The sequence below is a fragment of the Symphalangus syndactylus genome, chromosome 10 (assembly GCF_028878055.3).
Source record: "Symphalangus syndactylus isolate Jambi chromosome 10, NHGRI_mSymSyn1-v2.1_pri, whole genome shotgun sequence".
Classification (NCBI taxonomy): Eukaryota; Metazoa; Chordata; class Mammalia; order Primates; family Hylobatidae; genus Symphalangus; species Symphalangus syndactylus.
The window spans coordinates 50529230-50597440 of record NC_072432.2 but is presented as its reverse complement, the minus strand read 5'-3'; the positions used below and the strand labels follow the sequence as shown (position 1 = coordinate 50597440).

The 68211-nt window shown below is 39.4% G+C and overlaps 1 protein-coding gene and 1 long non-coding RNA gene across 2 annotated transcripts; one reads left to right on the top strand and one right to left on the bottom strand.

Moving 5' to 3' along the window:
* Nucleotides 1-9883: 9883 nt before the first annotated feature.
* SPARCL1 (SPARC like 1) lies at nt 9884-67053 on the bottom strand. Its single transcript, XM_055297044.2, has 11 exons — nt 66657-67053; nt 36350-36414; nt 31780-31926; nt 30385-31398; nt 28411-28483; nt 27549-27667; nt 27063-27183; nt 19222-19358; nt 16861-17009; nt 15916-16064; nt 9884-10345 (listed from the first exon to the last, which is right to left on the bottom strand). The coding sequence occupies exons 2-11, from the start codon at nt 36401-36403 to the stop codon at nt 10317-10319; spliced, it is 1992 nt and encodes a 663-aa protein (XP_055153019.1). The 5' UTR covers nt 36404-36414; nt 66657-67053; the 3' UTR covers nt 9884-10316.
* LOC129492147 (uncharacterized) lies at nt 13926-63409 on the top strand. Its single transcript, XR_008660749.2, has 5 exons — nt 13926-14292; nt 15359-15423; nt 45912-46119; nt 47024-47081; nt 62989-63409. It is a non-coding gene; the product is annotated as an uncharacterized lncRNA (long non-coding RNA).
* Nucleotides 67054-68211: the final 1158 nt, after the last annotated feature.

Below are 68211 nucleotides of genomic sequence, written 5' to 3'. Positions count from 1 at the left end.
ATCAGTGCTGTCAATAGGTTTATTTTTAAACCTACATTTAACTTATTACATATGCAAGTTAGTATACTTTGTATACAAAAATCTATTTTATTGAAAAATTCCATTTTATTGCTTAGTATATTATTTATATGATACAAGATTTTAAAATGACACAATATCTAGATTTAAATACCTTTAATTCACAGAAATATTTTCTTTCTACAGCTTTGTAATGACATTTACCATATTTGAAAGTTAGAAAACTGATTTGAATGGTTAAGAAACCCTCTGTGTACACTTCCATACAAATCCCATCTTTCATAAATGATTCAGATTCCCTGTGTGAATGATACTTGAACTAAAATTTTAGGACAACTATGAATACTTTGTTTTCAGAACTTGCTTATACAAGCAGTTTTACTGGAAAATTGCTTTGTAGCATCCACATGGTCCTGTTTTAAGATTCTGGCAGCTTGCTCAAGAAATTGACCAACTCCTTCTAAAAGGTGAATCTCTTTACTTGTTGAGCTGTCTGTCACAGAGTGTATGCAGTAATATTTAAGCTAAACACTGTCCCAACTGTGACAGATCTTAGGCACGAACAATGCCCTCAGGTAGCGTTTGTTCTGTTAGGGTGCCTTTCCCTGCTCCCTACCTTAATTAAGACCATTGAGAGGTGTTGAATGTAGTATTTATATGGACTTTATAGAATAACAGGGCAGAATATATTTACCGCGATAAGATCATTAGGTGTGAGGACCTAGAATAAAGGAAACAGTCAAAATAAGGCGTTGTAATTCAGCATTTCATCTACTTTTGTATCTTATATATTTTATATTAGCTTGGTAAATGAGAGCATGCTTTTTAGAATTCTCATCATTTCTAAAGTTCAATTATTAAGATTAAAATTCACTAGTATTTTAAGTACCCCCCGCCAAACCTGTCTCTGGAAACATATAGTCTGTATTTTCTGTTGTGGGCTGCAGACATAGCAGGGACTTCTTGGAAAGATTATTAAACCTATGCTTATTGGGTTTGAAAAAGACTGTATTTTGGAATCACCTCTTTCTGAAAGAAAACTTTAATAATGTTACTTCCTATAATCGTAATAAGAGTGCTGGGCATGGTGGCTCATGCCTGTAATACAGCACTTTCAGAGGCCAAGGCAGGAGGATCACTTGAGTCCAGGAGTTCGAGACCAGCCTGGGCAACATGGTGAAACCTCATCTCTACAGAAAATACAAAAATTAGCCCAGCGTGGTAGTGCGTCCCTGTAGTCCCAGCTACTCAGGAGGCTGAGGCTGGAGAATCACTTGTACCTGGGAGGTGGAGGTTGCAATGAGCTGCGATTGCACCACTGCACTCCAGCTTGGGGGACAGAGCGAGACTCAGTCTCAAAAAACAACAGCAGAAAATCATAATAGGAGTATTATTACTTGGAGTTAATATGATGAAATATACATAACTTTTTTGTATGTTACTGAATCTGCCTCATCTTATGTATTTATCACTAATTCAGTAAAATCTTTTCAAAAGTAAAATTTAAGCAATTCCTTTATACCATGACTGTAACCTTAAATCTATTTCAAATGCTTCTAGGATAGATTACATTTCAATAAGATTGCATTTTACCCCCACCAATGACAAATGTAAGCATAAACTTTTAGAGGTGAAATGGACTTTTTAAATCATCTGTTGTCACTGTTTTATATTCTAGAAGAGGATAAGGGTCACAGGAGTTAAAGATAATTCCAAAGTATTAAAGGGCAGACATGGAGCTTACATCTCCAGATCATTTAACTTCAAATTAAATGCTTTTTCTACTGGTTGGTCCCTGGGTTTATTCCACACAAAGAAGGAAAGTTTCAGGTCTTAGGTAGTTCAGTTTTCAATGATATGTGAAATTTGTACATTAAATTACTCAAATCAAACAAAATATCAATAACTAATGGTCCCCCAAAGAGAATGTTAGCCAGTAATTATTGGTATCAAATTCTCCCCAATTAAATCTAAAGAATTTTCAAGTTTTTGTTCTGTATTAGTTTAAGTATTTCCTAAGGAAGCTTTAAGTATAACTACCTGATTTGGATTGTAAGGAAAAGGAAAAGGAATAGAAATCTACAAAAAAAAAAAAAAAAAAAAAAAAAAAAAGTAAATTGTGAACGAAACCGTGAACACTTTCTCTTGCTTTTTCTCATTTATTCATACATTCACTCATCCTTCTGTCCATCTATCCATCCATCCCTACAATATTTACTGAGCAATTATTCTATATCTAGGGTTTAGGGATAGCAGTAAATGACACTTAGAAAGCTCACCTTCTATTTGGTGGAGATTAGAATCTAGTGGGTTCAATATAATATTTTCTTTCAAGAGGTATGGTTGTTTTTCTTAATTTTTCTAACTTAAAGCCCAGGAATCTGTCTTAATGTGTTGATAGTTTTTACAAATCTACCACTTTCCCTACAGTAAGGGTTACTTTCTTTGCTTGCTTTTAAGATACTAGTCTGCCATCTGGTGGTAGGAAGAGTTTCCATTTCACAGAAGAGTGACTCTTTAAATTGTCACATAGATTTAAATGAATTTAAATTTAAATTTAAATGTTAACAGCGATTCCTAAGTTCTAACTATAAACCAAGACTCCAAGATTTTGCGTCAGTTTAAAATAAATCTTGCCAGGGCGTGGTCGCTCATGCCTGTAATCCTAGCACTTTGGGAGGCTGAGGCAGGCAGATCACTTTAGGTCAGGAGTGAGTTCGCCCAGCCCAACTAACATGGTGAAACCCATCGCTACTGAAAACACAAAAATTAGCCAGGCATGGTGGCTACACGGGAGGCTGAGGCAGGAGAATTGCTTGAACCTGGGAGGCGGAGGTTGCAGTGAGCTGAGATTGCACCACTGTACTCCAGCCTGGGCGACAGATGGAGACTGTCTCAAGAAACAAAAACAAAAACAAAAAAAACAAATTCTAGCAAACAATAGGGAAACAATGCACCTAGCCCTGACTAGAACCAAAATAATGAGCAATTAATTATAAGTGCAAGTATAATATTTAGAATTTAACAACTGGGATTCAATCAGAACAAGTAAAAACATTAAAGGAGAAGAAATGTTCTATTGAGGGCTAAGTTTAGTGACAAATTTCTAAAAGTTGAGAGAAACACAGTTTGAAATTAAATGCAAGCAAAGGGAAGGTGTTTATTACATTTAGATATAAAAACAGTTACGCAAAATCTTGTTTGTATATTTAAAAATATTTAGGGGATCAGACAATATTAAGCAAAATGCAGTTTTAAAATGTTTGTGAGCTGGGCATGGTGGTGTGCACCTGTAATCCCAGCTACTGGGGAGCCTGTGGGAGGTGGGAGGATCACTTGAGCCCAGGAGTTTGAGACTAGCCTGGGTAACATAGTGAGGCCCTTGTCTGTAAATAAGGGGTATGTGAAGTTTTAAAATGTATGTGATTTTTAAAGAAAAAAATCATTGCTTAAATACTTATCCAAATTTAACAAGACCCCAATCTGTGTTGCAGCATCATTATTTTAGACTAAAATAATTTTCTACCCCCAAATTGCCTTGTGCTTTTCAAGTCTGCACCCATGCACTTGCTGTTCCTCTGCCTGAAATGTTTCATCCATTTGTCTTCCCTCAAGACCTGGTTCAGATACTGTCTTCTCTGAAGTCTTTGATCCATAGCTTTGTATTTGTGTCTTGAAATACTTATCAAATTACATTGTAGTTTCCCTTTATGAGTCTCTCTTCCTCATCAGATCTGAACTTATACTGTTTGTACCTCAAGCACTCACCGTTGACTCTATAATGTAGTTGACTTACAGAAGTGTTATATATAGAATAAAGGCAACTCTATTGTGTATTTAGCATTGTTCCAAACTTTATTGAAAAAATGTTTTAAGAATTCAGATATTAGGAGAGACTGGAGAGAGTCCAAACAGAAAAGCAAAATAACTATTTTGCTTGAACTTGGGAAAAAGTTATAGAAAGCTGGGGAAAAATCTTTTTAGAGAAAGAAAGCAACAAGGTGAATTAGAAAAAGCAAAAGAATGGGTATTATAGTAAGAAGTATTCTCTTCATAAAGAATAAGCTCATAACAGTCAAAGTAATTCAGCACAAACAAATAGTAAGTGCAGAGAAACACTGGGAGAGGGCACTGAAGATTTGGCCGGAAATTTGCTAGCCCCTTGTCACATTCCACTATAAGCTATATGGGAGAGAAGTTTGAATAGCTGATTCTGGGGACTGCCTAAAGCCTCATATTTCAATATCAAAATTTGGAAAGTTTCATAACCACCATCCAACTAATAAATCCTTTTAGCTATTTCAGATTCCCCAAACCCATGCTTACCAGGGGTGGTTGTGGAGGTAGGGGAAACGGGACCTGAGGGAAAAATGGTGGTACTTGTGGTGGGTAAAAGATAAATCTCTGTAAAAAGAAACATGATGTCAGTCATTTCAGACAACGGCAAACTTTTAAAATGATGAATGCATTATTTAAACATACAATTAGAAGTTTACCTGTTCACTGGAACTTTCAGCATATTGTTCAAGCTTGCAAAACAATAATAGCAACAAGGTAAAGCAGCATATGGAAATACATTATCCACTAAAGAGGGGTTTTGTTCTAAAGGAGAATAGGTAATAAACCACTATGGAGCATTATAGCCATCAGTAATGTAACTTCACTTCTGAAATAAAAAGCAGCTGGATATCTAATAGGGAAAAGTTTAATTTTGTGCAATGATTTGGAAGACCAAGTGCTTTTTGCTTTTAAATTTATATCCAAAGAATGCTTTTATTTACATTTCTTAAGATTAATTCCATATTACATGAATATCTCCTTTTGCAAATCTTTGAATGAATAGTGTTCTTGATTTAGTTCTCAGTAGTTATAGACTAAAAGTGAAGGGAGCGTGGAAATGTACATTTAAGTTCTGCACCCCAAACACAAATTTTGAAAGCTCCCTCACTTCTTCAAAAGCTCCTTTGTTACAAAGAGTGCAGGGGAGAGTTTCTTGCCTACTTGGTGCCCTCATATTCAGACTAGTAAACCCAGATTAGCTCAGTGGATCTCATTTGTATATAGTCAGTTGATGACAAAATGTCTGTATACGTGAAGTTAATGATGTTCTGGGATTACAGTATTTCATATATTCTTAGATGCTATCATTGTCAAAAGCACCATTATTTCATAAATTACCAAAAAAGAAAAGCACTGCTGTTAAGCTGCTGTGACACTTTATCAAACTGCGTTTGTAAGTCACAGCTCAATTTCAGAGCTGCTAAAATATCAAAAAGTACATATTAGAATTAATGAAATATGTATACTGCAACATTCCCATCAGCCTAAAGAAACAGGCGATACAAATTGTTTGGAATTTTAGACCATGATACTTGTCAGCTTTGGCAAAAAGGATTGTGGTCTAAAGAAACAAATTAGGTTTGTTATCAAGGGCACTATAGATGAATGTAGCTTTTTATCCAAATCTGGTTTTCAAAAATTGGACTTTTAAAGCTGTGTCTGTATGATCATGCAAATATAATTCAGGCATAAGTTGTTTTTACATTCATAATTTAGTAATCAATGTAAGTTATCTTAAATATTTCCTTCTTTAAAATCAAATCTACAATGAAGTCGATAGTCCTTTGGTGTCAGAGCATTTCCATGTAACAGCCTTTTAAGAAAACATGAGATGGTTTGGGGCAAGGGCATTACAAATGAAACTCAATTCAAACTGCTTAATTTAGACCTGGGTCACTGCAGAATATTTGTTCTATATCACTGAGTTTATTGAGAACACCCTGTCTTTCAGATAGGACCCTTCTCTGCTTTAGATGCATTAAAAAAAATCATCTCCATGCAACTCTGAGGTGTTCCTAGGACTCATTTTATAGACAAGGAAACAATGGGTTAGTTCAAAGTCACACAGCTAGCACATGGCATATGGAGCTGAGATTTGTACTGGGCAGAGTGTTGGGCTGACAGAGTGGTGAACTCCTAGTTGTATGACTTTCCTGGATTCCACTTTCCTCTTTTGTGAAATGAAAAAAGACCTGCTTTCTAGCCCAGAAATGCGATGACTCTAAATCTGAAATAGAGTCAGCAGCTGAGGAGGGTGTACTCACGGGGATGGGCAGAGCGGTGGCAGTGCTCAAAAGGCCAGCCAAGATGAGTAATTTCATTCTAAAGGTCGAGCCTGGAATTGAAGGGGCGGGAGATCATTTCGAGTTTTTTTCTGTATAAGTCCCATTCCTATTGTAAATAGTTTAGTTAGAGGTGTTGAAATAGTGGTCAAGATAAATCCTGCCTCCAAACATAGGTTTTGTAAGCCTACAAGAGTGTTTTTAAAAGCTTTGAATTCCTTAGACAAGACATGCACTGTTTAGCTCCCAACATAGCCCATTACTTTCTACTTTCTTATAAAGTTACAGTTCGGCCTATACACTGTACATTTTTGGTCCCTGAAGTTGAGTTTGTGATCTCTACATACAAATCATTTTTTTTTTTTTTTGAGACAGGGTCTCGCTCTGTCACCCAGGCTGGAGTGCAGTGGCACAATCATAGCCTCCTGTACCCTCGAACTGCTGGGCTCAAGTGATCCTTCTGCCTCAGTCTCCCAAGGAGCTAGGACTACAGGAGTGTGCCACCACACTTGGCTAATTTTTAAAAAATTTTCTTAGACATGGGGTCTTGCTATGTTGCCCCCCCTGTTGCAAGGCTGGTCTTGAACTTCTGGCCTCAAGCAACCTTCCCACCACAGCCTTCCAAAGTGCTGGGATTACAGGTGTGAGCCACTGTGCTCAATTCTACTCACAAATCTTTAAACACCAGTGTTGCATCATGCTTATTATTAGGAATTGATCACTACTGGCTAAAATGAGAGGAAAGTTTTTATGTAATACACAAAATAAATCCATCTGAAGCTTGTACCTTTGTGAGACTTACCAGGCCTTCATATAGTCTGGTTTCTGTTATTCCCAGTTACAGCTCTCAGGAAGGAAATTGTATGGGAAAAATTTTGTAAGATGTAATGGGTTGGTAGAAAATCAGCAGAATATGAGTAAATTCAGATTCAATAAAGCAAATCAACTGGCCTTTTATTGGTCCATTGGTTCCGAAAGGAGACATTTTTATGTTTTAAAAATCACATTTAATTCAAATTAACTTACCTTGTGAGTTTCAAACCAAATCACTGTATTCTGGAATTGGATTTTGAAAGAAAAACAACTTTATCATATTCTTATTAGGACTTATCTCCAGCATTTGAGGCAAGTTATATCTATAAATCACACTTCATCTGTTATATATATTTAAAACTCAACTCTGATTTCAATCTTAGTGCTACTTTGCCTGAATTTAGGCAATTTATTTCCCTTCTTTTCCTTTTTCATGTTTTTTTCTTTGTATTTTTCTTCTTTCTGGATTCAAACACTTTAATTTCTTTCTTCTTATTAGAAGTGGACCCATTAGAAATCATTAAATTACCCAATACAAGAATATGTTAAATTCCTTTATCTAGTGCAATAGAATCAGTCCAAATTTTACTATATATCTCTTCAATTACCTTTGCTTCAGTGGCCCTTGGAGCAACAAATTCAAGGAGCAGTGTGATCACCTAGAATCTCTATGCCCATCTAGTATTTAAGCCTTGTTACTAATGCCTTTATGGTTATGGGCAATATGAGTCACAAAATTCAAAGCTAAACTGAATAATTGCTTTCACACCAGGAGCTCCAACTTCCAAAATATCTCAATTACGCAGAGGTAGACTTACAGACTGATTACTGAGAAAATAACTTCATCTCTCAGGTTAGGATTAGAGTATGTCTTTATCACAAACAACCCACAATTAAAAATTGTGACCACCAAGAATATTAACGTGCCTTTATAATAGATGACCTAGCTGTACATATAAGAGCCTTAAATGATACAGAAATTTAAATTTTAAATTTTCTCTTACTAAATATTTTTCATTTCAAAATGAGTATTATTTTCAAATAAAGTTTTTTAGTAGATATTGAGGTGGTATCCTTACCTCGGTGTTAAAATCACTTTTCACTATTCTAAAATATTTTTGAAAGTTGTCTGAGGGTAAAAGATAATTTAGGCCTAATTTATATCTCTGAATACAACTTCACTGTTCCCAACAACCTAGTTTGTAATTAGCTAAGACCTTTTCAGCTTCATATAAAAACGTTCTGAAATTTGGAATAGTTTCTAAAATTATTTCTGTAGTTGGAAAAAATTACAAATAATACTTAATTAGATTTTGATTAATCAAATTGAACTTGATTATTTAGAAAGGACATAGTATGATATGGTTCTAGTTAAGAATAAGGTAGTTGGCCGGGTGCGGTGGCTCACGCCTGTAATCCCAGCACTTTGGGAGGCCGAGGTGGGCGGATCACGAGAGACCAGCCCGACAAACATGGTGAAACCCCGTCTCTACTAAAAATACAAAAATTAGCAGGGTGTGGTGGCGCACGCCTGTAATCCCAGCTACTCAGGAGGTTGAGGCAGGAGAATCACTTGAACCGGTGAGGCGGAGGTTGCAGTGAGCTGAGATTATGCCACTGCACTCCAGCCTGGGTGACAGAAAAGAGATAATGAATAAAACTTTGAAATACTCAGAGAAGATTATTCTGATAAAAAATAAACTATTCTGTAAGTATCTTTCAGATAAAATTCCTAGGGGCATATTCTCTCAGTGACTATCACAGATAAGGTTTGTAACAATAATAACAACAACAAATTTGTGATTATTTGAAAAAATAATAAAAGATAATTGTATTGATATCTTTCGTTTCAGCTAGAAAAATATTTTCTAAATAAAATATTTTTTAAAATTTTTAAATATTTTTCGAAATAAAAAGAAAATAAAAAACCATTTTCTTTCAAATAGTCAAAGTGGGCGACATGCCCTTTTATTGCCTTACTTCAGAACTTGGAAAACTATATTATGATGTCATGTTTTTGTGATCTAGCTTTTACTGTAATAGTTACCAAAGAAGAGCTCAAATAAAAACACAAATTTTTGCTCATGACAGGTTTTTTGCTATCAATTTATATAATAATATTTAATCTCTTTCTACATTGGACATCAAGACGCTTTATGGCCCTCTACCTGTTTTACCCTTACATTTTCTTTATTTTAAGGCAATGAATATGTAGAAATTTTTGCAGGGCTGCCCTCTTACCCAGCACACATGCTCAACTGCACAAAAAGTTAGAATTAGTTGGATCAAGCAGTGCATAATCTTTCACATTTTATTTTCATTTATTTATTTTTTGAGACAGGGCCTTGCCCTGTCACCCAGGCTGGAGTGCAGTGGCACAATAGCTCACTGCAGCCTTGACCTACTGGGCTCAAGTAATTCTTCTACCTAAGTCCACCAAGTCCCACCAAGTAGCTGGGACCACAGGTGCATGCCACCATGCCTGGCTATTTTTTTACGTTTTCACAGAGACAGGGTCTCTCCATGTTGCCTAGGCTGGTCTTGAACTCCTGACCTCAAGGAATCCTCTCACCTTGGCCTCCCAAAGTGTTGAGATTATAGGTGTGAGCCTCTGCACCCAGCTTGTTCTACATTTTAAATCAAATTTGGTAAAAAAGCACTTGAATTTATTTTTTTTTCTATTTAAACTTATATAATGATGAAGGACGTTAATGAGCAGCTCTTATCTTACCACTGAGTATTTGTTTCCTCTAAGAGATGTCTCACACTTTTTCCTCAACCACACACACACACACACACACACACACACACACACTTAAGGTAGTAGGGTTTAGGAAGCACAATTATAATTTGACATGAAGTGTGAGTCTTGGGTTGATCTTTCACATTTGATTGTCTAAATAATAACCGGAAATACACTTGAATAAGCATTTGGATTTTTATGGACTCTTTATTAGGGTATTAAGATATTGAAAATAATACACATAAACCACAGAAGAGTAGCATTCCATTTTCTTGAAGTGCACATGATATTATGAACAATACAAACGCATTATTTTTATAGTTAATAGTTTTATCATTAATTATCTCATAAGTCGATGCAGAGAGGGAAATTACTATGAATTAAACTGTTCACAATGTACAGTATTTTGCATATGTTGACTTTACTTAGTTTTACATTTTTGTTTCCAAAGTTAATGTTAAATACCTGGTGTATAGGTTGTTATCAAGCAATTACTCTCATTGTCATACATGCAAACATTTTGCTAAATATAAATCTACAAGTATCAACAGCTGCATATATTTCTGAAGTGGTTAGAACAGAGGAGGATGCAGGAAAGTTGAGTTCTTTAAAATCTTCATTCAAAACAAGAGATTTTCATCTATGTCCTCTATAAAAAACAAGAAGCAAAACAACACTTTTAGAAAGTAGCCAGAGTAGTAGCACAAACAATATTAGAGTTGGGGGATTAGAGAAACCATCTAATAAGGCAGTATAATGGTGATCCTCAACTCTGGTAGGGCATCAACATCACTCATGAACTTTTACAAATATGTATTTTTAGGCCTCACCTCTGGACTCTACAATCAGAATCCCTAGGGGTGGACTAATGGCATGTAGACATTGAGAAAACTCTGCAGGTAATTTGGCTGCAGGGTTGAGAACCACTGATAGAGGAAGAGCAGGTTAATGGGAGGTCCAGCCAAGAAGTGCCAAGTATACTAATCTAGAAGGTGAGCTGAAATATAATGGAAATAAATAGAAGTGTAGTGCTAGGTAAATCCAGTTTTTAATTGAGTAGCTTGTGAAAGAAATTGCTGCCATACCTGTGGAAGAAGACAGCAGCCTCTAGCAAATATAAGATCACTCCTTACCAACATGGCCCACCCTAACAAACTGTTATACTACTCTGTGTGGGCACTAGGTAATTTTCCTGCTAATAATCTTTGTCTAGCCTAGAGAATGGGAAAGATTATGGACTTTGATTTTTTTTTGAGTACTGGCTTCATATGGAAAATGGAGATAATAGCTTCATTACTTACACATTTCCTTATATTTGCACCCATAGCCTTTGTCTTCTTTCTGTTGCTCAGATAAGAGATTGTCCTTTTTCTTGACGTTAAGGCTAATTCCTCTACCTATGCTCAAGATCTCTTCTGACCTTCACAAGATTCTCCTTTTACTTTCCTCTTTTTTTCTTACATCCTTCTTCCACCTTTCCTTTTTTACTAGACCCTTCCATTAGCATTTAAATATGTTTCATATTTAGCCTCTAGAACAGTGCCTGCATTTATGTAGACCATCTGTAAAGATTTCTTTTTTTTTTTTTTTGCAACAGAGTCTCGCTCTTTGACCCAGGCCGGACTGAAGTGGCGCTATCTTGGCTCACTGCAAGCTCTGCCGCCCAGGTTCACGCCATTCTCCTGCCTCAGCCTCCCGAGTGGCTGGGACTACAGGTGCCCGCCACCACGCCCGGCTAATTTTTTGTATTTTTAGTAGAGACGGGGTTTCACCGTGTTAGCCAAGATGGTCTGGATCTCCTGAACTCGTGATCCGCCCGCCTCGGCCTGCCAAAGTGCTGGGATTACAGGCGTGAGCCACTGCGCCCGGCCTGTAAAGATTTCTTGAGCAAATGAATGAATAAATGAAAGGAGTGCTCAAATCTCTTTTATTCTAAAAAATGCTCCCCTTACTCTGTATCTTTTCTAGGTCTTTCCTGCACTCAAACATTCACTCCTTACCCTTTCTCACCTCCCTTTTCTTCTCAACCTATAGAATGTGACTTCCATCTCTACCATTCCACCAAAACTAACCAAGGCCACCCAGGATATCCTTATTTCTTTCATCTTCTTTGACATCTCAGTTGCATTTGGCACTGTTAATCTCTTCCTCCTCTTTGAAACACCTCCTTTGCATGGCACTATCCTGGTTTTCTTCCTTCATTTCAGGAGAAACTTCATTCTCCTTACTGAATTCTTTCTTCCTCCCCTATCCATCATCTAGATGTTGTTGTTTCTCAGTGCAGTATTCAATCCTAGATCCCTTTTCATGTAAATCAATGCGTTTTCCTTGGGAGAATTAATTCCCTTCCCTGGTGTCAATTATTCTTTGTATGCTTATAATCCTCAAATATGCATTTCAGTTCCAAAACCCTGTCTTGAGATATAAGCGGCCAACAAATATATATAAAGTTCCATGTTACTAATCATCAGGAAAATTTAAATCAAAACCATCTCACAATGAGATGCCATTTCACACCAGTCAGAATGGCTATAATTAAAAAGTCTAAAAACAACATGCTGGTGAAGCTGCAGAGAAAAAGGAATGCTTAGACACTGGTAATGTAAATTAGTTGAGCCACTGTGGAAAGCAGTTTGAAGATTTCTCAAAGAACTTAAAACAGATCTACTATTCAACCCAGCAATCCCACTACTGGGTATATTTATAAAAAAATCATTTTACTAAAAAGACACATGCACTCATGCTCGCTGCAGCACTATTCACAATAGGAAAGACATAAAATCAATGTAGGTGCCCATCAGTGGTGGGCAGGGTAGGGATAATGGTAGTTTTGACGGAGTGGTAGAGATAATGGCCAAACCATAATTACTTTTGCATGAAACTAACACTTAGGAGACAACCTAATACTTTACAATTCAACGTATCTAAAATGGAATTTGTCATTTACTCCAAATCCACTTCTGTTCTTGTGTTTTCTCAGTGGAAGTTGCCTCTATTTACCTCTATTTACCCTGCCTGTTCTGAGCCAGGGACCTAGGCATTGCACTTCTCTTTTCAATCTCTCACCTGTCTGCTCTCTGCTCCCACATATTTCCTATTAAATATTGTCTTATTTCCACATGCTATACATTTGAGTATGCTTATATCTTAAAATATATCTTGAATATGTTTACTTCTCTTTTTTTTTCCCCTTTGGTCACTCCCCTAGTTCAAGTTCTCATCAGCTCTTGCCTGGGTTTACCACAATATTCTCTCAACAGTTCTTTGGCCCCACCACAATGTAACCAGGGGAATCCGTCTTAAATACAAACCCAGGGAAATCACTGGCTTGTTTGAAACACTTTGGTGATTCCCCAGTACTCTTAGGATAATGTCTTTAAATGGCTTAGGGGAACTTGCGTCATCTGAGTTGTTTACCCTGTTAGTCTCACTTGGAGGGTTTTCTGACGATTAGCATGGGTATGTGTCAATGCATGGTATGCATGGGCGCAAAATAAATGAGGACTCCTGCACCTGTTACCTGACCCATTTTTACAGATAAGGAAAATGAGACTCACTGAGGATAAACAACATGTCCTAATTCACACAGCTAGTTAATAACAGCTATGTGAGGAATATATGAGCACATCTATCACAGGCAGTTAAAATTCAGGAAAACATTGGCTAAACTTTATCTTCTCCTTCTGTAGATTTCTCAGCCTTGAAGGAAAGAAGGGTATACTTACAAATAGATTTGTTTTTCTTTAGCTACATTCCAAAGCAGTAAGTTGTTTACATGTTCTGACTGAATATTTAGTATCTGCTTTATTGGTTTGTTATGTGATAATTTTTTCCTTTCTTCAAAATAAGGCAATGATGGCCAAACCACAGTGCACAAACAAGATCATTAGCAGCTTTGTAAATGACTGGACTTTAAGTCCTTCCTGCTCCTCCCAGACAACCGCCCAGCGGAGCCTGGGTGAGCTTACACACTGAAGAGCTGCCAGAAGCTTTGCAAAAGGAAGAATGAGATGCAACTGGTTTTCTTAAGTAAAATGGCCTCTGTTTAAATTCGCCTTTTTATCAGTCCTTTAAAATCACATGTCATATAAACAGGCATCCATAAATACATCCCATCCCAGCTGAGTTTTCCCCTCTAGATAATGGTGGGCAGGGCAGGACAGAAGGATATATTTGAATTTTTATAAGTACTCTGCTTGTATCATAGATGTTAGAAAGACAATCGACATCCAACCCCCCGTGGTCTCCTTCTCCTCCTCCTGCTGTAGCAGGATTGGTCAGTGTGACCAATAGAATGAGGCAGAAGTCATGATATATAACTTCTGAGGTTAGGTTATAAAAGACATTGGGGCCTCAGTCTTGGTTTTTTTCTCTCTTTCTGCCTGGTCACTCGCTCTGGAGGAAACTAGATACCATGCTGTGGGCAGCCCTGTGGACGAGAGGCCTACACGATGGGATACTGAAGGCTCCTGCAAAGAGCCATGGGAGTGAGCTTAGAAGTAGACCCTTAGCCGCAGTCAAGCCATCAGATAACTGCCGCACTGCATGACCCCTTGACCACAACCTAATGAGAGATCCTAATCCAGAGCCATCCAGGTTAGTTACTGTGACATTCCTGACCCTTGGAAACCGTGAGAAAGAATTTAACCTGTTAAGTTGTGGGGTGATTCACCATGCAGCATAGACAACTAATACACAGCACTAGGTACTTACAAAAATACACGTCCTTTCACAGAATGTTTATTTCACAGAATGATATTGCAAGGAAAAGGACTGACCCTCTCTGCTTACCTATTTATTAATAAGTAAATCCTCATACTTTCACCTCTTCCTCTCTAATTTCAAGGCCTTCCACATATGCATGGGGGAAGTTTGCACAAGTTATTTCTTTTTGGGAACTTTCGACGTTTGATGAACTGACTTTCTTTAACGGCTTAGCTGCATGTTTATCCCAAGGGTATATTGTAAACATGAATGAAATCTCTGTTTCAGAGATTTGATGTTCACTGTTAATTTATGTTCTGTGAGTGGTATTTTTCTTATTTATTTATTTTAATTGACAAATAAAAATGGTATGTATTTATCATGTAAAACATGACCTTTTAAAATATATATACATTGTGGAATGGCTAAATTGATCTGATTAACGAATGCATTACCTCACATACTATCATTTTTGTGTGTGTGTGGTGAGAATTGCGAGTAGATTCGAATGCTCATTGTTTGAACATCTTTCATTTTTTTTTTTTTTTTGAGACCAAGTCTCACTCCATCACCCAGGCTGTAGTGCAGTGTTGGGATCTTGGCTCACTGCAACCTCTGCCTCCTGGGTTCAAGCAATTCTCCTGCCTCAGCCTCCCGAGTAGCTGGGATTACAGCACGTGCCACCAAGCCCGCCTAATTTTTGTATTTTTGGTAGAGGCGGGGTTTCACCATGTTGGCCAGGCTAGTCTCTAACTCCTGACCTCATGTGATCCACCCACCTCGGCCTCCCAAAGTGCTGGGATTACAGGCATGAGCCACGGTGCCCAGCCTTTCATATCTTAATTATTGAAAACATACCTGCTCATAAAATTCAAGTCTAACTTAAGGAAAGAAAAGGAAACATATTAAGACATAACCCAGCAAAACAAGCATCTAAATTTAATTTCCTCCACTGCAGGAGTAAAGAAAGAATACTCTGATCTACCCTCCCACAGCTCCCATTCATTGAGGATGAAGCCATGGGTGAGTTTTGGGTTAAAGGATTATCCTGGCACTAATTGTGATGTAAAATCCAGTCTTTAGTGTGTTGGTAATGGATTCTGAGATGTTCTGACATCTCCCATTGTCAGAAATGGGCTTGCTTTTTTATTCTTTATGTGTAATTTTGAAAAGTTTGGCCCAAGGCCCAGGTTAAGGTAGGATATGAAATAAGGAAGGACACAAAGCCTGCTGAGATTTGGCCCAACTCTGGATTCACACATCTTTTTAGGCTTAGCTGACTGTTGAGACCTCAATGCATGTTCACCCTTGCTACCCTTTGAAAACAGTGCCATAAAGGTACTGTTTTCGCAATGACAGCAGGTACACCAAGGGAGTCCTATCTGGGAAGCTGCCACCTTTTTGTTTCTAGCTTCCAATTTGAACATGTGGCAGGCCTCTCTATGAAGCATGCAGGGCTTAGGGCTTGTCTGGGGGAAGAAGACATCCCTCTTCTTTGGCTGGTGATGAATTTACCTTCTTTAATTCCAAAGCAGTGGCCCCACTCCTTCAGGGTGATGTGCTTATCCTTGTTGGGGTCACACTCCTCAAAGAAACGGGTTATGCAGTGTTCCATGGGCACCAGAGATGCTCGCAGAGGAGCAAGTTCAGAATGTGTCAAGACTCTGCAATGAAATACATGGCATCCTATTAATTGAGTAGCTTGTGCATGAAGATTTAACCCTGAGGCTCACCAAGGACATTTTTCTCCCATAAGATTGCTGTATATGTGATATAAATAGAATACCGATAAAAACTGCCAACGAAATAAACTGTTTGTGGGTCAGGTTGACAGCTTTTGGGATGTCGATTCACAAGGTTTCTGTCTTCACAGGAATGTCCTTCCCCCACCCTAAATCTATAGGGGTGTACCCAGCAGTCATGTTGGTACAACCTGGTTCTCATCCACTGGCCATACCTGATTGTTTTAGATGTAGTCACTTGACCCACATTGGCCCAATCTTGGGAATTTAGGATCAAGAATGAGAAAGTTGAAGGAGTCTCTGTGGGAAGCTGGACCTTAACATGTAAACTTGGGAGCTGTGGTGTAGCCATATTCTGCTATCTTCATAGCAGCTTTTTTTTTTTAAATGAATATTACATAGCTTTGATGATTGCGATAAGGGGACTTCAAAAAGTTCATTGAGAAATGGAATTAAAAGATAAAAATTATAAAACATAAACTTTATCAACATAAGCTCTATCAAGTTCCAGACTTTTTTTTATTATTATTATTATACCTTGAGTTCTAGGGTGAATCATACACAGCAGCTTTGTGTTTAGACTCCTAACCAGGCATTTCAGTATTCTAAAATGGAACTGGGAAATGTCCTAAATCTGTTTAGATTTTCCTTTTGCATAGATATGTAGATATTTTATCAGAGAGATAAATCTAGAAATGGAAAGGTAAACAGTTCTTACCTATCCATAGGGTGTTGGTCAAGTTCACTAAACTGCCAGTGCACAGGATACACATACATGTGGTAGTTTTTCTTAAAGTCCCTTAAGAGAAGGTCAATGGGATGGTCCCCAGCCAAGAGCCTCTTTTCATCCAGGTAAATTTTCTTGACCTGGGATTAGGAAGGCAGAAGACTGTCAGAGAATCAGACAAATGTAATGGACTTGTCACTTGCTAAACTTTACGTGAAGAGTGACAGTAACATGATAGGAGAAAACAAGCTCAGGACATCATGTGCAACCAAATGAAATTCCTTCCAACCAATACTACAGGCCTTTCTCATGTCTACACAGAATAGCACCTGATGTAAGAATCCTCTGGTTTTTAGAAGAAATTTAAATCTTTTTTAAACTTTTAAATATTGTAAGTATTTTTTGCCTCTTTCTTTTAACCAAGTAATGTTCACTGCATTTCTTTTTAAAACTATGAGGTTTTAATGAAAAGGGCTGAATTGACTTGGGCGATTAGTTAGTGAAAAGTGCTGCTCCTTCCCCCAATGACAGAGTCCATTCTTAGTCTTCTAGGTCATCCATCCAGTGCCCATTCAGTCTTGCTTTTGCCCTGGTGTGTTACTGCTTGGCCAGCCCCATTGAAATTTCCCTGTTTCATAGCTAATACCCTCAAGGCTCTCTGTGACAAGGTATTCAAGACGGGGGCTAGAAATTATTGTTGAGCAGTGAATGTGAAAGTCTCAGCTTGTGAAGTTGACTCTTATTTCACTGAGTAATTGGAAGCAAGCAGAACCTCCACCTGCTCCCAGAACCACAACTTTGCTCCCTGTGACCTTCCTGTGCTCCTAACCTAAGTCCAATCCCTCTCATCTGGGTGGGACATGTATCGAAGGACGCCCTCTGGCAGTTGTGCGCATTCTCTGCTGCCCACTAATATTTCCTTCTTGGCTGGGTTATTTCCAGAAGCATACAAACATCCTCTACCATATCCCACTGCTAGGTGGGACTCCTTTTTTTTTTTTTTTTTTGAGACAGAGTCTTGCTGTCGCCCAGGCTGGAGTGCAGTGGCGCGATCTCGGCTCACTGCAGGCTCCGCCCCCCGGGGTTCACGCCATTCTCCTGCCTCATCCTCCTGAGTAGCTGGCACTACAGGCTCCCGCCACCACGCCTGGCTAATTTTTTGTATTTTTAGTAGAGATGGGGTTTCACTGTGTTAACCAGGATGGTCTCGATCTCCTTACCTCATGATCTGCCCGCCTTGGCCTCCCAAAGTGCTGGGATTACAGGCATGAGCCACCGCGCCCGGCCTAGGTGGGACTCTTGAACTCACTTTCCCCTCCAGCTGCCACCCCATTTCTCTTTATTAATTCATAGCAAAACTCCTTGAAAGGATTGTCTATACTTGCTGCATCCACATCCTTCCTCCTAGTCTCTGTTGAACTCTGTCCACTGGAGCTTCCCTCCTGAAACATGCTCCCACCCCAGGAACAGCTCCTATCTAGGTCAACTATGACCTTGACATGCTAAATCTCTGGCCAATTCTCAGTCCTCAGCTCACAACCTATGAACAGCATCTGACACAGTTAATGCACACCCTCCTTCTTGTTTTATTTGTCTTCACACCATGTTTAATCCCAACTGACATACTTATACATATATTTGCTGATTTGGTTATATTTACATAAATGCTCATTTTACTATATATAATTGCATATATGCATATATGTGTATATATACGCATATATGCATATACAAACATTACATACACACACACATATATACTTATTTGTTTAGAGTCTGTCTCTTCACCCAGAATGTAAACTCATGAAGGCAGAGATTTTCTTTTTGTTGCTGTATCTCCAGTATTTAGGTCAATTTCTGGCACCCAGGATGCACTCAATAACTATCTGGTGAATGAATTGTCTCTGGAAGCTTCTGGAATCAATGTTCTGTGCTTTTTAATCTTGATATATTACTGATATTTTGAGTAATGGATTTACTTTATATCATACATCTATGTCTGGCCTATGAGAACAAAACAAACTCTTAGATTTAAATAAGATGTTTGGACTGACTATATCAATGCTAAATTTATATTAACTTTGCTCAACCAGAGCTTGCTCTAGGTAGGAATTGAAGAGCCCTAATTCAGGCCACTGACCATTGGGAAGAATGGGGCGGTATGGTGGTGTCTGAAACCTTGTGGCATGAATGGTGGCATCTATTATTTTGTTAAGCCACATGGGCTAACCAGGCGTGGGGAAGCACAGTGGGCTTTTGCCAGTATGCAGAGGTAGGTAGCCCCCCCACCACATCTTTCTTCCTCATGCCCTGTAGACAGAAATTGAAGAAGCTAAACTGTGGATAACTTACTTTATTTCTCTGCTTCTCATTTAAATAGCCAGCGTGTTCAGAGTTGGCTTCATAAAGCTGCATGAGGATATTCTTGAGCCAGTCTCTCATCCGTAGAGGAAACTGAATCACTTCAAAGTCCGTACAAGTAGGAATAGCTGTTACAAGCAGAAAACGTACTGTAATCTTTGGGCTTATTCGTGTCCTATGGCAAGTCCTCATAATAGGAAGCTTAACAACTTCTGGCAACTGACAGAGCTTTCTCAGGGCCCCATTATTATGACAGTGGTCCTCAGCCCTGGCAGCAGCACAACAGAATTGCCTGGGGTTTTAAAAAACATACCAAATGCCAGCTTCCAATCAAGTAAATTCTGATGTGATTGGTCTGGTGTGAAGTCTGGGCATCAGGATGTTTTTAAAGCTCCAAGATCTATTTGGATGTGCAGCTAGGCCCCAGAATCACTGCTGTAGAATCAGAGTTGAAATTTGTAGGTGGAGGGCACAAGTGCTATTGAGTAGAGAAAAAGGTAGATATTAGCTGATACTACAGTAAGAAATAATGCTAAATCTCAGTGGCTTAAAGAAACAAAAGTCAATTTTGCAATCCTGCTACAAGTCCAATACAAGTTGGCAGGAGGGCTCTGCTCATTGCAATCTCCCCAGAGCTCAGGATCACTGCCGTTTTTTTTTTTTTTTTTAATTATACTTTAAGTTCTGAGATATATGTGCAGAATGTGCAGGTTCGTTACATAGGTATACACGTGCCATGGTGGTTTGCTGCACCCATCAACCCATCATCTACATTAGGTATTTCTCCTAATGCTGTCCCTCCCCTAGTCCCCCAGCCCCTGACAGGCCCTGGTGTATGATGTTCCCCTCCCTGTGTCCATGTGTTTTCACTGTTCAACTCCCACTTATAAGTGAGAACATGCAGTGTTTGGTTTTCTGTTCCTGTGTTAGTTTGCTGAGAACGATGGTTTCCAGCTTCATCCATGTCCCTGCAAAGGACATGAACTCATCCTTTTTTATGGCTGCATAGTATTCCATGGTGTATATGTGTCATGTTTTCTTTATCCAGTCTACCACTGATGGGCATTTTGGTTGGTTCCAAGTCTTTGCTATTGTGAACAGTGCTATAATAAACATATGTGTGAATGCGTCTTTATAGTAGAATGATTTATAATCCTTTGGGTATATACCCAGTAATGGGATTGCTGTATCAAATGGTATTTCTAGTTCTAGATCCTTGAGGAATTGCCACACTGTCTTCCACAATGATTGAACTAATTTTCTCCCACCAACAGTATGAAAGCGTTCCTATTTCTCCACATCCTCTCTAGTATCTGTTGTTTCCTGACTTTTTAATGATCACCACTCTAACTGGCGAGAGATGGTATCTCATTGTGGTTTTGATTTGTGTTTCTCTAATGACCAGTGATTATGAGCTTTTATTCGTATGTTTTTTGGCCACATAAATGTCTTCTTTTGAGAAGTGTCTGTTCATATCCTTCACCCACTTTTTGATGGGGTTGTTTTTTTCTTGTAAATTTGTATCAGTTCCTTGTAGATTCTGGGTATAAGCCCTTAGTTAGGTGGACAGATTGCAAAAATTTTCTCCCGTTCTGTAGGTTGCCTGTTTACTCTGATGATAGTTTCTTTTGCTGTGCAGAAGCTCTTTAGTTTAATTAGATCCCATTAGTCAATTTTGGCTTTTGTTGTCATTGCTTTTGGTGTTTTAGTCATGAAGTCTTCGCCCATGCCTATGTCCTGAATGGTATTGCCTAAGTTTTCTTCTAGGGTTTTTATGGTTTTAGGTCTTATGTTTAAGTCTTTAATCCATCTTGAGTTAATTTTTGTATTAAGTGTAAGGAAGGGATCCAGTTTCAGTTTTCTGCATCTGGCTAGCCAGTTTTCCCAGCACCATTTATTAAATAAGGAATCCTTTCCCCATTGCTTGTTTTTGTCGGGTTTGTCAAATATCAGGTGGTTGCAGATGTGTGGCGTTATTTCTGAGCCATCTGCTCTGTTCCATTGGTCTATATATCTGTTTTGATACCAGTATCATGCTGTTTTAGTTACTGTAGCCTTGTAGTATAGTTTGAAGTTAGGTAGCATGATGCCTCCAGCTTTGTTCTTTTTGCTTAGGATTGTCTTGGATATATGGGCTCTTTTTTGGTTCCATATGAACTTTAAAGTAGTTTTTTTCTAATTCTGTGAAGAAAGTCAGTGGTAGCTTGATGGGGATAGGATTGAATCTATAAATTACTTTGGGCAGTACAACCATTTTCACGATATTGATTCTTCCTATCCGTGAGCATTTGTTTGTGTCCTCTCTTATTTCCTTCAGCAATGGTTTGTAGTTCTCCTTGAAGAGGTCCTTCACATCCATTGTAAGTTGTATTCTTAGGTATTTTATTCTCTTTGTAGCAATTGCGAATGGGCATTCACTCATGATTTGGCTCTCTGCTTGTCTGTTATTGGTATATAGGAATGCTTGTGATTTTCGTACATTGATTTTGTATCCTGAGACTTTGCTGAAGTTGCTTATCAGCTTTAGGAGATTTTGGACTGAGACGATGGGGTTTTCTAAATATACAATCATGTCATCTGCAAACAGGGACAATTCGACTTCCTCTCTTCCTATTTGAATGCCCTTTATTTCTTTCTCTTGCCTGACTGCCCTGGCCAGAACTTCCAATACTATGTTGAATAGGAGTGGTGAGAGAGGGCATCCTTGTCTTGTGCTGGTTTTCAAAGGGAATGCTTCCAGCTTCTGCCCATTCAGTATGATATTGGCTATGGGTTTGTCATAAATAGCTGTTATTATTTTGAGATATGTTCCATCAATACCTAGTTTATTGAGAGTTTTTAGCATGAAGGGGTATTGAATTTTGTTGAAGACCTTTTCTCATCTATTGAGATAATCATGTGGTTTTTGTCATTAGTTCTGTTTATGTGATGGATTACATTTATTGATTTGTGTATGTTGAACCATCCTTGCATCCCAGGGATGAAGGTGACTTGATTGTGGTAGATAAGATTTTTGATGTGCTCCTGGATTCAGTTTGCCAATATTTTATTGAGGATTTTCACATCTATGTTCATCAGTGATATTGGCCTGAAATTTTCTTCTTTTGTTGTGACTCTGTCAGGTTTTGGTATCAGGATGATGCTGGCCTCATAAAATGAGCTAGGGAGAAGTCCCTCTTTTTCTGTTGTTTGGAATACTTTCTGAAGGAATGGTACCAGCTCCTCTTTGTACCTCTGGTAGAATTCAGCTGTGAATCTGTCTGGTCCTCAGCTTTTTTTGGTTGGTAAGCTATTAATTACTGCCTCAATTTCAGAACTTGTTATTGGTCTATTCAGGGATTCAATTTCTTCCTGATTTAGTCTTGGGAGGGTATATGTGTCCAGGAATTTATCTATTTCTTCTAGATTTTCTAGTTTATTTGTATAGAGGGGTTTATAATATTCTCTGATGGTAGTTTGTATTTCTGTGGGATCAGTGGTGATATCCCCTTTATCATTTTTTATTGTATCTATTTGATTCTTCTCTCTTTTCTCCTCAATTAGTCTGGCTAGCAGTCTATCTATTTTGTTAATCTTTTAAAAAAACCAGCTCCTAGATTCATTGATTTTTTGAAGGGTTTTTCACGTCTCTATCTCCTTCAGTTATGCTCTGATCTTAGTTATTTTTTGTCTTCTGCTAGCTTTTGAATTTGTTTGCTCCTGCTTCTCTAGTTCTTTTAATTGTGATGCTAGGGTGTCAATTTTAGATCTTTCCTGCTTTCTCTTATGGGCATTTAGTGGTATATATTTCCCTCTAAACACTGTTTTGGCTGTGTCCCAGAGATTCTGGCCCGTTTTGTCTTCATTCTCATTGGTTTCAAAGAACTTCCTTATTTCTGCCTTAATTTCATTATTTACCCAGTAGTCATTCAGAAGCAGGTTGTTTCCATGTATTTGTGCAGTTTTGAGTGAGTTTCTTAATCTTAATCTTGAGTTCTAATTTGATTGCAGTATGGTCTGAGAGACTGTTATTATTTCCATTCTTTTTCATTTGCTGAGGAGTTTTTACTTTCAATTATTTGGTGAATTTTAGAATAGGTACAATGTGGTTCTGAGAAGAATGTATATTCTGTCAATTTGGGGTGGAGAGTTCTGTAGATGTCTATTAGGTCTGCTTGGTCCAGAGCTGAGTTCAAGTCCTGAATATACTTGCTAATTTCTGTCTTGTTGATCTGTCTAATATTGACAGTGGGGTTTTAAAGTCTTCCACTATTATTGTGTGGCAGTCTAAGTCTCTTTGTAGGTCTCTAAGAACTTGCTTTATATATCTGGGTGCTCCTATATTGGGTGCATATATGTTTAGGATAGTTAGCTCTTCTTGTTGCATTTATCTCTTTACCATTATGTAATGCCCTTCTTTGTGTTTTTTGATCTTTGCTGGTTTAAAGCCTGTTTTATCAGAGGCTAAGATTGCAACTCCTGCTTTTTTTTTTTTTGCTTTCAAATTCTTGGTAAATAGTCCTCCATCCCTTTATTTTGAGCCTATGTGTGTCTTTGCACGTGAGCTGGGTCTCCTGAATACAGCACACTGATGGGTCTTGACTTTTTATCCAATTTGCCAGTCTGTGTCTTTTAATTGGGGCATTTAGCCCATTTACATTTAAAATTAATATTGTTATGTGTGAATTTGATCCTGTCATTATGATGCTAGCTGGTTATTTTGCCCATTAGTTGATGCAGTTTCCTCATAGTGTTGATGGTCTTTACAATTTGATATGTTTTTGCAGTGGCTGGTACTGGTTTTCCCTTTCCATATTTAGTGCTTCCTTCAGGGGCTCTTGTAAAGCAGGCCTGGTGGTGAAAAAATCTCTCAGCATTTGCTTATCTGTAAAGTATTTTATTTCTCTTTCACTTATGAAGCTTAGTTTGACTGGTTATGAAATTCTAGGTTGAAAATTCTTTTCTTTAAGTATATTGAATATTGGCCTCCACTCTCTTCTGGCTTGTAGGGTTTCTGCAGAGAGTTCCACTGTTAGTCTGATGGGCTTCCCTTTGTGGGTATTCCGACCTTTCTGTCTGGCTGCCCTTAACTTTTTTTCCTTCATTTCAACCTTGGTGAATCTGACGATTATGTGTCTTGGAGTTGCTCTTCTTGAGGATTATCTTTGTGGTGTTCTCTGTATTTGCTGAATTTCAATGTTGGTCTGTCTTGCTAGGTTGGGGAAGTTCTCCTGGATAATATCCCGAAGAGTGTTTTCCAACTTGGTTCCATTCTTCTCATTACTTTCAGGTACACAAATTAAATGTAGGTTTGGTCTTTTCACATAGTCCCATATTTCTTGGAGGCTTTGTTTATTCTTTTTCATTCTTTTTTCTCTAATCTTGTCTTCACGCTTTATTTCATTAAGTTGATCTTCAATCTCTGATATCCTTTCTTCCACTTAATTGATTTGGCTATTGATACTTGTGTATGCTTCACAAAGTCCTCGTGCTGTGTTTTTCAGCTCCATCAGGTCATTTATGTTCTTCTCTAAACTGGTTATTCTGGTTAGCAATTCCTCTAACCTTTTTTCAAGGTTCTTACCTTCCTTGCATTGGGTTATAACATGTTCCTTTAACTCAGAGGAGTTTGTTATTACCCACATTCTGAAGCCTACTTCTGTCACTTCCTCAAACTCATTCTTCATCCACTTTTGTTCCCTTGCTGGCAAGGAGTTGTGATCTTTTGGAGGAGAAGAGGCATTCCCATTTTTGGAATTTTCAGCCTTTTTGTGTTGTTTTTTCCTCGTCTTCGTGGATTTTCTGCCTTTGGTCTTTGATGTTAGTGACCTTCAGATGGGGTTTTTGTGTGGATATCTTTTTTGTTGATGTTGATGTTATTCCTTTCTGTTCATTAGTTTTCCTTCTAACAGGCCCCTCTGCTGCAGGTCTGCGGGAGTTCACTCAAGTTCCATTCTAGACCTTGTTTGCCTGGGTATCACCAGCAGAGGCTGCAGAACAGCAAAGATTGCTGCCTGTTCCTTCCTCTGGAAGCTTTGTCTCAGAGGGGTACCTGCCAGATGCCAGCCAGAGCTCTCCTGTATTCAATGTCTGTTGACCCCTGCTGAGAGCTTTCTCCCAGTCAGGAGGCACGGGGGTCAGGGACCCACTTGAGGAGGCAGTCTGCCCCTTAGCAGAGCTTGAGTGCTGTACTGGGAGATCTGCTGCTGTCTTCAGAGCCAGCAGGCAGGAACATTTAAGTCTGCTGAAGCTGTGCCCACAGCCGCCCCTTCCTCCAGGTGCTCTGTCCCAAGGAGACGGGAGCTTTATCTATAAACCCCTGACTGGGGCTGCTGCCTTACTTTCAGATATGCCCTTAGAGATGCCTTCAGAGAGGAAGAACCTAGAGAGGCAGTCTAGCTATGGTGGCTTTATGGTGCTGCCATGGGCTCCACCCAGTCCGAACTTCCTAGCGGCTTTGTTTACACTGTGAAGGGAAAACCGCCAACTCAAGCCTTAGTAATGGTGGATGCCCCTCCCCTCACCAAACTCAAGCATCCCAGGTCAACTTCAGACTGCTGTGCTGGCAGCGAGAATTTCAAGCCAGTGGATCTTAGCTTGCTGGGCTCCGTGGGGGTAGGATCCACTGAGCTAGACCATTTGGCTCCCTGGCTTCAGCCACATTTCCAGGGAAGTGAACAGTTCTGTCTTGCTGGCATTCCAGGTGCCACTGGGGTATGAAAAAAAACTCCTGCAGCTAGCTCGGTGTCTGCCCAAACGGTGGCCCAGTTTTGTGCTTGAAACCCAGGGTCCTGGTGGTGTAGGCACCCGAGGGAATCTCCTGGTCTGTGGATTGCGAAGACTGTGAGAAAAGCGTAGTATCTGGGCCAGAATGCACTGTCTTTCGCAGCACAGTCCTTCACAGCTTCCCTTGGCTAGGGGAGGGAGTTCCCTGATCCCTTGCAGTTCCCGGGTGAGGCAACACCCATTGCTGCTTTGGCTCCCCCTCTGTGAGCTGCACCTACTGTCTAACCAGTCCCAATGAGCTAGGTACCTCAGTTGGAAATGCAGAAATCACCCTCTTTCTGCATTGATCTCACTGGGAGCTGCAAACCAGAGCGGTCCCTATTTGGCCATCTTGCCAGCCACCAATGACATTGCCATTTTTTGAGGCCACTATCTCAAAGAGAGTTTGTGGTGGCAAAGGAGCAGAGGATGGAGAACCATACCCCAGCTCTTCAATGCTTCTGCCCAGAACTCACATAGATGATTTTTTTCACATTTCATTGGACAAAGCAAGATATATGGTCATACCTAACATCCAGGATGCTGACATGTTTCATCCTTTCCTGTGTCTGGAAGGGGAGGAGACCCAGAAATATTAGTGAGCACTGCTAATGTGGAGAATCACTTAGCGGTAAGGGGAGCCAAACACAATTGAGAGTATCCTGGGGAAGGAAGACAGCCTTAAAAAACTTCTGGAAAAATGTGTTGTCGGAAGACTTCTTGGCAAAGGCTTAACTTAAATTGGGAAGAGGGCAAATAATGTAGCAAAATTCCAGTGATTCAACTCTGTGATTAAGTGGATAACATTATCATAGTGGTTCTGAGCCCTGGCTGCACATTAGAATTGTCTAGGTTACTTTAAAAACAAATAAAAAAACAATATCAGGGTTCCAACCTAGTTCAGTTAAATCAGAATCTCCTACGGTTAAGGCCTGAGAGTTCTTATTTTTTAAGTTTCTCCAGTTGATGATTTTTGTGTTCAGAACTACATCAGCTTTTCCCTGTTTGCATATAGATAATTCAGGCATGTCCAGATTCACCCCAAGCCCTCTCAGAGATGACGGTTGACAGGAAGGACATAATCTTACATTTGCAGGCTCCAAAATAATCCAGCTGGAGTTGATGCCCCTTTTTGGTCCCCTCCAGTCTGCATTTAGTAGCGAATAGATGACAGGAACTGGCATAGGTCTGATTGTCAGTGCCACAAACCTATGGAAGATAAGTAGGAGAAAAAGCTGATAGAGCCAAATGCTCACTGGAAGACACTCTGCTCCTTAAAGCTCCTATGCTGATAACAGTGCTGTGCCAAAGATGTGGTCAGGTAGGTGAGACTATTAAAATCGTAATTGTTCCATTTGGCATCAAAAAAACCAACTAAACTGTACCAACAGTGATGACAATTTAGCTCTGGATAAGCTCAGTAGAATGACAACTGCAGATGTTCCAAATATCCCAAATATCCAAATGATAACCTAAGTATCTACCTTTTTTAAGCAAAAATTCCAATTGCAAATATTTTTATTCAGTCACTAATCTTTTGGAGCCACTTAAAGACTATTCTGCAGAATACTTACTTGATCAAGGAGTTTTGTTGGAGGACAAGTCACTGGATCCTGGCAGACACAGTGAGGTTTTCCCTGTTGGTCTGCCTTACAGATGTGGCCTCTTTTACACTGGAAGCTCATGCAAGAATCTAACAGAAAAGATTGGGCAGGAAGCATGGACAAAGTTAAATTGAGTATGTAAATACAAATTCACTCAACTAGTTTCATTTTCACTAATGAGGGGGAAATTTTGAAGTCCTTGAAATTTGCAAATTTGGAAGTGGGAAGACGTTGGAATCCTCTTTAATTGATGTGTTAATTTCCAGATGGAACCTTCTATTTTACATGATAATTTTACAGATTATTTTACATGATAATCTAGATTTCCTCTTGTAGCAGTTTGGATTGGAGATGTGCAAAGAACAGACAGCTCTTCTATGCCTGAGATGGTCGTAGTCTGAAGTCCTTAGTGCAATGTTGTGCAAGCTGGTCAGAAGTGAAATAAGGCTGAAATTCAAAATGTTTGTGATAGGAGGAGGAATAAGGTCCCTTATCAAGTATGGGATATAAATTCACCAGCAAGTTACAGATTTGAGAATAAATCAGATAGAATTAATTCTTTTCAGAAGCAAAAGGATTTAAGGAGGAAGAACTCTAGCACTTTCACTAATATCTCAACAGGGCTTCCAGTTTGTAAACACATTTACCCATAGTTGTATATCAAGTATGCAAAAGAAAATGTCAACAATTTATGGGAGCATTTCCTTGGGGAGGATTGGGGAGAGAAAAAATTCTGTGCAGTAATCCCAAAGGATGGAGGGGCAAGCCCAAAGTGGCAGATTCCATCTCTTCTTTGATATAGTCACAAACAGCTTGCTTCATGCATACTCACCCACACCACGCACCCTCATGTTGCCTTCACTTGACATTTCCTCATCATTTGATGAGTTCTCTGCTTTCTTGGCCTTTAGAATAACAATAGCAAAAGTTAAAATCTGCTAAGAGGAGAGCTATTACTTAATTTATATTTCCACTGTGCATACTTTCACAGAGTATTTTTCATGCTCAAATCATTTCAAATCTCAGAAAGGGAAACCAGGCTGGGTGTGGTGTCTCACACATGTAATCCCAGCACTTTGGGAGGCCGGGGTGGGAGGATCACTTGAGCCCAGGAGTTTTAAGACCAACCTGGGCAACATAGGGAAACTCTATCTCTACCCCCTCCCCCGCCAAAAAAAAAAATCAGCTGGGTGTGATGGTGCATGCCTGTAGTCCCAGTTACTCAGGAGGCTAAGGTGGGAGGACTGCTACAGCCCAGGAGGTTGAGCCTGCAGTAATCTGTGATTGCATCACTGCACTCCAGCCTGGGAGATAGAGCAAGACTCCATCTCTAAAAACAAAACAAAACAGAAAAAAAAGAAAGAAATGGAGCCTGTAATCCCAGCACTTTGGGAGGCTGAGGTGGGTGGATCACCTGAGGTCAGGAGTTAGAGACCAGCCTGACCAACAAAGTGAAACCCCGTCTCTACTAAAAATACAAAAATTAGCTGGGCATGGTGGCAGGTGCCTATAGTCCCACTTACTTGAGAGGCTGAGACAGGAGAATTGCTTGAATCTGGGAGGCAGAGGTTGCAGTGAGCCGAGATTGCACCACTGCACTCCAGCCTGAGTGAAGGAGTGAGACTCCGTCTCAAAAACAAAAACAAAAACAAAACAAAAAAAAGAAAAAAGAAAAGGAAATCAGTCACAACTGTGGAGGTAGACAATAACCCTTGGAGAACAGGACCCATTTCTATCTTTATCAATGAGATTTAGTGCGGTATCTCTGGGGATTACTCAATAAGACTTGGAATCTCCTCTTTGGATTTGAGAAAACACTAGAAATATAGTATTGTCTTGTGATTTTGTAGTTAAGCCAGAGTTACATTGGAAATCTCTTTGAATTTGTTGGTAAAGCTTTCATACCAGGCTTTTAAGGTGTAAGAAAACTCCTACGTTAGAGTAGCAGCAGAGTTCTCAGCAATTGAAGTTACCATTGACCTTGTGTACCAAAATCTGTGCCAAGTCCTGCTGGTGGGTGGCTGCCAGGATTTTGAATGAAAGCTCCAAATATGCTTCCTCCCTGCCCCGATCTTGCTGTAGTTTCCAGATTATCATTTTGGTATGTGTTTGCTTAATAAAGTAGGACCTTAATCTTTATAACTAATTCAACAAACATTGTTGGCTCTTTTGTTATGTCAGAGACATTTTGTTGGACACTGGTGATTCAACTCAAAAACAATATGGCATCTGCTTTCAAGGCATTAGAGCAGCAGCTGTCAGTGTCTCCTATCCTTCAGATCTGTCATAATTTATCATTCCAGCTAGTTCCAGGGACTTTCAATGGCCAATATCTGCATTTCTGTGCCTGAAAAATCACGGAAATTGACCTGGCTCACTCAAGGGCCAGACTGGAAATGCTGGGAAATTAATACCCCCCAGCAATCCTCAGCCAAAAGAAGTACCCCAGCTCCTTCAGTCGCCAAATGGAATAATTCTGAGAAGATGTCTTTCCATGGCTTCAATGATGTTCCTTTTATTATCTTCCTTTCCTTCTTGTGTTACTTCTGCACTCCTCTATGTTTGTTCCCTGTGGTTCTCAAATAAACAACACTCAGATCCAAGATCTGCATTGACGAGAACCCAAATAAAACAGGCATTCTCAGCCTAATGATAGAGATGGACCTAAAAAGAAATAACTGTAATATATTTTAGTAATGTACTAGTAGACATCCATACAGGACACTGTGAGAGCACAGAGAAAGGTCATGAGTGTTTATTGATAATGCTGGCTTTATTGGACAAGGACCATTTAAAATAATCTTACCTCTTGGTGCTCTCCAGGCTCACTGGTATCTATATTTTCATTTTCATGTGCTTTTTCTCTTTGCTCCTCAATTTTGAGGTGATAGGCAATGGATTGTGCTCTCTCGGCCTCCAGAAAGGCCTGGCTTGGGATGAAGTAGTCATCACTTGCACTGTGCCTGGGGCCATCATCGCCATCATCGCCATCATCACCGCCATCATCATCAGCTCCATGATTTCTGGGCGTGGTGTTACCATCATCAGTAGGTTCCATGAGCAGAGCCTCAGAAACAGTCTTTTCATCTATCTCTTTGTGGTTGCTGATAGCTTCCAGGCCAGTTTTACCCTCTTGACTCTGCCATTCAGTTTCTTGAATGTGCTTATTGACGTTCGATGCATTTTCCTCTTCCATTTCTGCATCGGAGTTATCTTCTTGTTCTTGGTTACCCTGATCAAATTCATCCTCCTGCATCTTGCTTACTTGAGTTGGTTGATCAGACTCTTCCAAAATATCATCGGATTGGGTATTGTCTTCCTCCTGCTTGCTGTTAGCATGCTCCCTGGGCAATTCTGTCTTTCTTTCTTGGTTATCATTGTGGGTATCAACTTCACCCGGCTCTTTTTCTTCTTCCTCTTCTCCATTGGAAATATTTGGATCCTGCTCTTGGTTTCCTTGATCCCTTAGGCCTTGGCTATGTTTACTGCTCCTGTTCAGCTGATGATGTGAATAATTTCTAGGTTGTTCTTGGTTTTCCTCTCTCTTTGTGATACTTTCTTGTTGGTTAGAATCTATGAAGGAACTAACACCAGGAGCCAAAAAATCAGTGTTCTCTGAGAGTTTTTTCTCCTGAGGCTCACTCATATCTTCTTTGATGTCCAATGTACCTTCAGTTGGTGCATACTCCAAATTCACTCTTAAGTCACCATCACTGTCCTCTTGATCCTTCAATCCCAGCTCTTGGCTAGAACTCTTGCCCTGTTCTGCTGACTGTTCATGGCTTTCCTCTTTTGACTTTAGTACTGATGATTTTTCAGCCTTAAAAGAAAAAAGGTTCATTCTTCAAACAAATGATAATGTAACCATATTTATGCCTAAGGGAACGTTTAATATTCGTTATTCTTGTTCTTCACACACTATCACGTAAACATGTTTATAATATTCCTCACACTCTGTAGCCACAGGTTTAAACTGAATTTGGATTTTATAAAATGAAACAAGTATACAGCAGCTCAGCCCAAGTAGTAAAACTCATTAATCCTCATGATTCTTCTAGTGATTGGAGGCAGTTGAGGTGATCATCATGCTTAAAAAAAATTAAACTGAGACATAAATAACATAATCTCTTTTACCATGCTTTGAAACTAAGGCCTTTGGAGAATTAAAAAATTATATTAATATAAATGATGTTACTTTTACCTTATGGTGGGAATGGTCTTCTGTGGATACTGCTGTTTCTTTTTCATTTTCTTCATCTTCAGCCCTCAAACTGGGGATTGCAGTGTTGTCAGGTGCTACCGTTTCAGCAGTTGGTTTGGAATGATCAGATAATAATCTTGCATTTGTCTGAAAAAATTAAAAACTAGTTTTTGTTATTCATGTCTGGATGCTAATTTACAAATTTGTTAGTTACTCTTGTTGTCATAATTATTAGTAGCAATATACTTCATTTATACCAACAATTTAAAAATATTCTCTAGAGTTTTTCAGGATATAAGCAAATGCCTAGAACAGAATGTTAAGTGGAAGCAGAATCTCAATTGTGTTTAAGAAAAAGTTATTTATGCAGAGACTGGGTGAAAATAAAGCAAAATGCATTTAAATAGTGGTAGCTTTGAGTTTTGAAATTATTTTCTGTGTTTTTTAAACTTTTGCAAAGCATTTGTACTTTACAATTTTGGAAAGTGTTGTTTAGCAGAAAGTTGAAGTCAAATAAAATTAACCATAGTATATAGTATTGTACATTTGCCTAATTTAAGTACTCACTGATAATTAGCAGAAAAATTTATAAACTTTTTATCAATATTTATTTGATTTCTTAACGCCATTGGCCTTAACGTTGATCAGGAAATCTTAATAAAAAACAATTTAAGGGCTGGGCTCGGTGGCTCACGCCTGTAATCCCAGGTCTTTGGGAGGCCGAGGTGGGCGGATCACCTGAGGTCAAGGGCAGGAGTTCAAGACCAGCCTGGACAACATGGTGAAACCCCGTCTCTACTAAAAATACAAAAAATTAGCTGGGCGTGGTGGTGGGTGCCTGTAATTTCAGCTACTCGGGAGGCTGAGGCAGGAGAATCGCTTGAACCCTGGAGGCGGAGGTTGCAGTGAGCTGAGATTGTGCCATTGCACTCCAGCCTGGTCAACAAGAGCGAAACTCCATCTCAAAAAAAAAAAAAAATTAGAATTAATTCAGACTGTGTGAGACAGGGCACTAAGCCTAAGTAGAAAAGGGCATGTCTGGAGTATTAATTTCTATTAGAGGGATGGTCCTATTTCTAGCAAGATTGGAGACTTGGATAAAGAGCTGGGCAGTGATGCATGATGGGGAAGTTGAACAACTGAAGTTGGAGGTAAGAGGCCCCCATTCAAGTCTTGCCTCTGCTATTTACTTTCTATCTGTGGTTTGACAGGTCATTAATATATTTTTATTAATTAAAAAATATCAATAAAATTAATTAATTATATTAACTTATTAATTAATTAACTCCAGCCTCTTGCCCAGGGTGGAGTTCAGTGGTGTAGTCTCGGCTCACTGCAACCTCTGCCTCCCAGGCTCAAGCCACCCTTCCACTTCAGCCTCTCCAGTAGCTGGGACTACAGGCACCACCATGCCTGGGTAATTTTTGTATTTTTTGTAGAGATGGAGTTTCACTATGGTGCCCAGTCTGGCCTCAAACTTCTGAACTCAAGCAATCTTCCTGTCTTGGCCTCCCAAAGTGCTGGGATTACAGGCGTGAGCCACCACGACCGGCCAAGGTCATTAATTTCTACCCTGCCATCTCTCAAGGTGGCAAGAAATATCAAGTGAGCAGAAATATCAAAATAAGGTTATGTATAAAAAATATGTTATAAATTTTAAGGAGTTGCCCAACTGAAAATTACTATTGCTAATACTAAAGTCACATGGTGTTAATAATATAAACTGCCCAGTATCTGAGGCAGATATTCACCGTGGATCTTTGTTAGAGAGATACTCTGGACACTCAGATGGCATATCCAGGTGTAAGTATGAAACTGAGATTCTATTTGGATTAACTTATTTTTATTCCATTAGCAGGTCCTGTAGTGCTGACTGTGTAATATAAAGAAAACCATGGAGTACAGGGTTTATTGTTTATTTTTAAATTTTTTTTGAGACAGAGTCTTGCTCTGTTGCCCAGGCTGAAGTACAGTGGTGTGATCTCGGCTCACTGTAACCTCCACCTGCTGGGTTCAAGCAATTCTCATGCCTCAGCCTCCTGAGTAGCTGGGATTGCAGGTGCCTGCTACCATGCCCTGCTAATTTTTGTATTTATTTATGTTTTTAGTAGAGACAGGATTTCACCATGTTGGCCAGGCTGGTCTCGAACTCCTGGCCTCAAGTGATCTGCCCACCTCAGCCTCCCAAAATGCTGGGATTACAGATGTGAGCCATGGCTTCTGGCCAAAGTACAGGATTCATATTAGGTTTGGTTTGCTCTTTTGCTTCTTATCTCCTTTTCACCTAAGATGGGTAATGAATTTGAAAAAGTTTATAAAGAAGCCTTAAAGAAGGGGGAAAAGGAGAAAGAATGGTGGCCACTTTGGTAAGCTGCCAACAGGGGGCATCATAGAAGGCAATGAATGGGGGAGATTTTAGGCTTATTAGTGGAGAAGTGGTCACTCTCCCTCCCCCTCCACCCGCCTGCTGCCCAAGCAGGAAGAAATGCACACAAAAAATGGCAGCTCTTTTACTTTCAGAAATATTCTGCAATTGAAATTATGTTTATCATTATGGACATATTTCTATTTATTTAACATGCCCTCTGGAAATCTATTTGGAATCTCCCAACTACACAGAATCCATTTACATCTGGAGAATTCAGGCAGGCAGGGAAAATGATACAAATTTTTAATAGATCAGTTCTATGAGAGGATACTTAGCTTTCTAGCAGTTTGGCTAGGTTTACATGATATCAAATTGTCCCAGAAAGGAAACATCTGGAATGTGTCTAAATGCAAGTGTGTCATTCAAACATTTGGTTCAAACACTTTTTTTGTTTTTTGAGACAGAGTCTTGCTCTGTCACCCAGGCTGGAGTGCTATGTGAGATCTTGGCTCACTGCAGCCTCGACTCCCCTGGCTTAAGGTATCCTCCCTCCTGTGCCTCCCAAGTAGCTGGGACTACAGGCACATACCATGGCACCTGGCTAATTTTTTATTTATTTTTTTTGTAAAGGCGAGGCCTCACTATGTTACCCAGGCTGGTCTTGAACTCCTGGGCTCAAATGATCCTCTAGCCTTGACCTCCCAAAGTGCTAGGATTACAGGTAGGAGCCACTGTGCCTGGCCCAAAGACACTTTTTGATGTTTATTTACGTAACAGCAACAGCCACAAGGACAAAGGACATTTTCCGGAGAAAACAATGGTTTTGTGGGAACTCCTTTCAGTGTTGAACACTAACTTGTCCCGCTTTTGTAATTTCAAGGTGTAATGTACAATTTCAGCTAGAGTAGCTCCATACTACTCAAGCATGATTCCTGATGGTGGGTATAAACTCTGTCTTCCAAGAACAGCTTGGTCTGGGTGCCATGGAGTTTGTTTTTGCTGACACATTTGTCAACCAGAAGCTAGCCAACAACTTATCCAAAAAGCGAGGACAGAATTTTAGACCTAGAGAAGAAGGGAGGAAAGGGACAATTGAGAAATTGTTTTTTCTATTTAGAGGAGGCTGATTCCTCCATTTGGTGAAAAAGAAAAAAAATGGCACGAATCCTTTGGTTTAATGAAGGATTACATGAATCATTTGCAGAACATCTCCAGTGGTCATCCATGCTATAGTTTCATTTGTTTTTTAACTTTCGGTTTGTTTTGAGGCCACTGACACGGTTTCAAATGATCTGATTTGTGTACAGCTGCTTTATTGCTGTGCAAATGGGGCCAATATATCTGACCATGAAGAATAGAATATTCTAGTCCTGCCTACTTTCAGCATACTTGCTTGGACAGCCTCCCAAGGATGAGTTAGGAGCTGATTTATGATTACCATATCGTTTCCTGCCTAACCCATTGGTTTCTATTTTCATTATAGACTCAAAATTTCTCAGCCAGCGTCTATTTGATATTGAAGAAAATGCTGCTGGAGACTGTGGATATGCACCCTAAGTATTTTTTTTTTTTTTCAGATGGAGTCTCGCTGTGTTGCCCAGGCTGGAGTGCAGTGGAGTGATCTCAGCTCACTGCAACCTCCGCCTCCTGGGTTCAGTTGATTCTCCTTGCCTCAGCCTCCCGAGTAGCTGGGATTACAGGTGCCCGCCACCATGCCTGGCTAATTTTTGTATTTTTTAGTAGAGACGGGGTTTTGCCATGTTGGCCAGGCTGGTCTCGAACTCCTGACCTCAGGTGATCCGCCCATCTCAGCTTCCCAAAGTGCTGGGATTACAGGCGTGAGCCACCGCACCTGGCCTAAAATCTTGGGTTTATAATGAGAATGTGATGAGCTTCCCTGGGAGAATTTATTTCTTCCTGTCTCTTGTGTATTTGGGCTGATTCTATGGCTAATAAACTGATAGCCCAAACTTTCTGCTGCATATTTATTGCGTCCTATGGAAACTGATAGTTCTAAAATTTTTTTTAAGTACCTTATCTTGAGTTTTCCAGTTATTTGTTTATTACTTGGGCAATAAAGAATATAATTAAAATAAAAAGAGAATTTCAGACCATTATATAAGAACATTTTCTTTTAAATGGAGGATTTCTACATTAAATGTCAGGAGAAAGAGATGTAATAACAGAAGAAAGGAAATTTACCGGGATTGCAGCTGCAGTTCCCAAGATACATAGGAAAAAAAGCCCAGTCTTCATGCTTTCCAGATCTGTGAACCAAGAAGATAATTATCAGTGGCAGGGAAAAGTTTCCTCATGAAAAACTGAAAGATAATCTTAGCAAATACTGAGGTTGATATTGTCCTTGGCATATAAAAGTGATTTCTATCTTTGTGGATTAATATGTCTGAAAAGACAGATTGATAGCAGTTCTTAACTCAGTTGTGTACCTGTGAAAATGACTCCCTGATTTTTTGGTCCAGCCGTGTTCGGCAGAACCTATCTCTGTTTATGACAGTACTTCTTCGAGTAAAGACTCTGTGCAGATCTCAGGTCTTAAGATTTATGAGTATTCATAATGAAAAAAAGTAATGAAATGAAGTAACACGGTATGTGAAGGTTGAGTAAGAACACACTGCCTGTTTAGTGGTAAAGAAACACATTCATTCAGTGAAGATTTTTAGTCAAACAACACTGCACTGCCACAGAGTCATAGACCTAGAGGGTATTAATGTTCATCTAATTTAGAGGTCTTTACTGGCAATCTGTGAGCTGGGGGTGGCCTGAAGATAGGTTTGGTCTGGTAGGCACTGTGCATTTTAAACCAGTATTTTAAATTCCAGAGGTTTCATGTCAAAATCCAAATTTCCAGTTTATCTTGAACCATCTGACCTCTTAGCAACAACAGGCCTTCATGACAGCAGTTGGCTGCATCTGAGTTGAGACTGTCCTCTGTAAGGGATGCTGGCGTTTGTGCTTGATCTGTCTCACTTTTGGTATTTGCCTTTCATCTGAGTTTAGTTAGTTCCAAATGAACTCTTTAAGTTTAGAAATGAGACAAGTGAGGCTAGAGAGGTTAAGTAAGTTGTCTCCAGATGAACTCTGGGTCTAAGGCTTTTCCCACACCCAGTTACATCATCGTGGTTCTTGAAAGTAGTGGGCAGCCTACATTTTTTTGCAGGATATCCCTAAGTCTGGTAGTCTGACCTCTAACTGGGATTAGGGCAACAGTTTTTAGTATTTAATAGAGGTTTTATGGATCACCCAGAAATACTAAATGACTCCTTTAAATTATTTTTTGCAAACATAAACACATTCACAGAGTTTTAAATAAGACTTTGAGATTTATAAAGGAACTGAGCAGTTTCTTCTGCTACTTATCCCAATATTTCTAAATAATATGCTTAAATGGATATTTTAAAATATATTAAATATTACTCTAAGGATTTAATATTGCAACAACTATCACTTCACACACACGCACGCGCGCACGCACATACGCACACACACACACTTCTCTACCTCCTTTCTCTTCCTAAAATAATTTTACCATAATTCTTGTTTAAATTTTTATTTCACATTCATGACAATGTAAATATTCCTCACAGCTGAACCAAGTAGTAATTTCATGTGTTGAACCACACTGACATTTCTTTTCTTGAACGATATTTTGGTTTTGTTTTGATTTAGAAACTGCCTTCCTTTTAAAGCTTTTTACATATTTTTTGTGCACCCATCACTTATTCTTCCTGAATTTTCCAACAAAATTTAAAATTTCCTCCTAATATGGTAACAACAATAACAACAACAGAGCGACATCAACAACCCCCTAAGGAAATCCCTCGTGTCCATTTCCCCCCTTGGAAGTGGCACTCCCAGAGCCTCGCAGTTCTCGCTTCCTTTGGACTAGTGTATCCCTCGCAGTTCTCGCTTCCTTTGGACTGGTGTATCCCTCGCGGTTCTCGCTTCCTTTGGACTGGTGTATCCCTCGCGGTTCTCGCTTCCTTTGGACTGGTGTATCCCTCGCGGTTCTCGCTTCCTTTGGACTGGTGTATCCCTCGCGGTTCTCGCTTCCTTTGGACTGGTGTATCCCTCGCGGTTCTCGCTTCCTTTGGACTGGTGTATCCCTCGCGGTTCTCGCTTCCTTTGGACTGGTGTATCCCTCGCGGTTCTCGCTTCCTTTGGACTGGTGTATCCCTCGCGGTTCTCGCTTCCTTTGGACTGGTGTATCCCTCGCGGTTCTCGCTTCCTTTGGACTGGTGTATCCCTCGCGGTTCTCGCTTCCTTTGGACTGGTGTATCCCTCGCGGTTCTCGCTTCCTTTGGACTGGTGTATCCCTCGCGGTTCTCGCTTCCTTTGGACTGGTGTATCCCTCGCGGTTCTCGCTTCCTTTGGACTGGTGTATCCCTCGCGGTTCTCGCTTCCTTTGGACTGGTGTATCCCTCGCGGTTCTCGCTTCCTTTGGACTGGTGTATCCCTCGCGGTTCTCGCTTCCTTTGGACTGGTGTATCCCTCGCGGTTCTCGCTTCCTTTGGACTGGTGTATCCCTCGCAGTTCTTGTTTCCTTTGGACTGGTGTATCCCTGGCTGCTGTGCAGCTTTTCTCCCGGGGTCCATACCTGGGGTCACCACACCCTGGTAATCCCCTTTGTCTTTTTTCTTCTGTGTGATTTCTTTCTTCCTAAGTCCCATACAGTTTTCTTTCTTAGTTTTCTCCCTCATTTTCATGAAGCACATACTCCATAAGTTTCTTGAGAAACCATACACAGGAGACAGACTTTTTAAGGTATTGCATATTAGAAAAATATCTGTATTTTACCCTTTATTTGATACATAGTTTGAATAGATATAGAATTCTAGATTGGAATTTTTTTTAAAGCATTGGTCTATTTTCTTATAATTTCCAGTGTTGCTAGTAAGAACTCTGATGTGAGTTTTTCCCCAGTGTTTTTATGAACACAGTATTTTTTTCTTCTTTACGGATGCTTTTATGTTTTTACATTTGGCCCTAGTCTTCTGAAATATTACCATCTCTGCCTTAGTTCGGATACTTTTACATTTACTTTAGGAACTCATTAGGCCCTTTGAATTTAGAAATTTATATATTTCAGTTCTGGGGAGCATTTTATGTGTTAGTTCCTTAATGATTTTTGCCCTTCTATTTTTTGTCTTTTCTTTCTGGAATTTATATTAGTTAAATATCAGAATTCCGGGGTTGATTCTCCGATTTGCTAATCATTTTTGCTCTTCTCTTCAACAGTGTGTCTATCATTCTGGGAAACTTTCTCAATTTTACCTTACATCTCTCCTACTGATTTTTTTTTTTTTCCCTAGAGATAGGGTTTCGCCGTGATACCCAGGCTGGTATCAAATTCCTGAGCTCAAAGTGATCTGCCCACCTCAGCCCCCTAAAGTGCTAGGAATACAGGGATGAGCCACTATGCCTGTCTTCTGTTATTGATTAAAAAAAAATTATACTCTTATACTTCATTTTCTTTTTTAATTTTATTTTTAAATTGACAAATAATAATTATACATATTCATGGGGTACATAGTGATGTTTCACTACATATAATGTATAGTGATCAGATAAGGATAATTTGCATATCCATCACCTCAAACAGTTATTATTTCTTTGTATTGGGAACAGTGTCTTCTTTCTAGCTATTTGAAATATATAATATCCTATAGTGGTATAGAGCACTGGAACTTATTCTTCCTATTAGCTATAGTTTTATGTCCTTTAACAAATAGCTCCCTATTCCTTTCTTCTCCTCACCCTTCCCAGCCTCAAGTATCCTCTGTTCTACCTCTTACTTCTATGAGATCAACTTTTTTCGCTTCCATATGAGTGAGAATATGCTTATATACTGTTAATTTTTTATTTCCCGAAGGCTTCTTTTTAATATTGTCCTGTTCTTTATTAGTGTGACATATATTCTTGTCACCTTGAGGATATTAATCAAATATTTTGAAAATTTCCTCTGTGCTCTGCATTTTCTGTTTCCTTCTTGTTCCTTTTATTTTCCCAGTTAGTTGGTTTTGATCTTTGTTTTTCATGTTGAAGGCTTTTCTCTAATGTCTGATGTATTTGGCTGTCCATTAATACTTAGCAGTGAGTCACTAGAAAGCCAATTAGAACTTTATTGACAGGGCTTGGAGGGCTTCCAAAGAACAGTTCTATGGAGCACTGGAGGGCTTCCAAGGAGCAGTAACCTGACAGTCTTGATGGGGCACCCCAAATGTCATTGTCAGATATTATAGGGAGATTTTCTTTTCTCTAGAGGAGAAATTCATACCTCTTACCTTGGGAAGCAAATATAAACCTGGTTGCTAGCATTCTGTGAAATGAGTGAAGAGACTGGAGTTCTCTCAGTGCACACACTGATTTTTAACTTAGTCCCTAGGTTTCTGTATGGCTCCACCTTCCACCTGACATTGTGCTTACCTCGAGTGCAGAGCCAGAGGATAAGCTTTTTCCTGTTTATGTTGAAACATGGAAGTCCCCTGGCTGTGCAGGCAGGAGGAAGTATCTTGAATCTAAGAGTTAATCTGATAGGCTTTCAACCAATACTTCAGATTTCAGCTTCTATCCTCACCCTGCCTTCCAAATCACCTGGTACCTCCAATTCTGGAAAGTTGCATGGGTTCTTCAGTGTGAATGGCTTCCTTCTTTGTCTATGGCATCCTTCTCTGCAGACTTTTAGGTTTAAGCTTTCCCTGTTCTAAGTCAGTCTTCCATCTTCTAAAGATGTGTTGACACTTGTCTTCTTTGTCTCCTCTTCTTTTATCTTAGTCACTGTGAGTCTATATTATTACTATTCTTTTCCTATCATTATTCTGGAATTTTAGCAGGGAGTGGCAACATATGTATATGTTTCATCTCCATTTAACAACAGATGACTTCCATTTCATATTTTCTTCATATTTTCCTCCATCATTATCATCATCATTTTTAGTGTGACACATAGGAATTCCTATGAGTCTTTGGTTCTAACTCAGCAAACGAAGTTTTTTTTTTCCTTTTTTTTTTTTTTTTTTTTTTTTTTAGACAGAGTCTTGCTCTGTCGCCCAGGCTGGAGTGCAATGGTGCAATCTTGGTTCACTATAACCTCTGCCTCCTAGGCTCAAGTGATTCTCCTTTCTCATGCCTCAGCCTCCCAAGTAGCTGGAATAACAGGCATGTGCCACTATGCCTGGCTAATTTTTGTCTTTTTAGTAGAGACAGGGGTTTCACCATGTTGCCCAGGCTGGTCTCGAACTCCTGGCCTCAAGTGATCCACGTGCCTCGGCCTCTCAAAGTAGCAGCAAATGAAGTTTTTATTGAAGAAAACAGGGCTATAGCATAGACTTCCTCGTCATGTTAGGAACAAGAACACATTTTTACCTATCTCACTATTCAGATCACACAGAGTGGGCCACCTGGACCAGGGAACAGTGAGTTGGAAGAATGGAGAGTAAAGCTGCACATAGAAAGTGATTTGGTATTGTGTGCGTGTGTGTGTGTGTGTGTGTGTGTGTGTGGTGGGGGTGGGAGGGTTGAATCAGGGGTGCGGGGAGAAACTTAAATCATTTATAACCTTGCTAGTCTGGACTAATCAATTCCCAGTTTTAATGAAAATGACATGTACTTGGAGACTCAAGTATAATTCTTCTAAGTGATCCTTCTGAAAATGACTACATATAACAAGGAGAAATTTAGAATATTAACAATGGAATGCATGTTTACTTTATTTAGAATGAGTAATGGCATATAAAATATAGTTGACATTTCTATTGCCATAGTGCTTTGGGTTTACCAAATAAATTTACAAATGAGATATTACCTTATTTGATCTTTACAACAACCCCAGGATGTGGCAGATGAAGAACAGGCCTAGAAAGCCTACAGTGTGACATGCTGGAGGTTACTGAGCCCTGTAGAAGGGGAGCTGGGATTGAAGCTAGATTTCCAGGCGCCTACTCCAGCTTTTTTCTAGCTATTTTGCAAATTCTCCACTTTACCTCTTACGCAAAGGTGTAAGGAAGGGGGACAAAAACTAAAAAAAAATCCCAAAAGAAACAAAAAAACCACCATTGTGACAAATTGAGATTTCGCTTTGAGTTTGAGTTTTTAAACAAAAAGGTCCAAACATTTTAAGGAGTAAGATGGTACGTGCTTGGCAAAATGCACTTCTTTGTGTTGAAGGAAAAGGCTTATCTTAGAAGGTTGGTTGGATTACTTGATATTGAAAGTTTCTTTCAATAAAACATCTTATGGCCTAAACAAGGCAAAAAGCATAGGAATTCAATTTTCCATGAAAGAAAAATGTATTTAAGTAAAAACATGGAGCAACCTCCCCCCGCTGCCCCAAACCTCTAATACATTGAAAAATACCTTACAACGAGAAAAGCATTAAACTGTCAGGAGAGCTGGATTCTGGCTCCAGCAGTGTCCCTGACTGCCAGGAGACCTTGGGAAAGTCACTTGCCGTTTCTTAGATACAGTTTTCTCAAGTGATGAACAATGAAGAGTGAGACCTAGATGATCCTCTAGCCCTAATATTTTAGGATTCTAAAATTGAAAATAATTCCATTAATTGTATGAACCTTAAATTGCTCCGATCTTTTCCCCTTAAACTACTAAACCCACTAAAATATATTCCATGATTTTTATTGTATTAAAACAAAATATTTTATATATAGTAATTCATGCTTAAAGTAAGTATGTGGACTCTATTAGCGATGATAATTTAAAACGTTCTATCCTCTTAGTGAATGCTAATTGTAAAGAATCATTGAAAAATGCAGTTTCTTTCCTCTATATTTTAAATTCAATGTTTACTTATTTATTCATTTATTCCACAAATATTTATTAGATTTATGGAACTATAGTCACTTGTATTTTATTTTATTTATTTATTTTTATTTTTGAGACAGGGTCTTGCTCTGTTGCTCAGGCTGGAGTGTAATTGCAATCATAGCTCACTGCAGCCTCCAACTCTTGGGCTCAGGTGATTCTCCTGCCTCAGGCTCTCAAGTAGCTGCGGATATAGGTGCACACTACTAAGCCCAGCTAATTGTCTGTTTTTTGTTTTTTTTTTTGTAGAGATGGGGTCTTGCCATGTTGCCCAGGCTGGTCTCAAACTTCTGGCTTCAAGCATTCCTCCTACCTCAGCCTCCCAAAGTGCTGGGATTACAGGGATGAGCCACTGTGCGTAGCCTTGTATTTTAGATCAGTATGTTATTACTAGTCTACTGGTTTTGAAAACTATAGAAATACAAAATAGTATGATTTAGTGCAGGGTTTCTTTATCTTGGCACTGTTAACATTTTGGCTTGATGATTCTTTGTTGCCGGGGGCTGTCCTGTGCATTGTAGGATGCTTAGCAGCATTCCTGGCCTCTGCCCATTAGATGTCAGTAGCGAGCCCCCATCCCCCACCACCTAGGGACAACCAAATATGTCTCCAGACATTGCCAAATGTTCCATGGGGGCAAAATCGCCCTGATTGAGAACCATTGGTTTAGCGGAAGCAGACCGGTGCTTTCAGATTAGAGAGACATGCATTTGAACTCTGGAGCAACATTTGCCATCTGTATGATCTTTGGCAAGGTACTTAGCCCTCTAAGCCTCAGCTTCCCCATCTAAAAATGGGGATAACATCTGTGATGGTTAATTTTATATGTCAAGTTGACTAGACCATGGTATGCCCAGATATCTACTTAGACATTATTCCTGGGTGTGTCTCTGAGGGTGTGTTCTGAAGAAATTAACATTTGAATTAGTAGACAGAATAAAGCAGATTGCTCTACCCAATGTGAGTGGGCATAATTCAATCCACTGGGGACTTGAATAGAACAAAAAGGCAGAGGAGGGGAGAATTCCCTCTCTCTCTCTGCTTATCCGTTTGAATTGGGACATTGATATTCTGCTGTTGGATTGGGACTTAACACCATCAGCCCTCCAATTCTTAGGCCTTCAGACTTGGACTAGAACTCAACATCATTGGTTCTCAGTTCTTTGGACTTGAACAGGAACTATACAATTGGCTCTCTTGGCTTTCCAATTTGTTGACTGCAGATCTTGGGACTGGCTCCATTAATGTGAACTGAGTCCTCATTATCTATATCTCTATCTATCTATCATCTATCTATCTATCTATCTATCTATCTATCTATCTATCTATCTATCTATTATCTATCTATCTATCTATCTATCTATCATCTATCATCTATCTATCTATCTATGATCTATCTACCTACCTATCTCCTATTGGTTCTGTTTCTCTGGAGAACCTTGACTAATAAAACATCTAATTCAGTTTTGTGCGAGTTAGAAGAAATGGTACTTGTAAAAATGCCTGATACCTAGGAGATGCTCAATAAATTTTAATTCTTTTTTCTCTCATCTTCCAGATAAGTTGTGATTCTTGAATAAACAACTTAGATTCTCAGAAAATAATGTAATTTAAGTTTTGCTGTGAGGTCAGAAAAATTGTCCAGTGGAACATTAAAGTCCATTCTGGCCACACATTTAGGCTCCTTTTAATGCCAGGAGTGTTTCCGACATTTATCACACATAACAATGGAATTGGGCACATGGAATGCTACCCTATTTTCTTACAAATGGTACAACTTAAAGGGGAAGCAAGAATTATCAAAAGCGTTTTGCATCATAAGGCTCATTTCTTTCTGTTTGTTGCAGCAACATGCGTAGTTTATTAAATTTGAGAAAATATTTCCCTTTTAATCCGTCCGCATGATCTCACAAGTTCCCTTCATTTCCCTAAATCTAAATGTAGCTGAATGAATCAAAAGGAAAGAATGTCCAGTTGGCCAGAACTTGCATCACTCATTCATTTTTTAAATTTATTCATTGAGTGCTTACTAGACACTGCCTAAGCACAGGGACACATAGTTTCTGTCTTAAGAGTTTCTGCATGTGGAAAATCTCAAACTGCTTTTCCTGTGGTCTCACACCACGCTACAATCGACACAGAAGACTTCTGTGACCAAATGTGGGAGATTTTTCATCATCAACATGCAAGCAATCAACTCTGCAGCAGGCACCAGCTGAGTGTCCTCCAAATGAGTTCTGACACTGTGTACCTAGAGATAGCGTCAGATCCCACAGGTGGAGGGTTCAGTCTCACAAGACATCTTCCCTTTCCCAGATACCAGTCACAAGATCAGGCCTTCAGAACTTCTGACTGACTGGTTTCAAGTTGGGCTTCCGTGACTCCCTCTTTGGGTTCGATTAATTTGCTAGAGTGCATCACAGAACTCAAGGAAACACGTACTTAGGTTTACTGGTTTATAATAAACGATATTACAAAGGATACAAGTGAAGAGATGCAAAGGGCGAGATATGGGGGAAGGGGCACAGAGCTTCTAAGCCCTCCCCAAAACACACCCTCTAGGAAACCTCCACAGGTTCAGTTATCTTATAATTTCTTCAAACCTCGTCCCCTTGGGCCTTTTATGGAGACTTCATGAAAGGATAGGCACCATTGACAACCACACAGAAATGTGTTTAGACAAAAAGGGTATGCTTTAGTACTCAAAGGCTGAGTGGGGAAACCCGGCAAGGCCCACCTGTTCAGATTCTTTTTGGCCTCTTTTTTTTTCCTTTGAGGTGAGTCTCACTCTGACTGTGAGGCTGGAGTGCAGTGGTGTGATTTCGACCTCCTGGGCCCAAGTGTGCTCCCACCTCAACCTCCCAAGTAGTTGAGGTTACAGGCGATTGCTACCACACTTGGGTAATTAATTTTTTTTTTTTTTCTGTAGAGACAGGATCTCCCTATGTTGCCCAGGCTGGTCTCGAGCTCCTGGGCTCAAACGATTATCCCACTTTGGCCTCCAAAAGTGCTGAGATTACAGACATGGATCACTGTGCTGGGCGTCTTCTTGGCCTCTCCATGCAACATTCCTTCCTCCAGAATATGGGGCAGAAGCCCTTCTGAAATGGGGGTCTTATGACCTACAATCACGCAAGGTAGGTAAAGGCAGGGGAAGATTAGAGTCCTGCCTTGGGGAGAAAAAGTAGCAGGTAAAAAAATAGAAGATTAGAGAGAGAGAGATCCTGTTATTCTGAGGTCTGCTTATGAGGCCTAAAGTGCGCCAACATTATAACATTGTAACAAGGTCTATGGGAATTATGAGACAGGAACCGTGGATGAAACATGTATGTGTGTGTGTGTGTATAGATACATATATGTTATAATGTATATATGTATACAGATAATATATACATGTATAGATACATGTATATAAGTATATAGATACATATATATAGTATACATATATGTATATGCTATATAGATACATATATAAACTATATATATATAGTATACATATATGTATATACTATATATGTGTACCTGGAGATAGTGTCAGATCCCACAGGTTGAGGGCTATATGTATACTATATGTGTATATATGTATCTATATACTTATATACATGTATCTATATATGTATTATATACACATATCTATATGTGTATATACATATATCTATATATGTATTATATACACATATCTATATATGTATATACTAATAATGTATCTATAAATATATAATATATTTATATAAAATCATATAGTGTAATGTGATGATTATGTACATAATGCAATGGAAAGAGAGATAGGAAGCATTTTTAAATTAGGTAGTTGATAATAGCTAACTTTACTACATCCTAAGTACTTAAGTTCTAGGCACTATTCTAAGAGCTTTGCACACACATATTCTTTAAATCTTCTGAAAAATTCTATCAGGTAAGCACATTATTGTAATCATTTCACTAGTAAGGAAACTCGGGCATAAAGATTAAGTAACTTGTGCAGGGTTACACAGCTAGGAAGTGGCACAGCAGATATTTAACACTTCTGTTTGATTTCAGATCTGTGTTCTTAACTACAGTGTTCTTAACTACTGTATAGAGATGACCTCCAGAGAAGGTAATTCTTGATCTGAGGTTTGAAAACTAATAAACAGTAGTTAGCTGTATGAAGGATGAGAAGTGTACTCTACAGGGTGGCAGGCAGCAGCATGGGTGAAGTTACAGAAGCATCGAGTCTCTAGGATGTTAATATTTGGGTCTCTAGGCTGTCAACAGGGGAAGTGGGCTGGGGTAGATAAGGTTCAAAAGTAAGCAGATAGCCATATTGTAAAAGTCATAGTGCATTAAACAAGGAATTAAAAATTCCAGCCATAAAGCTATAGGGACCCAAAGAATTATTTTAAGTGTGTGTGTGTGTGTGCATGTGTGTGTGTATGTCTGTGTGTGTGTGCACACATGTGTGGACAGGGGTGATGATATAACCAGATTTGCATGTGTGACAGCTGTGTGGAGGACAGACCAGTAGCATGACCTGTGAGAGATGATCGTAACATCAAGGTGAGGTGGTCAGAGCCTTACATTTTGGCTGTGGTCTTAGGAGTGGAGAAAAGAGGGATAGATCCAGCCTGTACTGGTTTGTGAGAGCTGTTTGTTACATTTCAAGACTTTTTTGAGTTGGTTGTTAAAGCCATCAATTAAAAATTAAATTACGTGCATGTATAATTAAATTAATTATATTAAAAACAGAAAATAAATAGTAAAAACTCATCACTTCATAATTATTTTACTATTATCTACTCTTTTGAGGTTATTTACATCTATTATATCTGTTGGTGGAAATACTATATAATAAGTGTTCCGCATGTCTCTTCCCGATTCTGTTCAGTGGTGTCACGTTGGTAGCTTAAAATTGATAGCAACAGGAGGCAGAGAAACTGTAGGCATACAGGGGCGGGTCCCTGGCAAAATCTCGCCTTCAAGCCGAAAAGCCTGAAACCCGCAGCCCAAAGTGGGAACTTCCATTCTCTCCTGATTGGTTCTTTCTGAATAATGTCTTTTTGCCAATTGAATATTGCCTTTTCCAAAACTACCTGCGGCCTGCCTGCCCCATCCCCATCCTGTGCCCATAAAGACCCCAGAACTCAGCCAGCAGAGGGAAGAAGCAGCCTGATGTCGAGAAGAAGCGCCTGGACATAGGAGAGAGGTGGCTTGACTTCAGAGGAGAGGGATCTTCCCTTCCCGTTCCCTTTCCAGCTCCCCTCTCCACTGAGAGCCTCTTTCATCACTGAAAAAAAAATTTCTCCACATTCACCATCCTTTAATCCATCTGTGTGACCTCATTCCTCTCGGGCACTGGACAAGAACTCGGACACACTACGTGCAGGTACCCAAAAAGGCAGTCACACTGGCCCTTTGCCCTTGCTGGCGGAAGGCAGCTGCCCCATGTGATGAGGCAAAGGGCTCACTGAGCTGATAACACACTGCTGTCTGCGGACGGTGGAGCTAAAAGAGCATGGTTACATGCCCTCTGGGGCTTGGCGTGGCCGGTGCCCACACCTGGACACTGGTGAGGGGCCCACATGGAGTTTGCTCCCGCTGGTGCCAAAGTAGCCAGTTCCTGCCTTCGCTCGCTCAGGTTCCTGCAGTCATTCGCTTGCACGCTCCCTCCTGCAAGGGATTGAGCAGGGCGAGCTGAGTGAACAAGGCACCCTGCTGCGAGTTCCGTGAAGGGGTCAAGAAAATATCCTGCATCAAAGTCAGTTGTGGTGGGGGGATCAATCACACCATGAAAACCATCAAGTGTCACCCACCTCTCCCTCTCTCAGAGAATGGGTTGTTCACTTACCAAAACACAACTGGATAGTTCTAAGAAATAATTAAAAAAAGAACAGATAAAACTTAATGACGAATTAGATATTGTAGGAATATGAGAAGGAAAAGTCGTGAGTCACATTTCTAATATGAACCACTTAGTAAATGGTGGTATTAATTACCAAGGTGAAGGATTATAGGAGGAAGGTTTGGTTTTAGAAGAAAGATAGTGAATTAGTTTTGGGCTTGTTGAATTTGAGTAGAGATATCTAGTAGATACTTGGGTAGATAGGTCTAGAGGTAAGCATGGAGTTTGGGGTTACAGATGTAGTTTGCATGCTGTAGCATGAGCAGTTATTCAACCAGTTGAGCAGAGAGCTGGAGCCAGAACCCTGGGGAGTGAAGATCATTAGGCACCATCAGAGGATGGAAGAGCTAAAGATACAAACAGTAAGAGGAATAAGAGTCACATGAGAAAAGGGAAGTGTTAAATGTCACGGAGAGTTCAAAGCAAACAAGGTCAGGAAATTATCCATTGCCTCTGGAAGTGCAGAGGTTACTGAGGAGCTCAGGGAGAGCAGTTTTGTTGCTGTGGTGTCGGTGGATGCTAGCCTGCAGTGATTAGAGAGTGAACAGGCAGTGATGAAGTGAGGACAGTGAGTGTAGACCACTCTAAAAATGATTGGCTGTGCAAAGGAGAGTAACGTGGTAGCTTAAAGGGAATGTGCAGTTACAGGAAATTTATATTTGTATTTGAATGTGATCATTCAGATTCCTTTCCTTTCTTTTCCTCTTTCTTTTTTTTTTTTTTTTTTTTTTTTGAGAAACAGTCTCACTCTGTTTTCCAGGCTAGAGTGCAGTGGCGTGATCTAGGCTCACTGCAACCTCCGCCTCCCGGGTTCAAGCGATTCTCATGCCTCAGCCTCCTGAGTAGCTGGGATTATAGGCATGCGCCACCAAACCCAGCTAATTTTTTGTATTTTTAGTAGAGATGGGGTTTACCATGTTGGTCAGGCTGGTCTCAAACTCCTGACCTCAGGTGATCCACCTGCCTCAGCCCCCTGAAAGTACTGGGATTACAGGCATGAGCCACCATGCCCGGCCCCCGATTTCCCTTCTATGCTGAAGGGAAAAGACAGGTAAATAAGGAAAAATTGAAGATAAAGGGTAAGAGAGGAGATATGGTAAACAGTGATGACCCCCAGTAAACCGCAACTTCTGGGCTTCATTTCCCTATGACATGGGCCTTAACCTTGTGATTTGCTTTGACCAATGTGACATTAGCAAGCTTGATGCCAGCAGAAACTTGGTAAACCTTTGCACGTTGGAGTTTTTCGTCTTGGTGGAAGCTATCAGCCGTGCTGTACAAAAGCTTGACCCAGACTACTGAATGATCAGAGACCATGTGGCCAGAACCTTGCAGGATAACAGACCCTCCTGGATGATTCAGCCCCAGATGTGTTCCTAGCTCACTGAAGCCAAATGAATTAACTCCAGACAAAATCAGCAGAAGAATCATGTGGTCGAGCCCAATCCAGATTGGAGAATTATGAGCAAATAAAGGGATGTGATTTTAAGCCATTTAATGTGAGAACATACTGTTTTATAGCAACTGATAACCAAAACAAGGAAAAACAAACCAGTTGCCAAAACCATTAGCAAGACAATATTTCATAACAATTAAAGGCATAAGTTCTGAAACACGATGTCATAGGCTCTAATACTTAATTTGCATAAATGAGCAAATTGTGTAGCTTTTGGGGGCTTCAGCTCATTGTCTATAAAATAGTATGAAGATTAAGTGAGACAATACCATCTTAGTAAGTCCTGGATACATATTTACTGGTCTACTATTAAAGCACATGCGAAAAGTTTAACTCCAAAGAGAAGGAGGAACTCTTTATTCTTTAACACAAAAGGGAGGAAAGTTTAACTGTAAGGATGTCTTGAGGCAGGGTTCCAAGGAATATTAACTTATTAAGATGGATTTAGTTATACCTTCCTTGTATTTATTTAGCATTTCACAGTTTATAAAATGTTTTCTTATATACTCTCTCATTTGATTCAATGAAGAAAGGAGGGAAATAATTTTTAAATGTAAAGAAACAGAAATTTGAAGAGTCTAAATTATTTGGCCAAATGTGCAAGGCTTAAGAGGTGGGCAAGAATTAGAAACACTGAGCTTTGGACTCAGTATCCAATATTCTCCCCAAACAGACTAGTGAACAGGCTACAGACTAGAAGCCAGGAGTTCTGGCTTTGGGCCCTGGCTTTGCCAAGTACTAAATACTACCTTGAACAAATTACTTTCTCTCTCCAAACTTCATCTATAGGATGGGAATAACAGTTCTTTCCGATGTCAAAGGTAGCTCTTTGCAAGGTGAGGTGAGGAAGCTCTTTGCAAACTCTGAAGTACCTTACACATGCAAATGATTATTTTCATTGTTCTGCCTGCTGCCTGTCATCAGTAATATCATTAGAGTCATTTATATTTTGCATTAACTACATATGTCTTGTATTAAGTGTGATATAAGGGAAAAGAACCTTAGTGTTTCTCCTCCCCTTTTCCGTATCTTCCTCCTCTAGGGGATTTCAAGCTTCCCAGGAGCTGGTTCCAGAACATATTTACTTTTAGTTCACTCATTAAACACAAACTCACCTATCCTATATTCTATACTTTTAAATCTTTGTTTTTTGCATGCATCTAAACCATACCGAGGAAATAGGAATATTTCTGAATTAGGGCTGGGCATGGTGGCTCATGCCTGTAATCCCACCACTTTGGGAGGCTGAGGCGGGCAGATCACTTGAGCTCAGGAGTTTGAGACCAGCCTGGCCAACATGGTGAAACCCCATCTCTACTGAAAACACAAAAATTAGCTGGGCATGGTGGCATGAGCCTGTAATCCCAGCTACTTGGGAGGCTGAGGCAGGAGAATTGCTTGAACCGAGGAGGTGGAGGTTGCAGTGAGCCAAGATTGAGCCACTGCACTCCAGCCTGGGCAATAGAGTGAGACTCCATCTCAAAAAAAAAAAAAAAGATTATTCCTGAATTAATATATTTCTGTTCTCAGATAAGAGGTATGTTCACATTGTTCTTAACCCAAAAAGAGCTATCGAATGCTGAGAATCCTGGAGTAGCTGTATGGAAGATATTTTAAGGCATAGAACAAGTCTAGGGACTGTCATATAACCTCAGATGGCCACTTGTGCAGGCTTTTTGAGAGCCAACATTTACTGAATGGTCCCTGATTATTACTGAGTCCAAAGATGGAACTATTTTTCAAGAGTGTTTTCCATCCTATAATTGAAAACAAAATTTAAATGCAGAGCACGGTCATGTCATTTAGAATGATCCAAGCAGGAAACCCCTTCAAGTTTCAATTATAAAGAAGATGCCTGTGTTTTATTTTTGAAGGACCTTGTGGGACAATCCAGTATCTACACTTTAAAACACCTTGTGTTCTTCCGTCGTGTTCCATGTTGTCCTTTAGACTAGTCACTGGGCATTTTTGTCTCACTGAGCTAATTGTATTTGCCACATATTGATAAAAAATAATTTCATGGCCTTTAGCTTCTTATTTTAAGAACTGAGCAAATGTGCTGATTGTATAAATAAGACAGAATGGAGAACTTTCCTGGGAAATGAGAGATATTTTGAAAAACAACTGTCATACTGAAGACTCAGGGAGGCTTAATTAGCTGATGCTTGCAAAGTACTTTGAAAAATCAAAACCATGATGTCCTTGCTAAGTATGATGAATACCATTTATTCTTGGATGAGTAAAAAGTCATTTATTTTGAGACATTCAAGTTTGGTGTGCACTGACTACAAAATACAGATTATTTTTGCAGAAATAGAAAATAAAACTCCAGAGGAAAAATGCAAAAATGAGACAAATTTTGGAATACACAGTTATTATTCTCAAAGACTTAAATATGCAGATTGATGTGAAACTAAATAAATATTATTTTGCTCAAATGTGTGAGCTTATTCGAAGGCAGCCACGTAGTTTAAAGGACAGTTGATATGGAACTGGAAGATCTAAGTTCCAGACTTGAACTGCCTTTTACCAGCTAAGAGACTTTGGTCAAGTCACTGGTTTCTTCATCTACAAAACAGGAAAAAAAAAAATACGTTTTCTTATCTATCTTCTGGAGTTGTTTTGAGATTCAAATGTGATCCTATATTTATTTGGTAATTTCACCAACTGGAAAAATGAAATGAAAGATGTTATCATATATTTGAAACACTCATAAGGCAGAAAATGGCTTAAGAACCCCAATAATGAATAAGTCAGATATTTTAATTCATCCCTTTACTAGAGTCCTTAGGTTATTTCTTTCTTTCCTTCATCCCACTGTTTCTTTTTATGGATTTAGAGAGATTAAAGATGAGGGATGATAGGTAACTGGAAGGAGAGCCCTTTCCTTCTGTTAGGAACAGGGTGTCTCATTACCAAACTTTCAGGAGAACCTCAGCTGGAATTGTAAAAGATGATAGCTAGACAGCGTTTTATTCAAACATTCAGCGTTTGAATTTCAAATGCCTAGAGTTTTCCTATTGGCTGACCCATGTACCATTAAAACAAATCTCCAGAGGAATCATTTGTCATGGCAGAAATAGGTCTCCCATTAAGAGCCAAACACCCACAAATGTCAACTCTATTCTAACTCACATGGGTAGCTGCCTTGAGACAATTTCTTACATTTCTTATTTAATAGGTATAAATATTGTGGTAGAGATTGCTGTAAATTCTTTGCTGTTTCTGCTATTGAGAGGTGGAGTCTAATTCTCCTTGCCTTAAACTGGACTGGGTTTAGTGACTTACTTGGCCAATTGATTGAGATAGAAATGATGTTCTGGGACTTCTGAGGCTAGCTCATAAGAAACCTTGGAACTTTTACCTGGATCTCCTGGAAAACTCATTTTGGGAGCCTTGAGCCATTTTCTGGGTCTGTCATGTCACAGAAGATACTTCAACAGTTCTACCAATCCCAGCTTTGCATCTGTCCTTGCAAATGCGCAGGACACATGAGTGGAGAGATCTTGTGCCACTCCAGATCAACTCACCTCCTAGCTGAGTACCTCTGAGAGGCCTGCCCAAATTTCTGACCCACCAGATCTCGCGACATTATGAAACAGTTGTTTTGAGTCACTAAGTTTTAAGAAGCAATATATAATTGGCTATAAACATTAAATATTTCTGTGCGGAATAGCACTCAAGTGTACTCATTAGTAGTAGAATCACTTATGGTCATCAAAGTATTATTTTATTGAAAAAGTACATTTTTATCTTAGACCATTTAATAGCAGCTCATTCAATGTCATATACATTTCCTGAGATTTTACTATATGCCAGGTTCTATGCTAAGCACTTCATCTGTGTACCACCCATGCACTCCCATCTGTGACCCTCACCTCCATTTCACAGAACTACCATTCAGTGAGTGCTTCCTGACCATCCCTCTTTGCCACCGTGCCCAGTCAGCAGTGAGGAGCATGGAAGCCAAAGGGTACCTGGAGGGACAGCTTTTCAGACACATTCTTAAAGGTCTGTTTCTTTCTTGCTCAGGCGAAACTAGTCCATTCCTCCTTTTCTATAATGTGTAATTGAGGGATTACTTTAATTATATTTAGAAGATTCCCCAGGCTTATCTTACCCAAGCTTGTGCAATAGCCACCTTTCACCACCTCTTAATCATGCCTTTCAGAGTTTCTCATCTTATCATACCACTCACTAATCTCACTGTGTCTCATTCCAGAGCTCCAGATGGGATGGATCCATCCAGGGAGACAGTTGCCTGTTCTTTTTCTCAGACATTTGCCAATCCTTCAGAAAGGGTCCACCACCCCCTGCCCTGTGTTATAGTGGGAGAAATTATTTTGGCCATATTTATTTTTCTTTGCTCAAGTCCTACTATGGTATCTGTGCTACTATTTTCTCTTTCTCAGAGAAAGAGAACACAGGATTTTCTCATATTTACATTTATTTATTTTTCTCGACTTTTTGTTGTATTTGGGGTATAGACATTTGAATATGGCCAGGATAGACGTGCCATAAAACTAGGAAGCTTGAGTTTCAAGGCCCCTCACTTGTGCAGGCTCCATACAATGTTCTAGACTTGATTTTGACTTTCATATTTTTAAAAAAGAAGGTCCCAAACATACGTATAAACTCTTGGCTTCACAAACCCTGAATCTGCTCTTCGGATGGCTCACCTGAAGTCCTGGCATTTGTGACGTTGCAGTAACTTAATAATATCTGAATGATTGGCTTCATGTTGTTAATAGTATGACAATACACCTTTTAAAGCCTAGCCCCTGTAATTATCAGATAGATTAATCCTCTGCTTTTTCTGCCTTTAACTCTTCTCCCTACCCTTTAATTTATTTGTTTCTCTACTACCCCTGTAATTTCTTTCCCCTGAATGCCTAGTTCTTGGCTTTATCCTCTGACTGCTCTTATTTGAATTTCCCTTATTAGTTAAACTCTACCAGTATAATATAAAACTCCTTTGGATTCAGTGGAAATTGTCTCTCTTTTGCTAACAGAGTAAGTCAGTTGTTAAATTCTGCTAGTTGGGAGAGGAATTTCAAGTGCTTTCCGCTCTGTGAATGGACCAAGAATTATTCATTGGGGGGTAGTTCTCTTCCAGGATTAAGAAAAACAACAAATAATACCAAAGGACAGTTCCAAGTAGCCTCATTCTCATGGTGTTGGGACCTTCTGGGGAATAATGGCGTACTTTGATGAGCATTTAGTTCTTGTGTGAACCTCTAATGCAAGCATTCAGTCCCAGCAGAAGTCCCTTTAGGATTCAGATCATGGTCCAAGCTTCTCATGTACCTTGGTGAGGGCCAACACATTTAATATGGGAAACAATTGCTTGCTTACTTCAGTGGTGCAAAGTTACTTATTATCTACCTTTTCTGAAAGAAGCAGATGTAATAAACTCTAATGGATTTTAAGGCTAGAGTTTGAAAAGTTCTTTGAAAATAGGGTGAAAACCTGGAAGCTTATTTATGCCTTCAGAGAGAAAACGTTAAGAAGATGCCTTCAAGCGACGAAAAGACACAGCTTGCCCACAGCTGGTCCACAGCTGTTAATTCTTCTCCTCCCACCGTGGGAAAAGATTCTTCCCCTCAAGCCAGACTTAATGGCTCATGCCTGTAGTCCCAGCTACTGAGGAGGCTGAGGCAGGAGGATTGCTTGAGCCCAGGAGTTTGAGGCTGCAGTTACCTCAGCCTATTATAACCTTGAATGATCCAATCCAGAGTGTTTTTCAAAGTATAATAAAACATTTGCTTTTGAAATCAATGGCTTCATTTTCAGATTGTAAGAAGACATCAGCTGTTTTTATCAGTGAGATATTGCTGATACTTCTCTTCCCCTCCTATGCCTATCCAAAAAGCTAATGAATACAAGATCAATACAAGTACCAAGGTTTCAACCAAGCATTTTTCTATTTTATAACAACATCTTCCACTATTTTCTTCTCCCCATATTTTAGGAAATTATTGAAAAGTTTTTCTAGAAAGATATTAACCTGCTTCCCTTTATAAAGTCCTTAAAACCCATTAGTTGGAGTTGGGCAACAGGGAAGAAAAAGAGAGAAAAAGAAGACACTTAGGGTTAAGAATTTGTGTTTTGTTTCTTCTGAATTCTAACAGAATACTCCCTTGATTTAGAGAGAATTAGCTGAAAATTGTTTGGTCCCCAGTAAAAGGTTGGGAGGATCCACTGAACTAATGGCTTGAAAGTTAAAAATGATTTCAATGAGCTAAGACAGCATGAACATCTGACCAAACACATCATGAAACCATTTACATGTTTTATTTATCCATCATAAAGGTCAATTCTTCTGATTTTTGTACATCTCAGAGTACCTTCCTATCGGGTCCCTATCTTTTTTTTTTTTTTTTTCTGAGATGAAGTCTTGCTCTGTTGCCCAGGCGTAAAGTGGCCGATCTCTGCTCACTGCAACCTCCGCCTCCCGGGTTCAAGCAATTCTTCTGCCTCAACCTCCTGAGTACCTGGGACCACAGGCGCACACAACCACGCCCGGCTAATTTTTATATTTTTTAGTAGAGACGGGTTTTCACCATGTTGGTCAGGCTGGTCTTGAACTCCTGACCTCAAGCGATCCACCTGACTCAGTCTCCCAAAGTGCTGGGATTATAGGCATGAGCCATTGTGTCCGGCCTGGGTCCCTATCATATTATATAGGCAATTAGATAACTCAAGTTGAATCAAATAATGTAAAAATGCTTTGCTTTCAGAGCTATTTAGGGCCACTTTGAATGGTGGATTCGTTAACTCTGTAGGCATAGCACTTTTATTTGAACCTAGGGTAAAGTTTGTCCTGAGTTTTGAAAAAGATAACCATTTACCACTCCCCACTCCACTAATCTTCAATTAAAAACCTATTAGTTGACTGCATGATTCTTCTGAAAATTTGCAAGTTTTTTTCCCTATAAGCTGCAAATATGTATTTTACATATGTTCAGTGGAGTACAGTGATTATACAGAAGTGACAGAGATTTGAATAGAATGTGGTTAGTAATTTTATTATTAAATATCTCAGCAATTATAGACTTGTGTCAAGTATTTATAAAATATCTATTTTCATAAACTACTGTTTTGAGAACTGTTTCCATTTATCTCAACCAGGTTTTAGGAATTTAGGATGACCCCTCTCCAAGCAGTACTGCAGTCTCGCTAACCTCAAGCACATCATGAAACCATTTACATGTTTTATTTATCCGCTGAAAGGGTGACACACAGCTTCGGATATCACAAAGGTATCAGAAACAGGCCAGGCACGGTGGCTCACACCTGTAATCTCAGCACTTTGGGAGGCCGAGGTGGGTGGATCACTTGAGGCCAGAAGTTCAAGACCAGCCCAGCCAACATGGTGAAACCTCGTCTCTACTAAAAATACAAAAAGTAGCCAGGCATGGTGACAGGTGCCTCTAGTCCCAGCTACTCAGGAGGCTGAGGTAGGAGAATCACTTGAGCTGGGTAGGCGGAGGTTGCTGTGAGCCGAGATTGCACCACTGCACACTGTACTCTAGCCTGGGTGACAGAGCCAGACACTGTCTCAAAAAAAAAAAAAAAAAGTTGTTGGAAACAGATTATGGGAGGATATTGGCCTAAATAATTCACTAATTTATTTATTGTTTAACATGGCATTCCAAGTTCAATAAGAAAAGCCATCTTGCAGGAAAAAAAGTGTGTGGGAGGGAGCAAGTGTTGGCTCAAAATTTGCTTTGCCTGATTAATGGATCCTTGAGGAAACTCCCCAAACTCCTGGAATCAGATATGAAAACGTTTTTCCTTTTTGTGGGAGTAGGGGGTAGTAGATTATGACTTTTGTTCCTAAGCAAGGCAAACCAAGGTCATTGCAACCTTCCTGCATAATTGCCAAAGTGAGAAGGCAGAGCACAAGCATATCCCCTGCTTGAAGCCCTTTTGTTTAGTTTCCTTTTGTATCAAAAAGATTGGCTTTCACCATGGAGAGGCTGTAATTGGATTTCACCATGAAAAGAAGTTGTAATTGGATTTCTCAGCACTCTACAAGCTCTGTCTCTGGAAAAGCAAGGAAAAAGGGCCTAAATATCCTTTCTGCTAGCTGGAAAACAGCCCAGCCAAGCCCTTAGAGATTGACCTGAAAGGTATGGGCAGAATGGGCCATGTGTGTGTCAGCTACCTCCCATCTTTGATGAAAAGCTATGTGTGTAATAGCTAAATATCGCTCCTGAAATTTGTATCTCCTAGAAAAGAGGAGGGTGTCTAAAGTTTGGCATACACTAAAACACAAAAACCTCATTCTCCGTCTAGATTTATTAGAGAACTTACACAAACGACCAGAATATGTTTTTATTTTCGGTACTATAGTTTATTTTGCATTCTTTTTTTGTAATTGGTTCCACTTCAGTTTCTATGATATTTCCTAGAAACTTAAATTACAGTAAGATTAGGTCGAAGTAGATATTTGTATTTGATTTATTTTCAGTTCCTATAGTTTTTTAGAACATGAATTTACATTTAAATTTTAAAAGATAAATTTTATTTTTGAAGTTCTGTATATTGCCATGCCACTTAAATCAACTTAGCATACCTGTCTCCCCGGGCACTTCTTGCCTTGCTGTACTTCTTTCTATCTTCCTTCTCTTTCCTTTTCTCTTAAGCATTAATAAGCTGAACACTGAACCAGACTGTAAACGCAGTCATCCATACCTCTGAAAGGAAGAACAGGATTCCTCTTTCATGTTGGCCACGTCAGTGACTCCCTGGAAATTTTAGTGCTGGTAGTTATTGCTTCAAGTCTTCCTAACTGAATTTTCCTTGTGTTGCCTATAGCGTTCCCCTGGTTTCTACCCTGCAGTCTGAACCCTCCAGTGGTTATAGCTCCTTCTCTGGCAGCCTTAGCAAAATTTACAAGTCTTCTTCCTTCCCTTCTGGGCCTAGGGAACTTGTTTCAATGTTTTTGGGTTTCAAGGCAGATGATAACAACTTGATCTGTTTATCGCTTTGTCTAAAGTTTAATGAACTAAGAAAGACATACCATGTGTACTAGAAAAAGGAGAGGTTTGTCCTGTTACTTTCTTTTTCTTATTACTCTTGGCCTATCATTTCCTGGAGTATGTACATCCATGCATCCAAATAAGGCCAGGTATCTTCTGTTGAATTTGTTTATATCAGAGGAAGCCTGTAGACTGCTATTTTTAGCAATTATTACAACTATGGAAAAATTTCCTTTCTGGGAAATGTAGTAAACAAAACAGTTATTATAGGTACTTTATAATCAGACTCAGAACTTTCCTGTTCACCTTGTTTTTACATAATAGTCAAAGGCCTTGTTATCAGAGAGCAAATCTCTTAGTCATATTTTGGCTAACATATACGTGCTGTTACTCGATCCAGTGTTAACACTGATGCTTCAGAGCTTTTAAAGTATTAATGAGTCTCTGGGGAGAGCTCTATGGTTTAGCCCTAAAGTCATCTGAAAGATGAAAAAGACGTTCTTCTATTTCGAGTTCTCTGCTGAGTCACCATCTGACATCAAGGTGTCCCAGCCCTGTGAGTGTATATGAGATACTCAAAGTCAATGACTTAAGACTTTTCTGGGCATCTGACCTTCAAATGCCCATCATCCTTCCTAATTGAACCTACCACCATGTGGGTCTGAGCTAGGGATATACATGGTCATGCCTGTTGGGGCTTTGAGACTAACCAGAAAGCCATCCAGACATTAAAGGTATACATTAAACTTGAATCAAGCAGAGGGCACATATATTTAGTGCTCAGGGAAGGGAGTATTATGGAGATTTACATCTTCCACTGCTCTGCCCTTGCTCTCGGGAGCTGGCTGCCTCTCAGTTCCTCAAATAGGCCACGATCCCTCTTGCTCCAGGGTCTTTGCACAAGTGTTCACGCTGTCAGAATTCTCTCGCCAGCACCCACTCCTCCCAGCCACCACCACCAAACACACACACGCACACACACACACACACACACACACACACAGAGTTAACCTCTATTCAGACTTCAGATCATGGAAAGCCATTATTGACCCTGAGTGGAGGTCAGGATCCTTATATACTCTCTTAGAACAAAGGTGTTTTGCCTTCATAACACTTATTTCAGTATATCATTATATATGGCATATATTCAAATGTGTTTTTTTTCACGCCCCCAAATCCTGCTGTAAAAAAGAGCGATTTGCCTTATATTCAAGTGCTTCCAAAGTCTCTCACATTAACGGCCACTGTCTCAGTTTCTTCATTTTGAGCAGCAAAGTACTATTCCAAAAAAACAATTAGAAATCATCTCAAGCGGCTGGGCATGGTGGCTCATGCCTGTAATCCCAGCACTCTGGGAGGCCAAGGTGGGTGATCACCTGAGGTAAGGAGTTCAAGACCAGCCTAGCCAACATGACGAAACCCTGTCTCTACTAAAAATACAAAAAATTAGCCAGGAGTGGTGGTGCACACCTGTAATCCTAGCCACTAGGGAGGCTGAGGCAGAAGAATTGCTCCAGCCCAGGAGGTAGAGGTTGCAGGGACCCAAGGTCACACCACTGCACTCCAGCCTGGATGACAGAATGAGACTCTGTCTCAAAAAAAAAAAATCTCAAGCAATGCTTATTTTTGTTCTTAGGAAAATCACCTTGACAAAATGGATGAAAAAATAGATAAAGATATTTAAAGCAGGTTTAGTCATTATTCCTGAGGTATGACTTCATTATTGCAAGTTGGAATCACACAGTTTTAGAAAGCCACACCTACAGTTTCAAGTGGTTTTTAAATAAGCGCTTTAAAGAGCACTGAAAAAAACAATCTAGTAAGTAATGAAAGTGTGGAGAGCATGACCACGAATGAGGACTAATGCCTGGGGATTAAATTTGCAGCATCAGCAGATGTTTAGCAACTTGCAGAAGGATTGATGATGTGCTCTGTATTAATTACAGCTTGGATCTAGTGAACATACACATTGGTGTTAAAGATGCGTATGAAGAGTTTTAACAAAATTGTTTCATGAAATGTGAGAAAGGAAAAAGTCATGTTAATAAGTATAAAACATTTAAATTAAAATAACATATTAAATATGTATGTGAACCATAGATTAAATATCCCAAGTGTGCATTACAATATATTACCCATTTGTACATTCTGTTTGGCCAAACACTTTGGTTGAGGATGTTCTCACTAGAAAGATGAAGATGGCGTTGTATTTGGGGGCACCTTATGTTTGGGCCTATGCAGTTTTCATTATTGTGATGGTTTGATTAATGACCATTTTCATAACTACATGGTAAGCACCACAAGAGCTCAGCCCCTCTCTAGTTTTGCCCCCTGCTGCATCTCTGGCATTTTGCATGGGATAGAACACTGAATACATTAGTTGTTTGAGATGTAAGATAAAAATGCTAACTTATTTTCATTATTGCATGACCTAGAAAACACTGGAGGAACTGAAACAGAAACTTAATAAAAAGTTAATGAAAGATAAGGTGTTTTAATACTTTTTACCCTAGTGTTAATCAAGATGAGATGAGTCTTTATAAATGTAAAAAGTCACAATTCTTTTTTTTCCCCCTTTAGAAATCAAATGGTTCACATTTATGCAGTGACAATTCTGAGGCCTCTATTCATTATATTTAACTCACTGGGAGATTCTAAGTTCAAAAAGGCCATTCATGTCAGAGTTAGATCAAACTGAAACTTACCCAATAGTCCCACAGACAGATCTTTTTGAAAAACATAGAAATTGACCCTCCTGGTCTTCAAGTGTGAAACTTATATTTGTTTTATCTAAGTTTCTTCCTCAGGACAGGACCTTCAGGCTTCTAAAAAAGTATAAAAGAGTGGAAACTCACCAGATCACTGCAGCAGATGCCTGACCCCTTATTCACCATGATTGTTTCCTTACCCCTCCCTAGTTCTTATTTTCTTACACATTGTTACATTTCTCCCCTGCTATGTAAACCCCTAGTTTTAGTCAGTTAGTGAGATGGATTTGAGACTGTCCTCCCATCTCCTCAGCTGCAGCACCTGATTAAAGCATTCTTCATTGGCAATACTTGTTGTCTCAGTGATTGGCTTTCTATGAAGTGAGCTGCAGGACCTATACTGGAACCTTGGTGTTTCAGTAACAAAACCATGAAAAAGAATTGTAATAGCTACTACTTATTAAGCATGTACATTCATTATTTTAGTTAATCATACAATGATCATCTGGGCATGGTGGCTCACACCTATAATCCCAGCACCTTGGGAGCCTGAGGCAAGCAGATCACTTGAGACCTGGAGTTTGAGAACAGCCTGGCCAACATGACAAAACCCCATCTCTACTAAAACAACAAAAATCAGCCAGGCATGATAGTACATGCCTGTAGTCCCAGCTACTCAGGAGGCTGGGGCACAAGAATCACTTGAACTCAGGAGGTGGAGGTTGCAGTGAGCTGAGATCATGTCATTGCACTTTAGCCTGGGCAACAGAGCAAGACTCTGTCTCAAAAACAAAAAAATAGAATGATCTTATGAATTAGCTGTTATCCACATTTCACAAGTGGGGGAAACTGAGGCTCCTGAGCTTAGCAGCCAACATTTACCATGGGTTAGATACTGTAATAAATGCCTTACATGTTCAATCTCATTCAATTCCCATGACAATTTTATGACTGTTATTATATCTATTTCACAGATGAGAAGACAGAGGCACAGAATGGATTAGATTAAAACAACTAGAAGGTATGAGTGCCAGGATTCAAGTCCAGGCAGTCTGCCCCAGAATTCCCCTCCATAACCACTATACCTCCCACATCGTGAAGATGGGAGGAAGCAGTGGGAACTTGAAAAATGGATTTATTGCAGGGTGTGCTGCAGTATGTATATCATGTGAGGCCATTTCTATTTCTCTTCCTTTGCCTTCCCAGTTGTTTTTCCCCTGTATGCCACAGTAAACTAGCCACTGTTTTAGCAGCTCTCTTGTTGATTTTTAAAATACCTATTCACTAAATCTTTAAAGGAAACATTTAGCTACTGCAATGGGTGTACATAAGTTGGTTGTGTAATAGGAAGGAAACAAGCCAGGACTGGAGACTTCATTTCTAAAGAAGGATTTTAAAGCAGACTAAGAGTTATTTCCCAGAGCGGGTCATGAAGCAGGAGTCTCTCTACACCCTTTCATTGCTATGACGACAGCCTGCTCCTGCTACATGCAGCCAGAAAAAGCAGCTGACATTTCAATACTAGGAACATAGGGGAGAGGTTTACAAAAACGCAAAACAAAGACAAAAAAAAAAACAAAAAAAGACTCTTTCACTTGAATTTCAGTTAGAGAGGAAAAAATATCCCCTGGAGCAAGTCAAAAGCCCTATTCTTGCCTTTAGAAGAGATAAGAAAGAAGAAATGTTGGGGGCCTTCCCTCTTGTCCAAGTAGGCCAATAAAACAGAATTGATGGCAAAGCAGCATTTCTTCCCACTCTGTGTAATGGCAAGCTGACATATAACACTTTCTTTGGTTTCCTTTGACTTGGCCATTAAGAAGCTACTAACTGATGCAGCAGTGAAGGCTCATAGTAGTAAACACCTCGTGTTGAGGCCCCCCCACCAGGGGAAAATAGTGATGTCAGATTTACTTTTACATTTCTTTGGATAAAAAAGGCAATTCAAAGGATATTTCCTTCTTGATCTCCATTGTCACTACCAGAGAAATCATTGCAAGTATGTAACAGAGGCCTCACTGATGTATGAGATTCCTTATAAGCAACCTGTCAACTTTCCTATGTGTTTACTTCTCTGCCAGGTGCTATACTTGGCATTTAATAAACATCACATTTCATTCCTACAACGACCTCATTTGTGTGTATTATTATCCCCATTTTGCTAAACAGATGGGTAAACTGAGTCATGGAGGTGAGAAGTAACTGCCGAAGCTTACACTGATTGTAAGAGGCAGAGTCAGGATTCTAGCCCAGATGCATTGGACTCTGAAGCCCATGCTCTGTCCACTCTGCTGTGCTGCTTCAGAAGCATAGACCTGGCATTCATATTTTATTATAGAGCAAAATGTATTAGTACAAGGAAGAAACCCTGAGAAAATATCTAGAGTCAGTTCCTGTTCTACGGAGTTTCAATAGGGACGTATAGTTAGTCCAGTACTTTCATATTATCTACGATTGATTGATTGCTTTAATGTACCAGACATGGCTCTTTTCTTCACTTAATTCTTACAACAAATCTCTGAGGTAGCTACTGATTTTATAATCCCATTTCCATGAATGAAGAGACTGACGCACAAAGAGATTAAGCTGTTTGCCCAAAGTCACAGAGCTATTTTGCGGTAAAGCTTGGATATAACCATGGTCTTATATAAACCAGGTCCATATGGTCAGATATAAACCACAGGTCATGGTCTCATTCACTTTATTGGATTGCCTCCCCACCTTTGGAACAATCAGTCAGGACCATGCACTCTGTTTTTCAAAGTTCTATCCATCTTTTGATGACTAAGACAAAAGCCAGGCTAGCCTGACTAGTAGTGCTATCATTGCTAACTCAGCCTTTGGCAGAAGATGCCCTGTGAGCCCCATGAGAAACAGACCCTGGCCTGGTTGGACATCTCTCAGGCAGTTCTACTGGATTTATTTATGGGGGTCTCCTTCTCCACTGAAGATCATTCTAGAGGGATAAGTGAGGACTACGTGCACTTCAAATCTTCTAACAAGTTGTTTATGCTCTTCTTGGTGGAAAAGTGTTCCCAACCTGTTCTGAATATGGTGCTAAACTTAAGTAAAATAGCAGTGTTTAAGTCAACTGAGTAAAAAGAACAGTCAAGAGGAAATGAAATAAATAACGTTTTCAAGTTGTCCAGATACATCACTATTCATTTTATTTCTGTCATCACTGTTATTTTTACTTAGTTGATACGTGAATCTGTGCCATGAGAAGCTATTGGGGATTAAATCTCAAAAGACCTAGGAAGGAAATGCCAGCACTCTAATTGCTCAATGGCTGTGTGAAAATTCTCTGAAAGAAAAAGGCAAGGTTCATAAATAACACGTGCATATTCTTCTCCAAAATATGGAAAGTGGCACTAGTTGATTGGATGATAAGCAGATGAAATAAACTGCTCTGCTTTGCTAGATCTTATTAAATGAACAGAAATATAAACTTAAATCTTTCCAAAGAGGGTGTTTTTAATAAAAAAAAAATCATAGTTAACAATAGTCACAACCATCAGGTTTAACTGAGTAAGCTGTGAACTGAAAAAAGCTGGTGTCTACGAGAAAGGAGAGGATAAAAAAAAAAAAGATTTCTGCTGACTTGGACTGAGTGAACATTTCTATTCAATGTGCTTAGGCCCTGGGCCAGAGGAGAGCTCAGATACAATGCCAAGGTGACATATTTAACCTCTTTGCAGATTAAAGGCAGTGCAAAAGAGATACTCTTTCTGCAGTACCTCTTGGTGTACTGTTTCAACAGTATTGATCTGCAGTTGAAACCATGTTTTTTTTTTTTTCTTTCTTTCTTTCTCTTGCAGAGTGACCTTTAATACCTGGGAAGGACGAATAAGCACCACTTACATTATTGCTTTATTTTAGAAAAGAGAGCCAGAAATGGTAGTACATTATAATATGAGTTATCATAATCTCTTTAGCTCTTTAATTCTCCTCTCCTAGTTTTGCTTTTGTAAATAAGACATTATCAAGAATTAGAGAAATTTTAGGTCTATGCGTGAGCATCTTAACAAATGATAGTAGGAGGCAAAAAATAATTAGTTATAAAGCTGTAAAAGGGAACCAAGAAAGGGAAAATAATCACAATAACTTAAAAATAATCAAACAAGAACATAGTATAAAAGGAGAAATTTTCCTACCTTTTGGAAAAGCAAAAAGTTCCGCTTCTACATTGCTGTTAGGCTCAGGAGATTGAATAACTTTAGATAATTTAAACATGGAAAACATACAAATTATTTGATTTGAAAGTTTTTTTTAAAAACTGCCTTCTTTATAGTTTATTTCATATATGTAATAAAGTACTTCTACAAAACACATTACAAGATTCAGGCTTCACTAAGATCTGAATGCTACTGAGGCGATCAACAGTTCCACATTTCTATTCTTGGTCTTCACTAAAATCACCATCATTTATTAGTATTTGCTATTTAATTTCTCAGGAAACAAGAAAACATGAATACAAATGGTAAAATTCTCTGTTAAGTATCTTTTCTGTAAATCACACAAAATTTTTTTTGGTAAATAAATGGCTTTGTATTATTTAGGCAAAAATATTTGACAGCTTTATCAGATCACACAAATCAGCTTAACAAATGCAATTAGATAATGCCGTAAATTTATTACAACTTACCCTCAAGTAAGGGGCTGGACCCAGAGCCGCTGCAGCAAATTGAAGTTGAATCCCCTCTGCACACAGAGAGGGAATAAAAGTTTGACAAACACCCGAGAAAAACTCTTTAAATCCCTTTCCTCGTTAGCTCTGCTTCTTTGCCCAGAGGCACATTCAAGTCTACTGGAGTTGAAATTCTGCTGCTCTGTCAACTAGTGGGGGTCTGAAGTGACAGACGAGAATTTGGAGGTTGGCACCAGAGAGTATTTCAGACTGTCATCGTTTTTGTTGCAGATTCCTGGATTTCCCTAGCAGGCTGGCCTCTCATGCGAGGGCTTTACAGGCAGTGCTTGCAAACCAAAAGGGAAAGAGCTAATTCTGGTGGCGTGGATGGGGTTAACAGTCTTCCCCTCAAGCTCTTGTTCTCAGAGCCTCATAACTTGGCCAGAATATAAGCACTTGGCTCTTTATGCATTTTTTTTTTTCTTTTTCAAACAACTCTGAAAGATTTGATAAGCAGCATCCCTTTTTTGGATATTTTTATTTTAAGACCTTGAAAAGAAACTCCATGCTGCTGTTTCTTTCTAAAGGAAATTGGGGAGTAGGGATTAAAGGAGGGAAGAAGAGAAATGGCAGCAGACGCATTTTTACATTGCTCAATTGGAAATTGTTCTAGCAAATACGGTCTGAATTTTAATAGGAGGGCACTTCAGATACCTTAAGCTTTGCATGAGCTTTGGAAATGTACATATATAAAAATGATTGCTCCTTATATTACAGATCACTTGTATGCTGATTCAGAAATGTTGCAGTTCTCCCCTCAACACAGCTCCTCACTGTAAATCCGCGGTTATAATGGTTGGTCTCTAAGAAGGAGGTTTACCATGAAAAAGAATGGAGGTGTGCACTTATTTTTGGCCGGGCATTCTGTTTATTTGTATATGTGTCTAATCTCTTCTACTGCTACTTCTACATTTATCATACATTTATTATGTGTCAGACACTGTGCTAACAGCTTTTTATGCGTTATTATCAGTTGATCCTCACTATGCGTGGTAAGTTTTACTGTGTTCCCATTTGAGGAGTAGTGTCATACAGTGGTTGAATTGGCAGAATTTGAGGCCAGCCAGCTTGGATTTGCATCCTGTCTTCACCACTTCCTAACTATGACCCGGGACAAGTTATATAACCTCTCTAAAGCATCAGTGCTTCTATCTATAAGACCGGGATATACATATGGAAATGATGATAATATCTATCTCGGCAATTGTTCTGAGTTTTAAGTTAGTTAATACGATAAACTGCATAGAACACCCCTGCCACGTAGCAGACACTCAATAAATGTTAGCTATTATCATTTACATAAGAGGAAACTAAAGCTTAGTAAGGGTGAGTGGTTTTTCCAGGGTCTCCAACCGTAACTTACAGGATGGGATTCCAAATCAGCTACCATGGCTGACAGCCACACTTGTGTAACTTATCTATAATACCTCTATTATATGATATAGACATATATATATATATATCATACCTGCTTCTGAGCAAGCTGTAAACTCTTTGAAGGAAGGGGATATGC

Coding starts and splice junctions, on each gene's coding strand:
- SPARCL1 (XM_055297044.2), bottom strand. CDS start 36,403: ATGAAGACTGGGCTTTTTTTCCTATGTATCTTGGGAACTGCAGCTGCA. Junction 31,927..36,349: donor GAACTGCAGCTGCAATCCCG/GTAAATTTCCTT, acceptor TAATTTTTTCAG/ACAAATGCAAGATTATTATC. Junction 31,399..31,779: donor AAGACCATTCCCACCATAAG/GTAAAAGTAACA, acceptor TTTTCTTTTAAG/GCTGAAAAATCATCAGTACT.